General features: G+C 40.8%; 1 protein-coding gene across 1 annotated transcript; it reads left to right on the top strand.

Annotated features, from left to right (window-relative positions):
• Window positions 1–19,200: 19,200 nt before the first annotated feature.
• On the top strand, window positions 19,201–51,347 carry acanb (aggrecan b). The gene is made up of 18 exons (XM_057835568.1): window positions 19,201–19,254; window positions 34,825–34,903; window positions 37,140–37,523; window positions 39,255–39,429; window positions 40,032–40,159; window positions 40,231–40,524; window positions 40,725–40,916; window positions 40,994–41,168; window positions 41,236–41,363; window positions 41,442–41,735; window positions 41,823–41,930; window positions 42,034–42,141; window positions 42,212–43,495; window positions 43,567–43,725; window positions 43,815–43,897; window positions 43,980–44,124; window positions 44,861–45,043; window positions 47,272–51,347. Exons 2-18 carry the CDS (start codon window positions 34,831–34,833, stop codon window positions 47,358–47,360), a joined length of 4,002 nt encoding a protein of 1,333 aa, XP_057691551.1. The 5' UTR covers window positions 19,201–19,254; window positions 34,825–34,830; the 3' UTR covers window positions 47,361–51,347.
• The last annotated feature ends 9,460 nt before the right edge of the window (window positions 51,348–60,807 follow it).

Raw genomic sequence — 60,807 nt, 5'->3', positions numbered from 1 at the left:
TATCAATAGGCAGTGACCCTAAAATGTCCCCAAATTAACAGGAAGTGACCCGATATCAACAGGACCTGACCCTGAAATGTCACCAAATCAACAGGAAGTGACCCTGAAATATCCAAAAAACCAAGAAGAAGTGACCCAATATTAACAGGGGGTGAACTGATAAACAGGAATTGACCCTGAAATGTCCCCAAATCAATAGGAATTGACCATGAAATGCCCACAAATTAACAGGAAGTGACCCTGAAATACCCAAAAGTCATGAGGAAGTGACCCAAAAGCAACAGGAAGTGACCCTGAAATGTCCCCAAATGACCAGAAAGTGACCCTGAAATGCCCAAAAATCAACAGTGACCTGTTATGAATCGTAAAACCCTGAAATGCACTCAAATCAATAGGAAGCGACCCTGAAATACACAAAAATCAACAGGAAGTGACCCAATATCAACAGGAAGTCAACTGATAAACAGTAGGTGACCCTGAAATGTCCCCCAATTAACAGGAAGTGACCCTCAAATACCCAAAAATCAACAGGAAGTGAACTGATAAACAGGAAGTGAGCCTGAAATGTCCCCAAATCAATAGGAATTGACCATGAAATGCACCTAAATGAAAAGTATGGCCAATTCCACTGATCTCTTGTGGCTTTCCGGCACTTTCATGACGATCCGACGAATCAAGTGGGCTCCAAGCCCCTGCAGAAGAATCGCAGCCAGCAGCGCAACAAAAAGATACACATCCTCGATGTCTTCCACTTCCAGTGTGGTCAGACACAGCGGCCGCCATCTACCCCAGCTATCCTCCACATATCCAGACTTGAAAGTGTTTCCCGGGCAGGCGCGTTGTCCAGGTTCTGATCGCATTGTAGAAAAGATCTTGTCCAGGGCACACAAAATGCAGCAATGGAAACAAAATTCAAGTGTGTCAGCTGAAACAGGTCATAAAATGGAAGCACGTGCACGTGCAGGCATGTACGCGTGTGCCACAACCCGCTCTGAGAAGAACTCTGTTTCGAGTCAGCGTGCCAGCAACCGGTCATGTTTGCAGATTGTAAAAAGTAACGTAAAACATGACTAAGTTTGTTTGCAGTCAGGCACGGGGAAAATGACTTGTTTGGAAGGGAAAATTCAATTGATTTTGGTAGTCAGCGCACGAACATAACTGACACAGCAATGTCTACAGGCGAGGAAAAAAATGTATCTACTCTTACTATTTTATCCAAATCACATAATTGATACTTTAAAATTTTCATAACAGTTTCAGGACATTATGGGGCACAAAAGCTTGATACAGTTTTGGCCAAAAAAGGCTTCCGCCAAAATTGACCCAAAATTTACCCATTCATTTGTGATGGACAAAATTTCCCATTCATTTTAAATGGCCAAATTCAGCATTCTATTGACAGAAAGTGACCAACAATCAACAGGAAGTGACACGTTATCAAACAAAAGTGATCCTGGAATGTGCGCAAATCAACAGGAAGTGACCCCTAAAATACCACCAAATTTACAGGTAGTGACCCCGAATTGGCCATAAATCAACAGGAAGTGACCTCAAATTACCCTAGATAAACAGGAAGTAAACCGATAGCAATGAGAAGTGACTTTCAAATGCCCCAAAATCAATAGGAAGTGACCCCTAATTAACGTAGATCAACAGAAAGCGACCCGATAGCAACATGAAATGACCTCAAATGCCTCCAAATCAACAGAAGGTGATGAAATATCAACAGGAAGTGCCCTTGAAATTCCCCAAAATGAACAGGAAGTGACGTTATATCAACAGGAAATCAGAAAGTGACCCTGAAATGCTTCAGAATCCACAGGAAATTACCCTGAAATGCCTCAAGATCAACAGGAAGTGACCATGAAATACCCTCAAAACAAGAGGAAGTGACCCAATATCAACAGGAAGTGAACTGATAAACAGTAAGTGGCCATGAAATTCCTCCAAATCAACAGGAAGTGACCATCGAAAGGCCTCCAAATCGACAGGAAGTGGCCCGAGGCCAACGGGAAGTAACCCCCAGAAAGCCCCTAAATCAACAGGAAATGACCCTGAAATGTCCCCAAATTAACAGGAAGTGACCCTGAAATACCCCCAAATCAAGAGGAAATTACCAAATATCAACAGGAGGTGAACTGATAAACAGGAAGTGACTCTGAACTGTTCCCTAATTAACAGGAAATGTCCATGAAATGCCCAATAATCAACAGGAAGTGACCCGTTATCAACTTGGAAAACCCTGAAATGCACTTTTATCAACAGGAAGTGACGCTGAAATGTCACTAAATCAACAGGAAGTGACCCTGAAATACCCCAAAAACAAGAGGAAGTGACCCAATATTAACAGGAAGTGAACTGATAAACAGGAAGTGACCCTGAAATGTCCCCAAATCAATAGGAATTGACCATGAAATGCCCACAAATTAACAGGAAGTGTTCTGATAACAACAGCAAGTGACCCTGAAATGTCCCCAAATCAACAGGAAGTGACCCTGAACTACCCCCCAAAAAATCAAGCGGAAATGACCCAATACCAACAGGAAGTGAACTGATAAACAGGAAGTGACCCTGAAATGTCCCCAAATGAACAGAAAGTGACCCTAAAATGCCACAAAATCAATAGGAAGTGACCCCTAATTAACGTAGATCAACAGGAAGCGACCCGATAGCAACATGAAATGATCTCAAATGCCCCCAAATCAACAGAAGGTGATGTAATATCAACAGGAAGTGACCCTGAACTGCTCCAAAATCAACAGGAAGTGACGTTATATCAACAGGAAATCAGAAAGTGACCCTGAAATGCTTCAGAATCTACAGGAAATGACCCTGAAATGCCTCAAAATCAACAGGAAGTGACCCTGAAATACCCCCAAAACAAGAGTAAGTGAGCCAATATCAACAGGATGTGAACTGATAAACAGTAAGTGACCCTGAAATTCCTCCAAATCGACAGGAAGTGGCCCGATGCCAACGGGAAGTGACCCCCAGAAAGCCCCTAAATCAACAGGAAATGACCCTGAAATGCCCAAAAATCAACAGGATGTGACCCGTTATGAACGGGAAAACCCTGGAATGCACCCAAATCAACAGGAAGTGACCCTGAAATACCCCAAAATAGAGGAAATTACCAAATATCAACAGGAAGTCAACTGATAAACAGGAATTAACTCTGAACTGTTCCCAAATTAACAGGAAATGACCATGAAATGCCCAAATATCAACAGGAAGTGACCCTCTAATCCCAATAAACTAAAACGAAGTGCCCCATATCAACAGGAAGTGACCCTGAAATGTCCCCAAATTAACAGGAAGTGACCCGATATCAACAGGACCTGACCCTGAAATGTCGCCAAATCAACAGGAAGTGACCCTGAAATATCCAACAGGAAAAATCAAAATCAACAGGAAGTGACCCCAAATTATCCTAGATCAGGGGTCCCCAAACTACGGCCCGTGGGCCAGATACGGCCCACCTCCACATTTGGTCCGGCCCCTTGAACAAAAAAAAAAAATGTTTTTTTTTCTTCATAGTGTTTCCTGGCTTTTTTTCTGTGAAGAACCCAGAGAGGGTTATTTGGTTATTATCGATTTAATTAATAGTGTTATTATTATTTATTATATTATATTATATTATATTATATTATATTATATTATATTATATTATATTATTAGGGCTGTCAAATGATTAAACATTTTAATCGAGTTAATCACAGCTTAAAAATGAATTAATCGTAATTAATCGCAATTCAAACCATCTATAAAATATGCCATATTTTTCTGTAAATTATTGTTGGAATGGAAAGATAAGACACAAGACGGATATATATATTCAACATACAGTACATAAGTACTGTATTTGTTTATTATAACAAAAAATCAACAAGATAGCAATAACATTATTAACTGTTAAAGCGATCCATGGATAGAAAGACTAGTAGTTCTTAAAAGATAAATGTTGGTACAAGTTATAGAAATTGTATATTAAAACCCCTCTTAATGTTTTGGTTTTAATAAAATTTGTAAAATTTTCTATCAAAAAATAAACTAGTAGCTCGCCATTGTTGATGTCAATAATTACACAATGGTGCTGAAACCCATAAAATCAGTCGCACCCAAGCGCCAGCAGAGGGAGACAAAACACCCAAAAACACAAGTAACAAGTGCACATGACACTGTGCTGTCATTTCAATCTGTTTGAGCGGGGCACGTGCATTAAATGCGTCAAATATTTTAACGCAATTAATTAAAAAAAAATAATTACCGCCCGTTAACGCAATAATTTTGACTGCCCTATATATTATATTGTATTATATTGTTTTTTTTTTTTTTTTTTAAATTTTATTTACTTTTGTTCCGTGAAAAATCCAGAAAGGGTTATTTTATTGTGGCTTTCTGAAAACTAATCCATTTTTACATTTAGGCACTCTTGCAATTGTCACACCTTTTCTGTTGCAAACTGACCCCGGCCCCTCATCAGAGAAGGGAAAAGTAATGTGGCCCTCACAGGAAAAAGTTTGGGGACCCCTGCCCTAGATTGTCAGGAATTGACCCCTTAATGCCCCAAAATCAATAGGAAGTGACCCCAAATTAACCTGGATCAACAGGAAGTGACCCAACATGAACATTTATGGGTCACTTCCTACTGATTTTGGATTACTTCCTGTTGGTTTTGGACATTTCCAGGGCACTTCCTGTTGATTTGCCTTTGGGGTGAGGTGGTACGTGAGGTTGAGATTTACCCTGAATATTTCTTCGCTCATTGCCATTGACAGCGCTGGATGTCCGATCCATTTGGACTTGGAGGCGATCATTCACTTAATACAACATCCCATATGTATTTCTCTTGGAGTTTGAAAGTATTGCTCAAGAGTTTCCTTTCAAATATACAACACAAATGAGGGGGGAAAAACAGTCAACGCTGTTTGCCTGAGCATGTGATCACCTCCCAGAGGGGCGCCATTTCATGTACATAAACATTTACGAAAAAAAATCAACAACAAAAAAGGCGTGTCCCCACTAAAGTCCGTTCCGGGGCGTCAATGCGGGGCCTGTGCTAGCGGCGCTCGTGACGCGTGCGCACGTAACTTCGAAGGTTCAAAGCAAAACATGTCAACAGCCGATTTTCAACCCTCATTTGGCGCTCGTTTGCACACGGGGCGTTTGGACATGCAGTACACTTTGAAAATGCCTTGAAATCAAGTTCCTTTTGGCAGCCCTTCTTATTTTCGTCTTTGTCTTTCGGACAAAAATAAATACTTCTTAGTCATGTATTAGTCACTTCCTGCTGATATCCGTTCACTTATTGTTGATATATCAGGTAAATGGTGTTATACTTGTATAGCGCTTTTCCACCTTTCAAGGCACTCAAAGCACTTTACACTTCATCGCCATCCACCTACTGGTGACGCAATGTGGGGGTTCAGTATCTTGCTCAAGGATACCTAGGCGAGTTCACCCTACAACCTCTGGGTTGGGGAACACGTACTCTGCCACTGAGCCAAGGGCGTAGGTTTGCACAGGGACAGTAGGGACATAACACTACCAACTTTTCAGGATGCTCAAATTGTCCCCACCAACTTTTAAGGTAACCGTATTTGCATTATATAAGTTATTTTGGTAATTTAGATTGTCTCCTCGTATGTTGTATATGGATATAATTGACCCTACCATTAATAAATGAATTATTTTCATTATGTTCAGACTTAAATTTACCCCTTCACACCGCTGAGTGTGCCAGTCCCATTTTTTTTCACCTCAAATGCACATCTGATTGGCTGATGACCAGTGTTGTTAATAACGGCGTTAGAATATAACGGCCTTACTAACGGCTAGGGATGGGAATTGATACGATTTTTACGATTCCGATTCCATTATCGATATTGCTTAACGATTCGATTCTTTATCGATTCTCTTATCGATTCTAATTTCGGGAAAAAGAACAAACATTTTGATTGGCATCAAGTTTGTTTATCAGAAGTCACAACCTTACAAACTCACAACGAGGTCAAAAGAGGCCCAAAGCCTCAATGTTAACTGTGGCAATAAGTGGCAAATGCACAAGAATGTGTAACATTTTACTGAAACATTTTTCTAATAGAAATAAAAAAATATTGGTATATTTTGGCATATAGGTCATTGTTCTGCCTTTGGCAATGTCCCCAAACTTTTTCCTGTGAGGGCCAAATAACTTTTCCCTTCTCTGATGAGAGGCCGGGGTCAGTTTGTAACAGAAAAAGTGTGACGATTGCAGGAGTGCGAAATGTAAAAAAATTATTGTTTTTCAGAAAGCCACAATCAAATAACCCTCTGTGGATTCTTCACGGAACAAAAGTAAATAAAATAAAAATAATAATATAATATAATAATAATAAATAATAATAGCACTATTAATTAAATAGATAATAACCAAATAACCCTCTCTGAGTTATTCACTGAAAAAGGCCAGGAAATAAATAACACTACTGAGGGAGAAAAAAAACAAAAAAAATTCAAAATGCTCTCTGGAATTGTTCAGGGGGCCGGACCAAATATGGAGCCGCGGGCCGTAGTTTGGGGACCCCTGTTTTTATTTACCAGTATATTGAAATGCATGCCTTTTAGTTTTTATGGCGCTTTCACGCTCAAGTGGTGGCGCCCTTGCGCTTCCTCATGCGAAGAAGAGCGCAAAGAGAAGAAATGCCGCATCCAAGCCAGTGAGCAAGTTAGTGAGAAAGGGAAACACTGCCACGAGCCTACGTTCTTTGTTAATGTTTGTAAAATATCCACAGAGCCAACGCCTGTATTTATCATCTTCTGTGTTGTTGTTGTGTGTTTCCACTCGCGATCGGACACTTAAATCCAGTTGTGTAGTGGTTTAAACGATGTGCTAATGCTAGCGAACGCATGCTAACTGTTTGTTATGACTGTGTTAGCAGCTAATCATCGCTGATTTACGTTGATGTGAACCTGTTTGTTATTGGGGACGAAATTGATTTGTTTCATTTCTATTTTTAGTTTCAAGTGATGTTTGAATAAAGTCAGCAAATTATACCAACGTCTTCTGCATCGTCATTTGAGAGTTTAGCTAGCTGTATAGCCAGGACTGAGCCTTAGCGTCTCGGTGAGGACAGTGCAGTCTATTCCCTCCCGATGCAGTTATTTCCATCTCGCAATGACTGCAAGTCGCTTTGTTGTAATTTTTCCTCGTGAAGTGAAGACACACTTTCGAGCGTTCGAACCTACGTCATTGTTATGTTTACGGCGGCAACGCTCGTGCTAAACTATCGTAACCTTTCATTTTCACCCTTCTTCCTGGTGAAGTGCAGCCAAACTTTGGAGCGAGTGGTTCTTGGCGCCATTCTAGTTTGATGCGTCTGGACAACAAGACACGCCACGACGCAATATGCGTCTTTAGGGATCGTTAAAGGGATCGTTAAGGCTTTTTCATTGTGATGTCGAGGCCTCGAAACACTCGGAACCGGTTCTGAATTGGAATCGGATTTCGATTCCCATCCCTACTAACGGCGTTATTTTTCTCAGTAGTAAGTAATCTAATTAATCACTTTTTTCATCTTGGCAACGCCGTTACCGTTACTGAGGATGGAAAGGCGTGCGCTACTATGCGTTTCTATATTGGTTGAATGACGCAATAAAACTCTGAAGGGAGACGGACTCACCGAGACGACAGAGCAGACCAGGAGTGGGGAGGAGGCAAAAATAGTTGTCACGCCAAGCAAACACGATGCTAGGTGGCGCCAATAATACCTGACTGTAGTTGATAGCCTACAAACTACGCCTACATGATATTGTAGATATGGTAGAGATGGTAGATATCATATATATATATATGTATATATACACAGTATATATATATATATATATATATATATACACAGTATATATATATATATATATATACAGTATATATATATATATATATATATATATATATATATATACTGTGTATATATACATATATATATATACTGTGTATATATACATATATGATATCTACCATCTCTACCATATATATATATATATATATGATATCTACCATCTCTACCATATATATATATATATATATATATATATATATATATATATATATATATATATATATATATATATATATATACTAGGGCTGTCAAACGATTAAAATTTTTAATCGAGTTAATTACAGCTTAAAAATTAATTAATCGCAATTAATCGCAATTCAAACCATCTATAATATATGCCATATTTTTCTGTAAATTATATATATATTCTTTAAAAATAAATTGTTGGAATGGAAAGATAAGACACAAGATGGATATATACATTCAACATACGGTATATAAGGACTGTAGTGGGCTTTTCACTCTACTGTCATTTAAATCTGTCTATGCTATCCTCACTCCGAAGCGTCTACTTTTTCCAAAGCTAGACAGCTAGTGAACGACGCCTTAATAATCAGACTTCTTCCTTTTTCATCTGATTTATTAATAATATGGCCTCAAACCATTGTTCTCTTTAGACCGTGGTGAAACTACAAAAAAAAAGTACACAAGCATTGCATTAGCAACAACGTTAGCTTAGCACGCTATACAGGTTCACTAAACATAAACAAAAAGCGTCTCATATAAAAAATATAACATTTCGCTTACTAACATAATATGTACATTCTTTACAACAACCATACTTATGGACAAATCTTGTCCAAGGATCATATAAGCATAACATTACAACGTAGGCATCAGCCCGAGACGTCGTGCAGCCATATTGAACCGGCAAGAAAGCAATAAACCATGTCGCAAAGCGACCACAAGAGTTCGCTGTTAGACAGCACAAACAACCTTGCTGTAAAACTTACCAAAGGCAGAATACTGTCTGACATGGGACAGTGCGGGACATGTGCGTTAATTGCGTCAAATATTTTAACGTGATTAATTTAAAAAATTAATTACCGCGCGTTAACGCGATAATTTTGACAGCCCTAATATATATATATATATATATATATATATATATATATATATATATATATATATATATCAGGGCCGCGTTAACCGAATATTTTCCGTCGTTGACCGGTTTTTTAAAACGGTGACGGAAAAAACAAGTCCGTCCGTCATTTTGACAGGTTGCAATTCACACCCCAGACCACAGGGTGACATTAATTAGCTATTGTCTCTCTTAATGCATGACGTCTGTCAGAATATTGTAGCGTCACCGTGGTCTGGCGGCAGCACCGTGATTGACACATCAACGCGAGGTTCTTATTGGTGCACCCGGTGTGCCAGCGCGTCATCCAATTGGTGGACTAGATTGTCGCCTGTGTATAGACAAGTTTCCGAGGTACTTCCGGTTTACTTCCTTATGTCTTCCTTCCCCTTCCGTTTCCGCCTGTTTACCGTTGAAGTCAATGGCGGTGGAATCGAAGTTGGAAGGTCTTTATACAAGATCCCGGGAATGTTATTTTGATGTAGGCGGGTGGAGAACCAAGCCAAGGCCTCCATGCTTCGTACCATGTCGATTTCCAAACCATGGGTGCTCGTACTCGTCATACAGGTGGGAGGGAAGGAGATGTACAAAACTGACAGCTCCTGCAGTCATGCCCCCGCTGTTATGGAAGGTAATGTGCTCTAAAAATACGAAACCTAAAATCTGGCGCATGAAACGACTTGTTGCCTTTGCTATTGATATTACGATGATGATTGTAATTACGAAGTTTTATCATTTTTACAACAACTAGCTTCTGCTACTGCTGCTAGCCCCCTGTTGCTAATCGTGTTTGAATGCACCGCATAAATCCAAGTGTTACAAGTTTTTATTCGTTTGTTTACAGCTGGGAAATGCTGTTATAAAAGAGAAGACAACTTGACTTGTACGTTGATGGACATATATCGAACATATATCGTTTGCGTTCCACAATGATGTTGACAGCTCGACTCCCGGGAGAGGCCGAGAGAGGCAGGAATTGTGACAGACAGTGGTTCGCCGAGATCGCCGTGATCCAACTATGAACTTGTGAACGGTAGCATCTTTAAATATATGCTATTGGAGCTGGAATTACCGAGGACGGGAAAAAAGCACATCTAAATGCCGCCGAGGGCCTCCGTGATGTCGCTATTTGTTCACGAGGCTCCGGAGCTCTGCGGTCTGATATCACATTCTTGTATGCTATTTTTGCAATACTTTTATAAATGTGATTTATTGACCTGTTTTGGAGTGCACCAATCGTTTTAAATAAAACAAGAAATTGAATCATGTCTAAATGTTTTATTGCGATCAATGCCTGCAATAAAAAAAAGAATGACATACTATTTGTGTTTACATCATATGTACATAACCTTGTAGCATTTCCTTGTAACAATACAATCCATGTCAGCCCTTCTGCAGTCGGCAAATGTAATATAACGTGTAATTTCACCACATTTTGGTCACTAATGGCCGTAGTATCAATCCATTCCTCACGTTAACGCAGGCTGACCGTTGTTAATAATTTTGTCTATGAATGATCAACGAAGTGACACGAACTGCCATCCAATCTCATCTACGTGTCATCTAGGTCGTGCTGAATCAATTTTTGAAGATTCCATGGGTTGCTCTGGCTTGATTTCGTAGTTTTATCGTCGTCAATACACTGCTAATACACTGCTACTCGACCGGACCGGAAGTGCGAAGCAGACATTTTCCAAGATGGCGGCGCCCGTATTTCGCTCAGGAAACTTGTCTATAGACCCCAATCACATGACGTCACAACTCCGCCCCCTGACTGGAGCAGCCATATTGTCCGTCAGCTCGTCGTGTTTACACATTACCGCTACGTACATGCCTCCTATTACGGCGTGTTTTTCTGCTCGTTAACATTAATAATCAAAATGGCGAAGAAGTGTGTGGCGGTTGGTTGCAGTAACAGAGAAGATAGACGGAGAGACGAAGTTCTACCGTATTCTGAGAGACCCGAAGAGGAGAGCGAGATGGACTGCTGTAATTCGACAAGAAATCTGGGCACCAAACGATCCACAGACTATGTAGTAGTCATTTTATATCTGGTAAGATGCATTTAATATATATTTAGAAGATTTTGGGCTGACAACCACAATTAAGATCATTGTGTGACGTTGGTGATTGGGGTCTAAATCGTTGCCTCTTTTTCTCTGGGGGCGGAGTTGTTGGCGGTAAGCAGAGTAAAAAGGGAGAAAAATAGCACGACTTCCGTGTCTAATTTTTCGCCGCCAAGCAAGCGTTACAATATTAATTAAAAATGAATGAATACTAAATACTATTGAATATGTCATCATTATCATTTTAAAAATTTAAGTGACTGCTAAAAATAGATTATGACTGGATTTTTATGACCCTGTCAGTCAAAATGACAGACAACGAAAATGTCTAGCGCAACCTCTGATATATATATATATATATGTGTGTGTGTGTATAGATGCAAAATGACAGACACGGGGGCGTTAGCAACATGTACAGTATAGAAACTAGATGCGTTAGTAAACAGCTGCCATCTTAAAGCAGTAGACTTCTTAGGAAGGCTCTGTTGTAGAGAACCTTCCTAGCGAACCTAAGTAACTTTTTATCTAAAATACTCCTAAATCGGCAAAATCTTGACTCGAATCTATCTTTAAATGATGAAACAGTGTTAAAATTTCCACACGTCAAAAGTAGAGAGAAGGGAACTAATGCAATAATGGGAGCAATTTTAACAACTTTCAACGGTTGATTCAGGGTAAAGGGTAAATTAGGGTAAAGAATTGGGCTAGGGCCAATTGTCCCAAAAACCTTTTACACTTCATATAGTGTGACCTAAGTTTTTTTTCTTTTTTTTTTCTTTTTTTGAGGAAAAAAAACAAACAAACAAAAAAACATGAAAATTACCACCAGTTACTTTGCCAACTAATTACTTTTACATTCAGGTAACTGAGTTACTAACGCAATTACTTTTTGTTGTAGTTGTTTTTTTTTTCTCGACCAGCTGCAGCCATTGTATTTAATGTAAAGAGACGTCAATGTTGTGGCGGTGGGGAACACACCACTAATTTTGCTACTGAAAATCTGACCTGTATCAGCATTAGCATAACATTAAACTGTGTGAATTTGCTAACCTGCAAAACTTGAGTAGGAAGCTGCTTAGAAAGAAGTGTCCTCCCTAATGTATTTTCTACTGTTAACGTTAATTAAACTGTGAGAAATGTAGTGAACCAAGGTTTATCCCTTTCTCCCCAATTTCCATTTTTATTTTATTTATGTGGATTTAAAGCAGCCCAGTGGAGATTTCATTTTTTTGTTGAGTTTGGCTGTGCTTGTGGACAAAAGCAGTGGTGTCTTACCTGACGGAAGATTGAATTTTTATTTAATTTTGTTTATCCCTGACTAAAGATTTTTTTGTGTTATTTCTAATGTATATTTTTATATATCATATATATATGTTATATCAATTTCTCAACAATGTTGAGTGGACTTAAGATAAATGTTTATTTTTTGCATTCCTATAGTTAAGAGATTATTATTAAGTTTGTATTTATTGTGTATTTTAATATAATTTGAGTTATGTTGAAATATTGAAATAAACATTTGATAATTAAATCCAGACATTTATTCTGGAAGTTTTCAAACTGTTTCTTGAGTAGTTTTTGAAAACAAAGGTTTGAATGGAACAGTGTATCATCTGGACCAATACATATGAAAGTTAGTGTAAGTCATTACAGATGTATTTTGCATTGATTGTTTAGCCTATCATTTAAATAGGTTTATGTTCGTGAGAAATTTAGCCCTGACCCCCATTCACCCGATCGGTTTGGTCTTAATAATGTCCCGTCTCCAGCAAAAAGTGTACATGCAGGTTATGCTGTTACAGTGCCTTGCAAAAGTATTCGGCCCCCTTGAATCTTGCAACCTTTCGCCACATTTCAGGCTTCAAACATAAAGATATGAAATTTAATTTTTTTGTCAAGAATCAACAACAAGTGGGACACAATCGTGAAGTGGAACAACATTTATTGGATAATTTAAACTTTTTTAACAAATAAAAAACTGAAAAGTGGGGCGTGCAATATTATTCGGCCCCTTTACTTTCAGTGCAGCAAACTCACTCCAGAAGTTCAGTGAGGATCTCTGAATGATCCAATGTTGTCCTAAATGACCGATGATGATAAATACAATCTACCTGTGTGTAATCAAGTCTCCGTATAATTGCACCTGCTCTGTGATAGTCTCAGGGTTCTGTTTAAAGTGCAGAGAGCATTATGAAAACCAAGGAACACACCAGGCAGGTCCGAGATACTGTTGTGGAGAAGTTTAAAGCCGGATTTGGATACAAAAAGATTTCCCAAGCTTTAAACATCACAAGGAGCACTGTGCAAGCCATCATATTGAAATGGAAGGAGCATCAGACCACTGCAAATCTACCAAGACCGGGCTGTCCTTCCAAACTTTCTTCTCAAACAAGGAGAAAACTGATCAGAGATGCAGCCATGAGGCCCATGATCACTCTGGATGAACTGCAGAGATCTACAGCTGAGGTGGGAGAGTCTGTCCATAGGACAACAATCAGTCGTACACTGCACAAATCTGGCCTTTATGGAAGAGTGGCAAGAAGAAAGCCATTTCTCAAAGATATCCATACAAAGTCTCGTTTAAAGTTTGCCACAAGCCACCTGGAAGACACACCAAACATGTGGAAGAAGGTGCTCTGGTCAGATGAAACCAAAATTGAACTTTTTGGCCACAATGCAAAACGATATGTTTGGCGTAAAAGCAACACAGCTCATCACCCTGAACACACCATCCCCACTGTCAAACATGGTGGTGGCAGCATCATGGTTTGGGCCTGCTTTTCTTCAGCAGGGACAGGGAAGATGGATGCAGCCAAATACAGGAACATTCTGGAAGAAAACCTGTTGGTATCTGCACAAGACCTGAGACTGGGACGGAGATTTATCTTCCAACAGGACAATGATCCAAAACATAAAGCCAAATCTACAATGGAATGGTTCAAAAATAAATGTATCCAGGTGTTAGAATGGCCAAGTCAAAGTCCAGAGCTGAGTCCAATCGAGAATCTGTGGAAAGAGCTGAAGACTGCTGTTCACAAACACTCTCCATCCAACCTCACTGAGCTCGAGCTGTTTTGCAAGGAAGAATGGGCAAGAATGTCAGTTTCTCGATGTGCAAAACTGATAGAAACATACCCCAAGCGACTTGCAGCTGTAATTGGAGCAAAAGGTGGCACTACAAAGTATTAACGCAAGGGGGGCCGAATAATATTGCACGCCCCACTTTTCAGTTTTTTATTTGTTAAAAAAGTTTAAATTATCCAATAAATTTTGTTCCACTTCACGAGTGTGTCCCACTTGTTGTTGATTCTTGACAAAAAATTAAAATTTTATATCTTTATGTTTGAAGCCTGAAATGTGGTGAAAGGTTGCAAGGTTCAAGGGGGCCGAATACTTTTGCAAGGCACTGTATATCATCCCTACCAATGATGAGACCAAACCTACACCCTTGGCCACGCCATCCCCAGGTCACTTCCTGTCAATTGGGGGGGTATTTCAGGGTCACTTCCTGTTGATATCGGTTTACTTCCTGTCGATATCAGGTCACTTCCTGTCGAATTGGGGGCATTTCAGGGTCACTTCACTTCCTGTTGATTTGGGTCCATTTTGGGGTCACTACCTGTTGATATCGGTTCACTTCCTGATGATATCAGGTCACTTCCTGTTGATTTGGGGGCATTTCGGGGTCACTGCCTGTTGATTTGGGTTCACTTCCTGTTGATGTCAGTTCACTTTCTGTTGATTTGGGGGCATTTCAGGGTCACTTCCTGTTGATTTGGTAGCATTTTAGGGGCACTTCCTGTTGATATTGGTTCACTTCCTGTTGTGTTAGAAATCAGTAGGAGTGAAAGGAGGGTTTTGTGCCATTGAAATGAATGGCGAATAGGGCCCATGGAAATGAATGGGAAATTTTGGCATCAGAAATGCTCAGGTATGTTTTTGGCAAATTTTGGCAGAACCTTACTTTTTTTTTGTATGAACTGTTTACAAATGTTGTGCCCCTTAGAACCCTGAAGTTTTTAAAGTATAAATTATATAATTTGGTTAAAAATGATAGGACTAGATACATTTTGAAATTTTACTTTTTTTTTTTAAAAGAAACGTATCCCCATGAATAGGATTCACCTCATTCATATATATATATATGCACCATATAAATAAAGCACATCAGATATGACATATTTGTGAGTCTAGGAATAGAACACACACAACATCTATTTGCACACACAGATATAGACTTGAATATACTAACTGTGTTGTGTTGTATACCTTAAACACCAACTCGTGCTCAGAATACATGGCCAAACTACTGACAACAAATTGCTTTGTAAATATTCAACATTTTTTACCTGGCACGCCCGATGGATTGTTCCATGTATCTGCTACGAATATATTCCACATATCAATCTGGGAATGATTCAACCAAGAGCTGTTTCATGGGAGGAACCTTAAAAAAATATACACCGGTGCGTAGTGGGTGATGGCTTTTCTCGTCACACACATCGTTTCCTGTTAGAAAAGGCTTTTAGTGATGCTCCTCTTGGATAGTACTGTAGTTTGCCGACCGCAAAATGCCCCAAAAAGTGGGCTTTTGGTAGAAAAACTGAAATTTCAAAACTCTACTTGTCCTACAGTTTTTGTTCAAATTACATCATTTACACATAAAAAATGTCAGGATATTGAAGTGCACCAGGCTATTTATTATCATCGCATTCTTAATTTTCTTGGGGCAAAAACGCCAAAATTTGCCCAAAACTTTTCCATTCATTCCCAGTGAACAAAATTTCCCATTCATTTCCAATGGCCCAATTTGCTGTGTCTTTGGACCCAAAATGTCTCCCACAACAGGAACCGACCCCAAAATGCCTCAGACAACAGGAAGTGACCCAATATCAACAGGAAGTGACCCCAAAATGCCCCCAAATCAACAAGAAGTTATCCAATATCAACGAAGTGACCCCAAAATGCCCCCAACAAGAGGAACTGACCTGATATCAACAGGAAGTGAATCCAAAATGCTCCCAACAACAGGAAGTGACCCCAAAATACCCCCAAATCAATAGAAAGTTATCCGATATCAACAGGAAGTGACCCCAAAATGCCCCCAACAAGAGGGAGACCCGATATCAACAGGAAGTGACCCAATTTAAAAGGAAGTTACCCGAAACTGCCCCAAAATCAACAGGAAGTGACCTGATATCAACAAGAAGTGACCCCAAAATGCCCCCAAAAACAAGAGGAAGTGACCAGATATTCAAAAGGAAGTGAACCCAAAATGCCTCTAACAACAGGAAGTGACCCAATTTAACAGGAAGTGACCCCAAAATGCCTCTAACAACAGGAAGTGACCCAATATTAACTGGAAGTGACCCCGAAATGCCCCCAAATGAACAGGAAGTTATCCGATATCAACAGTGACCCCAAAATGGTAAATGGCAAATGGTGTTATACTTGTATAGCCCCCAACAAGAGGAAGTGACCCGATATCAACAGGAAGTGACCCGATATTCAAAAGGAAGTGAACCCAAAATGCCTCTAACAACAGGAAGTGACCCAATTTAACAGGACGTGACCCCAAAATGCTCCCAAAATCAACAGGAAGTGACCCGATATCAAAAGGAAGTGAACCCAAAATGCCTCTAACAACAGGAAGTGACCAGATATTAACAGGAAGTGACCCCAAAATGCCCCCAAATGAACAGGACATTACCCAATATCAACAGGAAGTGACCCTAAAATGCCCCCAACAAGAGGAGTGACCCGATATCAACAGGAAGTGACCCAATTTAATAGGAAGTGACCCCAAAATGCCCCAAAATCAACAGGAACTGACCTGCTATCAACAGGAAGTGAACCCAAAATGCCCCCAACAACAGGAAGTGACCCGATATCAACAGGAAGTGACCCCGAAATGCCCCCAAATCAACAGGAAGTTATCCGATATCAACAGGAAGTGACCCCAAAATGCCCTAAAGAACAGGAAGTGGCCCGATATCAACAGGAATTTAACGAGAAGTGACCCCCGAATGCCCCTGAATCAAGAGGGAATGACCCGATCTCAACAAGAAATGACCCTCAACTGCCCCAAAATCAATAGGAAGTGACCCAATATCAACAGGAAGTGACCCCAACATGCCCCAATGACAGGAAGTGACCCAATTTAACAGGACTGACCCCAAAATGCCCCCAAAATCAACAGGAAGTGACCTGATATCAAAAGGAAGTGAACTCAAAATGCCTCTAACAACAGGAAGTGACCCAATATTAACAGCAAGTGACCCCCTAACGCCCCCAACAACAGGAAGTGACCCGATATCAACAAGAAGTGACCCCAAAATACCCCCAACCAGAGGAAGTGACCCGATATCAACAGGAAGTGACCCAATTTAACAGGAAGTGACCCCAAAATGCCCCAAAATCAACAGGAACTGACCTGCTATCAACAGGAAGTGAACCCAAAATGCCCCCAACAACAGGAAGTGACCCGATATCAACAGGAAGTGACCTCGAAATGCCCCCAAACCAACAGGAAGTTATCCGATATCATCAGGAAGTGACCCAATATCAACAGGAATTTACCCAATTTAACGAGAAGTGACCCCCGAATGCCGCTGAATCAAGAGGGAGTGACCCGATCTCAACAAGAAATGACCCTCAACTGCCCCAAAATCAATAGGAAGTCACCCAATATCAACAGGAAGTGACCCCAACATGCCCCCAATGACAGGGAGTGACCCAATTTAACAGGACTGACCCCAAAATGTCCCCAAAATCAACAGGAAGTGACCCGATATCAAAAGGAAGTGAACCCAAAATGCCTCTAACAACAGGAAGTGACCCAATATTAACAGCAAGTGACCCCGAAATGCCCCCAAGTAAAGAGGAAGTTATCCAATATCAACAGGAAGTGACCCCAAAATGCCCCCAACAAGAGGAGTGACCCGATATCAACAGGAAGTGACCCAATTTAACAGGAAGTGACCCCAAAATGCCCCAAAATCAACAGGAACTGACCTGCTATCAACAGGAAGTGAACCCAAAATGCCCCCAACAACAGGAAGTGACCCAATATCAACAGGAAGTGACCCCAAAATGCCCCCAAATCAACAGGAAGTTATCCGATATCAACAGGAAGTGACCCCAAAATGCCCTCAAGAACAGGAAGTGGCCCGATAACAACAGGAAGTGACCCAATTTAACAAGAAGTGACCCCCGAATGCCCCTGAATCAAGAGGGAGTGACCCGATCTCAACAAGAAATGACCCTCAACTGCCCCCAAATCAATAGGAAGTGACCCCAACATGCCCCCAATGACAGGAAGTGACCCAATTTAACACGACTGACCCCAAAATGCCCCCAAAATCAACAGGAAGTGACCCGATATCAAAAGGAAGTGAACCCAAAATGCCTCTAACAACAGGAAGTGACCCAATATTAACAGCAAGTGACCCCCTAACGCCCCCAACAACAGGAAGTGACCCGATATCAACAAGAAGTGACCCCAAAATGCCCCCAACCAGAGGAAGTGACCCGATATCAACAGGAAGTGACCCAATTTAACAGGAAGTGACCCCAAAATGCCCAAAATCAACAGAAAGTGACCTGATATGAACAGGAAGTGAACCCAAAATGCCTCCAACAACAGGAAGTGACCCGATATCAACAGGAAGTGACCCAAGAATGCCCTAAACAAACAGGAAGTGGCACCAAATCAACAGGTAGTAACCTCAAAATTTCCCCAAAGTAAGAAATTGTCAAAAATGTACAAGAAGCGGCCATAAGTATCACAAAATCACATGGAAGTGAGGTAATTTTAACTCATTGCCTGCTATTGACAACAATAGACGTCCAAATCAATTACACTGGAAGGACTAGCTATGAATGCTCATCTACCAGCGCCTGTGACCGTCCAAATGGACGTTGAGCACTGTCAATGGCAGCCAGTGTGTTAAATAACATACATAGCAAGCAAGTTAATTCCGATTACATGCAATATCTTTCTGGGAAAACATACTTTGGGCTTGACCTTAACCCTCAAGCAGGCTAGCCTACATCATCGACCTCTCTACCGTCCCTCCCTCTCAAACCATCCTTCCTCCCTCCCCCTTTCCAACATCTAAATGTGCGCTAACATTTGAATAAAGCTTCTTTCTGCTCCCCTACGCAGGCAGGAGCCACAAGCCCCCGCAGCCACTGGTCAACCGGGAGCTTCGGAGCATCAACGGTACGTACCCGAGAATAACGGCAAGATGCTAGTTTTTGGACAAACATGGGATCATTTGGAAAGATTATTATGTTGTTCTTGAATAGCATGCCCGGAAGTCCTGTGTGATGTGATTCTGGAACTATTTCCACCTTATATTACAAGCCGAACAACCTCCGTGGTGATATGCCTGATCCAACTTATGAGTTTTTCATGCATGTGACTTGAGTTTGTTTGATATATTTGGTAAATATTCTATTAAAACAAGAAGCTAGCAAATCAAATGAAATACATTTAAATTAGTAAGAGTTAACAATTAGCATCTGCACCGGGTTTTAAGTTGTATCTGAACACAACGGGTTAAACATGTCATACATTCTTTATCCTCTGCAACGAATGGCAAGTATGATTTTTGAAACCATTTTTGTATTTAAACACATTGCAACATTTTTGTTGATTTTCTGTGGGGAGGGGCTTACAGCAGCTTAATTATTATTTTAATATTATATTTTCTTTTATTATTAAGTATGACATATTTTATATTTTTGTATGAAACACATTGCGACATTTTTTGTTGATTTTTTTTCCAGCGGGGTTAGAACCGAATTGTGGGATTTATAAAGACAAAAATATGTATTTTTTTAAATTATTATTTTAATTTATAGATATACTATATTTTTGTTATTATTAAGTATGATGTATTTCATATTTTTCTAGTTGCAAAACACATGTTTGTTGATTTTGTTGGGGTGTTTAGAACAGATTAATCTCATTTATTAATACAAAAATATGTATTTTTTATTATTTTAATTCATATTTATTTATTATGTTTTTTGTTATTATTACGTATGACATTCTTTATATTTTTGTAATTATAAAACACATTGCAAAATGTTTTGTTGATTTTTTTGGCGGGGTTAGAACAGATTAATCGCATTTAGAAAGACAAAAATATGTATTTTTTGATCATTATTTTAACTTATATTCATAATATATTTTTTGTTATTATTAAGTATGAAGTATTTTATATTTTTTAGTTGTAAAACACATGTTTGTTGATTTTTAGGAGGATTTTAAACAGATTAATTGCATTTACAAATAGAAAAAAATTGTATTTTTTGATTATTTTCAGTTATATTTCTATTATATTTTTTTATCATTATTAAGTATGACATATTTTATATATTTTTTTAGTTATTAAAACACATTGCAACATTTTTGGTGGGGTTAGCACAGATTAATGGCATTTCTAAAGACAAAAATATGTATTTTTCTTCTTATTATTTAAATTTTATATTATTGTTATTATTAAGTATGACATATATTTTTTTGTGAGAAAACATTATTTTTTTATTGATTTTTTTGTGGGGGAGGGCTTAGAAGACATTAATGGCATTTATAAATACAGAAATATATATTTTTATTATTTCAAAATTTGTTAAAAATGCCTCCTTTTAATGACTATTTTAAAAATATTTTCCAAAAAGTATTTATAATATATTTATAATATATTTTTTTGTACATATGTATTCATCAACAGTTTTGGATGGATTTTTTTTTTTATGTAAATCGAGGCATATAACACATTCATGATGTTTCAAATTGGAAAGCGGATTTAAGATACGAGCACAGTCAAGAAGTGAATTCAACTCATATTCCGAGACACCTCTCGTATTTTTTCGTTGTTTCTATCCCTATTTATGCTTTTTTTCTGTTTGGGTAATTGCAACGATTATCGAGTCGTTATTCCCCATCCAATCAATGCAATGAAGACGTCCAATCTATTTGACGCGGATTGAAATGGATCGGACGTCTACTGGTGATAAAGTCCTTTTAAGAGTCAATTGATTGGACGTCTATCACCGTCAATGGCTGAATGAGAGCAGTTTTTGGCAGCTCTGTCTCCTTGGAGGCGACTTCCCGTTACCATGGTGACAACTGGTCTCCCATTGTGAATTCCAATTGGCAGATTAAAATAAAAAACTACTTTTGTACCACAGATTCCTAAACGCGATCAATTGTCTTAAAATTGCAATCACAGCACAATAGTAGCATGAAACGAGAGAATCTGGAATACTTGCGAGTACTGCAATTTCAAATCTGGTACTGAAATACAACAAATACTCAATACTATTCTGTTACTACAAAAATGTCAAAAGTAATAACAACGTAAAGCCACCAAAAATCAATAGTAAGTGATCTAAAATCAACAGTAAATGACCCAGAAGTGTCTCACAATCAACTGGAAGTGATTAAATTGAACAAGAAATGACCTGAAAGCCCCCATTTCAACAGGAAGTGACCCATAAATGCCCCTAAATGAACAGGATTTACTCTGGTCACGATAAGAAAAATTTCAACTCAATTTTGATGCCCAAAAAATAAAAAATAAAATAAATTTAAAAAATACTTCAAAGATACAGTTTTTGCTACTATATGTACAATGTAGGGCTGTCAAAATTATCGCGTTAACGCGCGGTAATTAAAGTTTTTTGATTAATCACGTTAAAATATTTGACGCAATTAACGCACATGTCCCGCTCAGACAGTATTTTGCCTTTTGGTAAGTTTTACAGCAAGGCTTTTTGTGCTGTCCAACAGCGAACTCTTGTGGTCGCTTTGCGACATGGTTTATTGTTTTCTTGCCAGTTCAATATGGCTGCACGACGTCTCCGGCTGACGCCTACGTTGTAATGTTGTGCTTAAATGATCCTTGGACAAGATTTGTCTGTAAGTATGGTTGTTGTAAAGACTGTGCATATTATGTCAGTAAGCGAAATGTTAAATTTTTGTATGAGACGCTTTTTGCTTATGTTCAGTGAACCTGTATAGCGTGCTAAGCTAACGTTGTTGCTAATGCAATGCTTGTGTACTTTTTTTTTTGTAGTTTTATGACGGTCTAAAGAGGACAATGGTTTGAGGCCATTTTATTAATAAATCAGATGAAAAAGGAAGAAGTCTGATTATTAAGGCGTCGTTCACTAGCTGTCTAGCTTTGGAAAAAGTAGACGCTTTGGAGTCAGGACAGCATAGACAGATTTAAATTGCAGTAGAGTGAAATGCCCACTACAGTCTTTATGTACCGTATGTTGAATGTATATATCCATCTTGTGTCTTATCTTTCCATTCCATTTATTTTACAGAATATATATATAATTTACAGAAAAATATGGCATATTTTATAGATGGTTTGAATTGCGATTAATTACGATTAATTAATTTTTAAGCTGTAATTAACTCGATGAAAAATTTTAATCGTTTGACAGCCCTAGTACAATGTAAACCAAACTCAACAGGAGTGAATTGCTGAAATCAACAGCAGTCTATGGGACCCAGGAATTCCCCCCAAATCAACAGGAAGTGAACTAAAGTCAACAGAAAGTGATCCATAAAGGCTCAAAGATCAACAAGAAGTGACTGGATGAGGCTCCAAAATCAATCGGAAATGATCTGCAAAAACCAGGAAACGCCCCAAAATCAACCAGAATTACCATTATCACGATATGAAAATTTTCAAGCATAGACTTCACTATGAGTTGACAAGGCAGCTCCTAAAGTCGTTGCGCCATGGCTTCCCTTAGGGGGCCAGGCCAGGCAGAGCGTTGTGTTAGCTTTCACTGCGATAAACTCATACACGCCACATTATAACGCCGGATTTAGGTGGAAACAGGACGAATGTTTTAGTGCATACAAGCAGGCAGGAGTGTCTCAAAAGTGATTTGGTCGAGGATTCAAGGTAATTATATTAAATAGCGCCATGCATGCACTTTGAAACGTTGTGAAAACAAAGAAATGAATGGAAAAAATTAAAAATTACTTTAGCTTGAAATATTTATGTAAAATGAAATATAACTGCCCGTTTTTTTCTTTTAACTATGAATCTAGACTGTTTTACGTTCATAGCTATAGAAATTCCGGGATTTACACATTTATTTACAAGAGTTTTTAACTTAAAAAGTTGTTTTTTGATGGCCACCACGTTGAATTTTGTATCTATACACAATAGTGAAAGTTTTCATTCAAATAATCAGGTAAAATTTGGCTGATTGCCAGTTTTTTGGCAAGAAACTAGTCATTTAGACATCTCTGCATCCATAAAAAAATATATATATATATATATCGGCTTCTACGTGTTTCATTTTATTGTAACATTTCAATCTAAAAAGCCAAATAGCTGGCAAGTTGTGCTGAGGCAATAGTGGCATCGGCATTCAACCTAAATAAGTTGTGACTGTATACAGAAAAATGAGTAGAATTAAGATGATTCTTCATGCTTTCCTCAAGTATTCATTTTCTGATGTGAAAGTTGAGTGATTTATTAGCTGTTAAAAACGTTTAAAAACATTTATTAAGTTGCTATTTCCGGCAAAAACTTGAATGATATGTTAAATATTGCTACTGATCCTAAAATATAGGCGATTATCTCTGTATTTGGTGATTTTTATGCATTTAGTGTAAAATCTGAGAATTCTATAGCCATTTTAAGTTTTATTATACTTGTAAAAAAAATAATCTGGATTTTATTAGGGAACAACTTTGAATTTTTTGATGCCGCTTCTCATGGAGACTCATATACAGTGGGGCAAATAGGTATTTAGTCAACTACTAATCGTGCAAGTTCTCCCACTTGAAAATATTAGAGAGGCCTGTAATTGTCAACATGGGTAAAACTCAACCATGAGAAACAATGTGGAAAAAAACCCAGAAAATCACATTGGTTGATTTTTAAAGAATTTATTTGCAAATCATGGTGGAAAATAAGTATTTGGTCTATACCAAAAGTTCATCTCAATACTTTGTTATTTACTCTTTGTTGGCAATAACGGAGGCCAAACGTTTTCTGTAACTCTTCACAAGCTTTTCACACACTGTCGCTGGTATTTTGGCCCATTCCTCCATGCAGATCTCCTCTAGAGCAGTGATGTTTTGGGGCTGTCATTGGGCAACACGGACTTTCAACTCCCTCCTCACCCCGTGGCTTCAAAATGATAACAAGAACGGGGGGCAAAAATCCCAGAACCACACGGGGGGACCTCGTGAATGACCTACAGAGAGCTGGGACCACAGTAACAAAGGCTACTATCAGTAACACAATGTGCCGCCAGGAACTCAAATCCTGCACTTCCAGACGTGTCCCCCTGCTGAAGAAAGTACACATCCAGGCCCGTCTGTGGTTCGCTAGAGAGCATTTGGATGATCCAGAAGAGGACTGGGAGAACGTGTTATGGTCAGATGAAACCAAAATAGAACTTTTTGGTAGAAACACAGGTTCTCGTCTTTGGAGGAGAAAGAATACTGAATTGCATCCGAAGAACACCATACACACTGCGAAGCATGGGGGTGGAAACATCATGCTTTGGGGCTGTTTTTCTGCAAAGGGACCAGGATAACTGATCTGTGTAAAGGGAAGAATGAATGGGGCCATGTCTCGAGAGATTTTGAGTGAAAATCTCCTTCCATCAGCAAGGGCATTAAAGATGAGACGTGGCTGGGTCTTTCAGCATGACAATGATCCCAAACACACAGCCAGGGCAACAAAGAAGTGGCTTCATAAGAAGCATTCCAAGGTCCTGGAATGGCCTAGCCAGTCTCCAGGTCTCAACCCCATGGAAAATCTGCGAAGGGAGTTGAAAGTTCGTGTTGCCCAACGACAGCCCCAAAACATCACTGCTCTAGAGGGGATCTGTATGGAGAAATGGGCCAAAATACCAGCAATAGTGTGTGAAAAGCTTGTGAAGAGTTACAGAAAACGTTTGGCCTCCGTTATTGCCAACAAAGGGTACATAACAAAGTCTTGAGATGAACTTTTGGTACTGACCAAATACTTATTTTCCACCATGATTTGCAAATAAATTATTTCAAAATCAAACAATGTGATTTTCTGTTTTTTTTTCCACATTCTGTTTCTCATGGTTGAGGTTTACCCATGTTGACAATTACAGGCTTCTCTAATATTTTCACGTGGGAGAACTTGCACAATTAGTGGTTGACTAAATACTTATTTGCCCCACTGTATGCCTAAGGGAGGTGCCTGTTTTGGTTTTAGGTCTAGCAGCTTTGGTTTTGAAAATACTAGTATTTCAATTTGAATTCAAGATTCATAGTGCAAAAACACACTTGATACCATTTTTTGATACTACATCAATATATATTTTTTTTTTTATGTAATACCACCAAACTCAGTAGAAAATGATCTGTTCATGACCCCAAATCAACAGGAAGTGACCAATGATCAATATATGACCCAGAAATGCTCATAAATCAACAAGAAGTGATGCAAAATATGCAGGAACTGACCTCTAAATGCCTCAAAATGTACTAAAAGTAACCCCTCGGTACCCCAAAATCAACAGGAAGTGACCTGGTCGTGACCCAAAATCAACAGGAAGTTACCAATGATCAAGAAGTAACCCATAAATGCCTTAAAATCAATAGGAAATGATGCAAAATGTGTAGTATGTGACCTTGGAATGCCCCAAAATGTACCGAAATTGACCCGTCAGTACCCCAAATTAAGAGGAAGTGACCCTAAATCAACAGGAAGTGACCTGAAAACCCCCCAAAACGACAGGAAGTAACCCTGAAATGCCCCCAGATCAAATGGAATTGTTGTCACGATTCAAAAATTTTCAACTCGATATTGACACATGCCAAAAAATACTAACCCCGCCTACTACTCATAGTTAGCTGGGATTGGCTCCAGCTCCTCTGTGTTCCTCATGAGGATAAACCGCTCAGAAAATGAATAAAGGAAAAAAAAAAAACTTATTTCCATTTTTACATTTTTTTTTTTTAAATTAACTCTTTCAGTGCCATCCGGATACAACATTCCAGTTTCCATACTTTTGACAACCCTACGTTTTAGCATGTAACTATTTAACATTCAACCACCTGTGATGCGTTTTTTCACTGTACAAGAGTGTGTGTGTTCTCAAACAAGCCTTACAGTATACACACAGACACACACTCAGGTATATTTCCTAGCATCAGACGCACGTTGCCACACGTCCCCGCGGTGCGCATTCGCATCAATGTCCACTCTGTTCTGCCAACGGAGGGGTTTTGCCTGGCCCTTGTGTTTACCTTGGCGGGGTGGCGCCCCTCCCGAAAAGCCCTGCCCCTGTCCAGAGCGCGAACAAACCAAGGCCTCATTGCCCCGTTGCCTGGGCCGCGAACGGAACATACCGCAGTGACCGAAGAGGGGAGCGGCACCCCCGCCCCGCTCAAATGAATTAATGCACTGTGGAGAGACGCTCCATTTAGAGGCGATGATTCTTGATGAGTTGCAAGAAGGAAAGGCTTTTGTAATTGGGTTGAGGTGGCAGTTTTCTAAATTGGAGCTATCGCACACAAGAGTGTTAGTAACCCTTGATGCCTGAATTTACATTGAACAAATATACATTAAAAGCATCAGGGAAATATTTATACATTATATACAGTATATACAGTGGGGAGAACAAGTATTTGATACACAGTCAATGGGAAAACCCATTGGCAGTGTATCAAATACTTGTTCTCCCCACTGTATACAGTATATTAAAAATAATACTCAATTCCATTTTTGATAGTACAGAAAAATCTTTAACTCTTTAACCCTTTAACACACGCCGAATTTGCATGCCTTTGATGTTGCCTTTATATTTCAAATAAAAAATTGTTCACAATGGCCAAGTTGGGTCCCTTTTTTCAGGATACCTTGACCTTCATGTCCAAACTGTTGTTTTCTTCACTGACCAACTTTAATCCACATTTTGGACCCAAAAAGACAAAAAAATCCCAAAATCTTTTTTTAAAATGTGTAATGTTGAAGTCCCACTGACAACCAAACATGCTCGACCAACCGTTTTGAAGCTTGATAATATTTATTTAACTTGCTAGGATAAACATTCAATAGAAAAAAATAAGATTGAATACTTTTATGTTTGACAATTCAACACAAACAGCAGCTATGGTCATCGGCGTTTTTGGCCTTCACGCATACTATGGTCAAAACATGTTATATACAGTGCAAAATAGTGACAAAAAAAATTATATATATTATCCAACACAGAAAGGGTTTGGAGGATATCTCTTTGAGAAGTTAGGTATTGTACCCATCACCTTATCAAAGGCATATACAGTGCTGTGCAAAAGTATTCGGCCCCCTTGAATCTTGCAACCTTTCGCCACATTTCAGGCTTCAAACATAAAGATATGAAATTTAATTTTTTTGTCAAGAATCAACAACAAGTGGGACACAATCGTGAAGTGGAACAACATTTATTGGATAACTTTAACTTTTTTAACAAATAAAAAACTAAAAAGTGAGACGTGCAATATTATTCGGCCCCTTTACTTTCAGTGCAGCAAACTCACTCCAGAAGTTCAGTGAGGATCTCTGAATGATCCAATGTTGTCCTAAATGACTGATGATGATAAATAGAATCCACCTGTGTGTAATCAAGTCTCCGTATAAATGCACCTGCTCTGTGATAGTCTCAGGGTTCTGTTTAAAGTGCAGAGAGCATTATGAAAACCAAGGAACACACCAGGCAGGTCCGAGATACTGTTGTGGAGAAGTTTTAAGACGGATTTGGATGCAAAAAGATTTCCCAAGCTTTAAACATCTCAAGGAGCACTGTGCAAGCCATCATATTGAAATGGAAGGAGCATCAGACCACTGCAAATCTACCAAGACCCGGCCGTCCTTCCAAACTTTCTTCTCAAACAAGGAGAAAACTGATCAGAGATGCAGCCAAGAGGCCCATGATCACTCTGGATGAACTGCAGAGATCTACAGCTGAGGTGGGAGAGTCTGTCCATAGGACAACAATCAGTCGTACATTGCACAAATCTGGCCTTTATGGAAGAGTGGCAAGAAGAAAGCCATTTCTCAAAGATATCCATAAAAAGTCTCATTTAAAGTTTGCCATAAGCCACCTGGGAGACACACCAAACATGTGGAAGAAGGTGCTCTGGTCAGATGAAACCAAAATTGAACTTTTTGGCCACAATGCAAAACGATATGTTTGGCGTAAAAGCAACACAGCTCATCACCCTGAACACACCATCCCCACTGTCAAACATGGTGGTGGCAGCATCATGGTTTGGGCCTGCTTTTCTTCAGCAGGGACAGGGAAGATGGTTAAAATTGACGGGAAGATGGATGCAATCAAATACAGGAACATTCTGGAAGAAAACCTGTTGGTATCTGCACAAGACCTGAGACTAGGACTGAGATTTATCTTCCAACAGGACAATGATCCAAAACATAAAGCCAAATCTACAATGGAATGGTTCAAAAATAAATGCATCCAGGTGTTAGAATGGCCAAGTCAAAGTCCAGACCTGAATCCAATCGAGAATCTGTGGAAAGAGCTGAAGACTGCTGTTCACAAACACTCTCCATCCAACCTCACTGAGCTCGAGCTGTTTTACAAGGAAGAATGGGCAAGAATGTCAGTCTCTCGATGTGCAAAACTGATAGAAACATACCCCAAGCGACTTGCAGCTGTAATTGGAGCAAAAGGTGGCGCTACAAAGTATTAACGCAAGGGGGCCGAATAATATTGCATGCCCCACTTTTCAGTTTTTTATTTGTTAAAAAAGTTTAAATTATCCAATAAATTTTGTTCCACTTCACGATTGCGTCCCACTTGTTGTTGATTCTTGACAAAAAAATAAAATTTTATATCTTTATGTTTGAAGCCTGAAATGTGGCGAAAGGTTGCAAGGTTCAAGGGGGCCGAATACTTTTGCAAGGCACTGTACTTTGTTTAATGCCATTGATGGGCATTTTTGTCCCTTCTTTTGATAGCCCTGGGTGGGGCTAAGATCTATATAGCCACATAGCAAAGACCCAGAGTAATTTCTCCAGAAATTGCAGTTTCTAGTTTAAAACACTTTTTTACACCCATGCCCCGATGAGTACACCGAGCCCTGACATTTGAACTAAGACTACCCCAAAAAGCCCTTTTTCTTCCCTTCAATTGAGAGTGTTTGGGTCAAACATACGCCTGTGTATGTCCACGCAGCAGCAACGGTGTTTCACCGAGCCTCCACTTGGCAAAAACACTTTTGTAACCCACGACAGGCTTTTTTTCTACGTACAGTAAACGATCACGTAGGCTGTTTTTAAATTTCTAGTGCTGATTTGATGGGCAAAACGTTTGTTGCTTTACACAGGCGCACTCAGCACAGGCTGCTGTTACGCCATTAAGGGTGGTGAACAAGTTCACCAAGCAAAAATAGTCAGGTCTCAAAAGAAAAATGACATCATGGGTCTGAACACACAGTGTGATATTTTTCATGCTGAGACAGAAAGGCAAATATTGGTGCTACTGTTCCTGTGTACTGTATGACAGTGTTAATGGTTTACTGTACACAGACACTTTGCTGAGTCAGTGCAATGCCAAAGCCCTTGTTAAAGCACAGCGCCCTCTTGGGGTCACATTGTTTTTACCCTTGGTAAAAAAATACACTTGACAACAAAAAAAGTATTGTTGCAATGATGAAAATACATGTTTTTACATCGTTTTTGGGTTGCTGAATCAAAAACGGGTATTATTTTTCTGTAAGCTCTAGTTTTTTGGCGTTTTTTTTTTTTGTTTATTGGTAGTAGCTTTGCCAAATCAATGCCAATGACACCCATAAACGTCAATTTCAATAACGCCCACGCAGGTCAATGCCATTGACAGCTATGTACATTAAATCCATTGATATCTATTTAAAATCATGGCTATATTCAGCTGGGATAGGCTTTAAAAACCCTGTGAAGATAGCAATTCAGGATGTATTATTGGATCACTTTCCTGTTGATTTTGGACCTTTAGGGGTCATTTCCTGTTGATTTAGTGGCTTTTAGGGGTCACTTTCTATCAATATAGCGTCACTTCCTGTTTATCTGGGGCATTTTGGGGTCATTTTTTTGTTGATATAGGGTCACTTCCTGTTGACATCGGGTCACTTACTCCTGATTTGGAGGCATTTCGGAGTCAGTTCCAATTGACATAGGGTCACTTCCTGTTGATTTCGGTGCATTTCGGGTCCACTTCCTGTTGATATCGAGTCTTTCGATTTAGGGGCATTTTGGAGTCACTTCTTGTCGATATTGGGTCACTTCCGGTTGATTTGGGGGCATTTCCGGATCCCTTTTTGTTATTGGGTCCCTTCCTGTTGATATCGGGTCACTTGCTGTTGATTTGGGGGCATTTCAGAGTCACTTCTTATTGGTATAGGGTCAATTCCTGTTGATTTGGGGGAATTTCAGCTTACTGCAAACTTACTGCAGCAGACAGCCGTTACAAACGACGCCGACGTTGCTAAATACTAGCCTGCACATGCTACGTTAGTTGCAGGCAGCGTCTGATGAGTCTCATAGAGATCACATGTATGTTGAACTAGATGCAAAATGACAGACTAGGCCGCGTCTGGGCAGCGTTAGCAAACAGCCGCCATCTTAAAGCAGTAGAGCGCTAAGCGCTAATAAAGAGCGCTAAGCGCTAATGTATAAGATTAACGTTACTGTCACTACTAGCTCACGTAACGTTAACCCTGCAGAGGGCTAGGCTTCTATTAATTAAGACCACTTTCGATGCGTGGCTAACGTGTCTTACATACAGGCTTTAACATAACATAGCGTTGTGGAGTGATGAGGGTGTCAAATAAAAACTCAATAATGCTAACTATCAATTTTAGCTCAGTAGTCATTGCTGGATAAAACACCAAGTAGCAATAGTCCCTAATGTGCTCCAATACAGCCTGTATCATACATTTATTTTGAACACTGCAAAAATCCAATCAGGACTTACAGTTTAGACGAACTTAAAACTTTACTAGAACTTAAAAATGGCTTGACACAAATAGAAATTCAATTGAAAAACGTGGGAAAAAATCCTAACTTTTAAGTGATGTGTGTTATCAAGCGTAAAGGCATTTTTAGGTGTATATATATATATATATATATATATATATATATATATATATATATATAATGTATATATAGTGAATTTGTCGTTTTTTTTTTTTTTCTAGTTACATCTGAGATGCAATTGTTGGCTGTTTTCAACAATATACATCAAAAATAAAGACATTGATTGACTGAAAATGATAAAATGTCTTGTTTTCTCATGTATATCTATAATTGCTCTTCACCTAAAAATATATTTGTTTTATCCGATTACTCGATTAATCGATAGAATTTTCAGTCGATTACTCGATTACTAAAATATTCAATACCTACTTCCTTTTGATATAGGGTCACTTGTTTCAGAGAGATTTTGGGGTCACTTCCTGTTGATGTTGGGTCACTTCCTGTTGATTTGGGGGCCTGGAGTCACTTTTTAAAAATAGAGCGTTCCTGTTTATTGGGGCATTTCAGGATCACCTTTTGTTATTGGGTCATTTCCTGTTGATATCGGGTCACTTGCTGTTGATTGGGGGGGATTTCGGAGTCACTTCCTTTTGACATAGGGTCACTTCCTGTTTATTTGGGGGAATTTCCAGGCCACTTCCTGTTGATATTAAGTCACCTGATTTGGGGGCATTTTGGAGTCATTTCCTGTTGATATTGGGTCACTTCCTGTTGATTTGGGGGCATTTCGGGGTCACTTTCCGTTGATGTCGTATCACTCGATTTAGGGGCATCACTTCCTGTTGATATTGGGTCACTTCCTGTTGATATCGGGCCATTTCCTGTTGATTTGGGGGCATTTCGGAGTCACTTCCTGTTTATTGGGCCATTTTGGGATCACTTTTTGTTATTGGGTCACTTCCTGTTGAAATCGGGTCACTTGCTGTTGATTTGGGGGCATTTCGGAGTCACTTCTTATTGGTATAGGGTACTTGATTTAGGGGCATTTTGGGGTCACTTCCTGTTGATATCGAGTCTTTCGATTTAGGGGCATTTTGGAGTCACTTCCTGTCGATACTGGGTCACTTCCGGTTGATTTGCGGGCATTTCGGGGTCACTTCCTGTTTATTGGGCCATTTTGGGATCACTTTTTGTTATTGGGTCACTTCCTGTTGAAATCGGGTCACTTGCTGTTGATTTGGGGGCATTTCGGAGTCACTTCTTATTGGTATAGGGTCAATTCCTGTTGATTTGGGGGAATTTCAGGGCCACTTCCTGTTGACATCTAGTCACTCAATATAGGGGTATTTTGGAGTCACTTCCTGTTTATATTGGGCTACTTCCTGTTGATATCAAGTCACCTGATTTAGGGCCATTTTGGGGTCACTTCTTATTGATACTGGGTCACTTTCTGTTGATATCAGGCCACTTCCTGTTGATTGGGGAGCATTTCCGAGTCACTTCCTTTTGATATAGGGCCACTTGTTTCAGGGGGATTTTCGGGTCACTTCCTGTTGATGTTGGGTCACTTCCTGTTGATTTGGGGGCCTGGAGTCACTTTTTAAAAATACAGCGTTCCTGTTTATTGGGGCATTTCAGGATCACCTTTTGTTATTGGGTCATTTCCTGTTGATATCGGGTCACTTGCTGTTGATTGGGGGGAATTTCGGAGTCACTTCCTTTTGACATAGGGTCACTTCCTGTTTATTTGGGGGAATTTCCGGGCCACTTCCTGTTGATATTAAGTCACCTGATTTGGGGGCATTTTGGAGTCATTTCCTGTTGATATTGGGTCACTTCCTGTTGATTTGGGGGCATTTCGGGGTCACTTTCCGTTGATGTCGTATCACTCGATTTAGGGGCATCACTTCCTGTTGATATTGGGTCACTTCCTGTTGATATCGGGCCACTTCCTGTTGATTTGGGGGCATTTCGGAGTCACTTACTTTTAATATAGGGTACTTGATTTAGGGGCATTTTGGGGTCACTTCCTGTTGATGTCGGGCCACTTCCTGTTGATATTGGGCCACTCCCTGTTGATTTGGGGGTATTTTGGAGTCACTTCCTATTGATATGGGGTCATTTGATTTAGGGGCATTTTCGTTTCATTTCCTGTTCATATTGAGTCACTTCCTGTTGATATCGGGCCACTTCTTGTTGCCTTGGGGGCATTTCGGTGTCACTTCCTATTGATATATAGGGTCACTTGATTTAGGGGTATTTTGTGGTTACTTCCTGTTTATATTGGTCCACTTCCTGTTGATATCGGACCACTTCCTGTTTATTTGGAGGTATAATGGGGTCACTTGGTGTTGATTGAAGGGCATTTTGGAGTCACTTCGTGTTGATTTTGGGCCTCTGCGGGTCACTTCGTCTTGATTTGGGGCCTTTGGGGGTTACTTCCTCCAGATACAGCGTGACTTCCTGTTTATTTGCGGCATTTCGGGCTCAGTTTTTGTTGATATCAGGTCATTTCCTGTTGATATCGGGCCACTTCCTGTTAATTTGGGGGCATTTCAGAGTCACTTCCTATTGATATAGGGTCATTTGATTTAGGAGCATTTTCGGGTCACTTCCTGTTTATATTGAGTCACTTCCTGTTGATATCGGGCCACTTGTTGCTTTTGGGGCATTTCGGAGTCACTTCCTATTGATATAGGGTCATTTGATTTAGGGGCATTTTTGGGTCACTTCCTGTTCATATTGAGTCACTTCCTGTTGATATCGGGCCACTTCTTGTTGTTTTGGGGGCATTTTGGTGTCACTTCCTATTGATATATAGGGTCAATGATTTAAGCGTATTTTGGGGTTACTTCCTGTTGATATTGGTCCACTTGCTGTTGATATCGGGCCACTTCCTGTTGATTTGTAGGCATTTCGGAGTCATTTCCTATTGATATTGATAGGGTCACTCTATTTAGGGGCATTTTGAGGTTACTTTGTGTTTTCATGTCACTTCCTGTTGAGATCGGGCCACTTCCTGTTTATTTGGGGGCATTACGGAGTCACTTCCTGTTGATTTGGGGGCATTTTGTAATCACTTCCTGTTGATTACAGGTCACTTCCAGTTAATGGAATTGACGTATATGGCTGTCAATGGCATTGGCGTGTATGTCTACTGATGTTTGGGGTCCTTTTCACTGTTAGCGGGACCTAACAGAAACTTATTTGTGGGTTAGTGTTCAAAATGAATTGAGTTTTTTTGTGGGTTCAATAACATTAACCATGGAGTCAAAATATTCCTTCCAGTGTTTTAGTAGAATTAACCCCCCCCCCCAAAAAAAGAGCTACCATCCATAAGAAATTCCTCGCAGTACTCTTAATGTAAATGCCATACGATGACAGATTAAATGACTACTTGGACGCTCCTTGAAAGGTGAGACTAGACGTTCCCCGTCCAACATGCCCGCTGCAAATACATTCAAGCGGCATGAATCCTACTTTAGTCTGGATTCTTTTGCGGCACTTAGGACGTTTCCTGTGCCCTGGCGGCGACACAGAACCTTTCGCTGTTTAGGCCTTCCAAATGATGTCATATTTCCATTCAAACGTGCGCGTATCCTGAACGAGTTACTGAAAACGTAAAGACGCTCATTCAGTTCAACACATCGCACTTTGTCCTGACAAATTGGGAAGTTTGGAATACAGTCGTTGTGCAAAATGAAAGAGGTTTGTTATTGTAAGCTCCTGTAACATCATAAAAAGTTTGAAGATGTGCTTGAGTATGGTCAAATTTGAGGTATACAAAATGTTTTTTTCAGATAACGATGGTTTCCCTGCTTCTGCTGTGTGTGTCCTTGCCCCTTGTATGGGCGACGACGTCATTTCAACACCATGACGGTAGGTTCAGGGAACATTTATGTTTCCTTCACTTGCAATTCTATCATGTCAAATGACCAATATGGAGATCCCAACTAACAAATAGTATACTAACCATTTATAAAATCAAATAATGACTACAATGCAGGATACTTGGCTAACGTGCTTTAACTTAGCCCTAAACCAGCGGTGTCAATTCAGTTTGGTTCGCACATCACCAGTGCTTCCACTTTAAGTGAATTGTAAGTCTATCGTCAATGGAAATAATGGAGTTAATTTAAATTTGAAGTGACCTGGAAATGACCCAAAATCAATAGGAAATTATGCAAAATGTACAGGAAGTGACATTGAAATGCCTCAAAATGTACTAAAACTGACCGCTCAGTGCCCCGAAATCAACAGGAAGTGATCTGTTCATCACCCAAAATCCCACAACTGCCACAAAATAAACAGGAAATGATGCAAAATGCATAGCATACAGCCTCAGAATCCCCCAAAATGTACTAAAAGTGACCCCTCAGTCCCCCAAAATCAACAGGAAGTGACCTGGTCATTACCCAAAATCAGCAGGAAGTGATCCGTGACCCAAAATGAACAGGAAGTGCTCTGTTCGTGAACCAAAATCAACAGGACGTGACCAATGATCAAGAAGTGACCCTTAAATGCCCGTACATCAACAAGAAATGATGCAAAATATACAGGATGTGATCTCAAAATGCAACAAAATGTACCAAAAGTGACCCATCAGTACCCCAAAATAAACAGGAAGTGACCCTTGTGAGGAAAAGCGGCATGGAAAATGAATGAATGAATGATCCAAAATCAACAGGAAGTGACCAATGACAGTACGTGACCCAGAAATGCCCGAAAATCAACAAGAAATGATGCAGAATGTATAGCATGTGACCTCGGAATGTCCCATAATGTACCGAAAGTGCCCCATCAGTACCCCAAAATCAACTGAAAGTGACGTATAATGACACAAAACCAATTAGGAAATGACCAATGATCAAGACATGTCACAAAAATTGCCTGGAAATCAACAATTATGCAAAATATACAGGAAGTGGCCTCAAAATGCAACAAAATGTCCCAAAAATGACCCATCAGTACCCCAAAACCAACAGGAAGTGGCCAATGATCAATACATAACCCAGAAATGCCCGCATATCAACAAGAAATGATGAAAAATGTACAGGAACTGACCTCGAAATGCCTCAAAATGTACCAAAAGTGACCCCCTCAGTGCCCCAAAATTAACAGGAAGTGACCTGGTCTTGACCCAAAGTCAACAGTGAGTGACCAATGATCAAGAAGTGACCCAGAAATGTCTGGAAATCGACAAGAAATGGTGCAACATATTCAGGAAGTGGCCTCGAAATGCAAAAAATGTACTAAAAGCGACCCCTCAGTACCCCAAAATAAACAGGATGTGATCTGTTCATGATGTGTTCAAGTTACCAATGATCAAGAGGTGAAAATGCTATAAAATCAAGAGGAAATGATGCAAAATGTATAGCATGTGACCTCGGAATGCCCTAAATTTACCTAAAGTTACCTGTAGTGACCCAAAATCAACAGGAAGTGACCAAAGATGAATACGTGACCCAGAAAGGCCCGTAAATCAATAAGAAATGTTGCAAAACACACAGACTGACCTCGAAATGCTTCCAAATATACTAAAAGTAACCCCGCAGGACCCCAAAATCAATAGGAAGTGGCCTGGTCATCACCCAAAATCAATCGGAAGTTACCAATGATCAAGAAGTGACCCATAAATACAATAAAATCAACAGGAAATTGTGCAAAATGTATAGTATGTGACCTCGGAATGCCCCAAAATGTACCGAAAATGACCTGTCAGTAACCCAAAATTAACAGGAAGTGACCTGGTAATGGCCCAAAATCAACAGGAAGTCAATGATCAAGAGATGAACCAGAAATGTCTGAAAATCAACAGGAAGTCACCCAAAATGTACAGGAAATGACCTGATAATACCCCCAAATCATCAGAAAGTGACCAAAAATCAGAGAGTCACCTAGAAATGACCCAAAGTCAACAGGAAATGAAATTACAAGACTTACAGTTCACTTCTTGTAAATTTGGGATCATTTCCCGTTGGTTTTTCAGGCATTTCAGGACTGTTGATCTGGAGGCATTTCCAGGTGACTTGCTGTTAATTTGGTGTGAGCTAGCAAAAAAAAAAAAAAATTAACTTACTACGACAACTTTCAGTGGACTCGTTTTTTCACACAGGCTTGGATGGCAAACTGCGTGTCAGCATCCCACTGGAGGTCCCGCTCCGCCCCCTGCTGGGCGGCAAGGTGGTGGTTCCCTGCTACTTCCAGGACAACACCGCCGGCGACCCGGGCGCCCCAACGCCCGCCCCGCTCTCCCATCGCATCAAATGGACCTTCATCACCAAGGAAAACATCACCACCATCCTGGTGGCATCGGAGGGCAAAGTCCACATCGAGTCGGAGTACATGGACAAAGTAACGATGATCAACTACCCGCTGGTGCCGACGGATGCTAGCCTGGAGATAACAGAGCTAAGGTCCAAAGACTCGGGCGCTTACCGTTGCGAGGTCATGCAAGGCATTGAGGACAACTACGACACCGTGGAACTGCAGGTTCAGGGTAAGTCGTGCAAGCACAAATAAAAAACAAATAACTATAAAAAACTTTATGATTATTATGCGCCATGTGCCGACACACCTCTGCAACATTGCGTGGACATTGGGGACAGTGCCTCTGGATTGGCAGACCGGGGTAGTGGTCTCCTTTTTTAAGAAGGGGGACTGAAGGGTGTGTTCCATTTATAGAGGGCTCACACTCTTCAGCATCCCTGGTAAGGTCTATTAAGGGGTGCTGGAGAGGAGGGTCCATTGGGAAGTTGAATCCAGAATCCAGGAGGAGCAGTGTGGTTTTGTCCTGGCCGTGGAACAGCTCTACACCCTCTGCAGGGTCCTCGATGGTGCATGGGAGTTCGCCTAATCGATCTACATGTGTTTTGTGGATTTGGAGAAGGCGTTCAACCGTGTCCCTCGGGGAGTCCTGTGGGGGTGCTACGGGAGAACGGTACGGGAGTATGAGATCCCCCTGGTAAGGGCTGCTCGGTCCCGGTATGACCGGTGCCAGAGTTTGGTCCACATTGCCCTTTGTCACCGATTCTGTTCTTAACCTTTATGGACAGAATTTCTAAGCGCAGCTAAAGCATTGAAGGTTTCCGGTTTGGTGGCCTCAGCGTTGTATCTCTGCTTTCTTGCAAATGATGGGGTGCTCTTAGCTTTATCAAGCCGTGATCTCCAACTCTCACTGGAGCAGTTCGCAGCCAAGTGTGAAGCGGTAGAGATGAAGATCAGCACCTCCAAATCAGAGACCATGGTCTTCAGTCGGAAAAGGGCCCTCTCTGTGTCGGGGATCAGATCCTGCCCCAAGTGGAGGAGTTCAAGTATCTTTGGGTCTTGTTCACGACTCAGGGTAGGAGAGCGCGGGCGATCGACAGGCGGATCGGTGCAGCGTCTGCAGTGATTTGGACTCTGCACCAGTCCGTTGTGGTGAAGAAGTAGCTGAGCCAAAAGGCGAAGCTCTCGATTTACCAGTCGATCTACGTTCCTACCCTCACCAGTGTTCACGAGCTGTGGTCCATGACCGAAAGAACAAGATCCCGGATACAAGCGGCTGAAATGGGTTTCCTTTGCAGGGTGTCCAGGTTCTCCTTAGAGATAAGGTGAGATGCTCGGTCATCCGGGAGGGACTCAGGGATGAGCCGCTACTCATCCATGTTCAGAGGAGCTAGCTGAGGTGGCTCGGGCATCTGGTTCGGATGTCTCCTGGACACCTCCATGGAAAGGTGTTCCGGACATGTCCTGCTGGTGGTAGTTCCCGTAGATCACCCAGGACATGCTGGAGAGGCTATGTCTCTCAGCTGGTTTGGGAACGCCTTGGGATCCCGCCAGCGGAGCTGGTTTAAATGGCCGGGGAGAGGGAAGTCTCGGCTTTCCTGCTGAAGCTGCTGCTCCCGCGACCAGACCCTGGATCAAGCGGCGGATGGATGGATGGATGGATGGATGGATTGATATACGGACGGACGGACAGATAAAATAATGAATGTCCCAATTGCCTTTTAAAATCAATGTGATTTTAAGAAAAAAAAAATCAACCTCAAATGTTTGTTTAAGAAATCGGCCCATTGCTGCTTATTTCACCCGGGCCATCTCAAAATTGTTCCACCACTGACGTATATTTTACATACTTTATTTTGTGATGCTGTTTTTTTTAGTCAGACAAGTGGCTAAGAGAAGTCTGGCAGCCCACAAGGCTCATAAAGCACTGCAAGAAATTCTTATGTTTGTGTCTGCCTCACAGGTATTGTGTTCCACTATCGAGCTATCACCACCCGGTACACCCTCACCTTTGAGAAGGCCAAGGCAGCTTGCATCCAAAACAGCGCCACCATTGCCACCCCAGCCCAACTGCAGGCCGCCTATGACGATGGATACCACCAGTGTGATGCTGGATGGCTGTCTGATCAGACTGTCAGGTAGTCGAATAAAAAAACTAAAAAACAAAAAAACCCTCTATTAAATCTCTTTAGATGAGTTTATCGCTAGTCGACGGTGGCAACAAATTAACGTTCATTGATTCGCTGCTATCCCTCCCACTTCAAATGGATTGGACGACTCGCGCCATCAATGGCAGTCAACGAGTGAACACTGGGAACTTCGAGTCCTAGCTGTACTGTGTTTTTGCCATTCATATCCTGAAATTTCTTTCGTAACAAGAGGCAATATTTTCCCATTAGGGCGTGTCTTAACCTGAAAATTCTGTACGTGGAGACATTTGTAGGCAGAGGTACCACTGTATCGATATTTGGTGGGACCGTATTTATGACCTTTTGGGCTACATAGTATCGCGATACATCACCTTTCCGTTATGTTATCACACCCCAATTATGTAAGAACTTCAGGGTGTACCCTGCCTCCTGCCCGTAGTTACCTGGGGTAGGCTCTAGCACCCTTGTGACCCTCATGAGAATAAGCGGTACAGAAACTGACTGAAGTTAATGAAATCGTATCCTATAATCTGCCTCTTCAAAGCTCATAATCCAAGTACTGACTTCACTATTTGCTGTCCCTTTTTGAGGTACCCCATCCATTATCCTCGGGTGGAATGTTACGGAGACAAGGAAAACTTTCCCGGTGTGAGAACCTATGGAGTTCGAGACGTCAACGAGACTTATGACGTGTACTGTTTTGCAGAGAAGATGGCAGGTAAGTTTTTTAACAGATCGAAAGAGTTTCTACTCTGTAGTTTGAAACAATGACTGTGCGTCTCCTCCCAGGCAGAGTCTTCTACTCCATGTCGGTGGAGAAGTTCACTTTCGACGAAGCTGAGGATCAGTGCACCAAACTGGGTGCCAGACTTGCCACCACCGGCCAGCTTTACATGGCCTGGAAGGGCGGCATGGACGTGTGTAACGCGGGCTGGTTGCGCGACAGGAGCGTACGATACCCCATCAACATTGCCAGACCTCAATGTGGAGGTGGGCTCCTTGGGGTCAGGACGGTCTACCTAAACCCTAACCAGACGGGATACCCGCTTCCGAGCACTCGTTACGATGCTATCTGCTTTCAAGGTACACTTAATTTGAAGTACAAAATGCCATTTCGGGAGAATTGAAATTGATTTTTGGTCACTTCCTTTGCATTTTGGGGCATTTTTAGGTCAATTCCTGTTGTTTTCAGGGCAAATCTATTAGATCTAGGCAGAGCTCAGTGCTCAATAAAATCTGGGAAATACTGACGTGACTAAACTGAAACATCGTCACATCAACAGGTAGCGATGATGAAGGTGCCGTTCCTGGAAGGACCACTCCTTTCCCAGACATCATGAGCATAACACCGGCCCCTGGAGTTTATCCGGGCTTCACAACCACACCTGGAGGTCAGGAGATCAAGCATGGAGGGGTGGACATTCTTACCAAGCCCATCTCACCTCCGTTTACGGACGCTGCCATGGCTCCCACCGGTAAAAATACAAACATTTATGTTTTTTCTCAAATGGCTATTGCTCGACTTAATTTTCTGCCGTCCAATCTTTAATAGGTGTGGTGTTCCACTACCGACCTATTACTGGTCGGTATACTCTGACCTTTCTGGAAGCCCAACAAGCCTGCGAGAGTATTGGAGCAGTCATCGCCAGCCCCTTGCAGCTTCAGGCAGCCTTTGAGAAGGGCCTACACCAATGTGATGCTGGTTGGCTTAGCGATCAGACAGTCAGGTACTCTGTCAGAATTCATTTTGGAAGAAGGGTATTATTAAGCAGTTAAAAATATCTCAATCTTCAGATATCCCATTGTGTCACCTCGGGATAATTGCGCGGGTAATCTACTGCACCTTCCTGGAGTCCGATCCTATGGCGTGAGGCCAGACTTTGAGCGTTATGATGTGTTTTGTTACGTTGAACGTCTGCAAGGTCAGAACTGCGCCAACACTAAATTCAGGTCTTAGCGTCATGGATGTCAACTGTTTGATGCTTCCGTTCCTCTTGAAGGTGAGGTCTTCTACACTAGCGACTACGACAGCTTCTCTTTCGAGGAGGCTGTCCAGCACTGTGAGAACCTCAACACCACGCTGGCCACCACTGGACAGATGTACGCTGCCTGGAACCAAGGCCTTGATAAGTGCCGCCCAGGCTGGCTGATGGACCGCAGTGTCCGGTATCCTATCACCACCTCCAGATCCCTCTGTGGGGGTGGTCAGGTGGGCGTGCACATTATCTATGCCTTCCCAAACCAGACAGGATTTCCTGATGAGCACTCACGCTATGATGCCTATTGTTTCAAAGGTACGAAACAGTGTTACTGGATTCATCTTTTGGTTTTACCCTCCTTCAAGCGTCACTCGCAATGTCCTACTTGATTCTGTTTTACAGCTGAAACAACCACCACTGACACGGACACGGAATCCATTTTCGACAAGTTACTGACAGTGGATGTTGTCAGCAAAACAACTGTTGCAGTTGATCATGCCCTTCCAACTAGTAAGGCTCCTTCTGTAACCAGAGATGCCTCTAGATCAGTTTCTGTAGTTCCCTCTTGAAATCCCTTCAAAGTCTTACGTTGTGTTTTCTTATTTGACATCAGTTGAACCGACCACGACCTACAACGACACTGAAATAAGTGTAAACATCACAGAAATAGAAGAGGTTATCCAGATGACAAACACCTCAACCCATCTAACTATTCCAACTGGTAAGTCAATTCCAAAAAGAGGAAAAAAATTCCATTGCTAATATATTTTTGTCTGCATTTCAATCTCTAGTCCTAATTGATGCTTCTGCCTCTGGATCGGGTGATCATTCAGCCAGTGGGGATATGTCTGGAGAGTCCAGTACCACCAGCGGGAGCGGAGCCTCTGGTTCAGGACTGGACATCACCTTCAGTGGACACACGGACATCCTGTCAGGAGACCATTCCGCTTCCGGTGATCCACAAGGAGCCGAGGGTGGCAGTGCAATTTTCACCTCGGGCGACTCCGAAAGCACATCGGGATCAGGATCTGGTTTTGTTGGATCAGGTTCAGGTTCAGCCAGTGGCAGCAGAGACATTAGTGGCAGTGGTGATGACATTCTGATCAATGTACTGGACGGAAAAGAAAAAGAACTGGTAATCCCAACCCTCACTGAGCAGGAGTTAGGCAGTGGAGTTTTGTGGACTTCAGGAATGTCCGGATCAGGAAGCATTTCCGGATCAGGAATCATGTCTGGATCAGGAGATATGTCCGGATCAGGCAGTGGAATTTCCGGTATCTCCTTTACGGACAATGGTGCCATTGACCTTACAATTAAGCAATTGGGAGAGCAAGAGCTGTATGGATCCACAGAAATGTCTGGATCAGGATTTATGTCCGGATCAGGCTCCATATCCGGATCGGGCAGTGGATTTTCTGGTATCATCTTTACAGACGATGGTGCCATTGACCTGACAATTCAGCAATCAGGAGAGCAGGAGTTGTATGGATCTGCTGAAATGTCTGGATCGGGATCAATCTCTGGATCCGGCTTTTTGTCGGGATCAGGCATCGAAGGATTTTCCGGCATCTCCTTTACAGACAATAGTGCCGTTGACTTAACAGTCCAGATATCAGGAGAGCAAGAGTTATCTGGATATCATCCCTTTTCGTCAGGCTCTGCAAGTGGCTTTTCATCTGGTGTTTCAGGCAGCGGTTCTGCCTCTGGCCAGCCATTCCACACGGACGGGGGTGTCCTCTTTATAACAGATGACCGGATAAAGGAAGTTACTGTTTCTACTCAAGAACACCGTCCAGAAGAGGGCCGTGGTGTTGTAGAAATCAGCGGCCAAGAAAGCGGTTCTGGAATCCACCTTCAAATCTCAGGCAGTGACAAGCCATCAGCTACCGGGGTTTCTATAGGTTTTCCTTCTGGATCTACCACGGCTTACCCAGACTACAATGGTCCATCAGGGTACGAGGAAGAAGAAACAGTCCTCGTCCTGACTCCCGAACCTGCCTACGTCAACCCGACAACTGCACCGTCGATCTCATTAGCAACACCCCCGGTTGTGGAGCAGCCAGAAGTACAAGAGGGTATGTTGGTTAAGGTAACGCACAAAAAAAAATCCAGACAATGTCTCAAAAGTTTTTCATCTTGTGTACAGCTGTGCATAGTTGTCCCGAGGGCTGGTTGGAGTTCATGGGAAGCTGTTACCTTCACTTCACCGACAGACACACCTGGTCAGATGCTGAGCAGCGTTGCCAGGAGCTTAACGCCCACCTGGTCAGCGTCAGATCTGAAGAGGAGCAGCAGTTTCTCAACTGTAAGTGTGAACGCATAATCAGTGCATTTCAGATATTTGGTCTTATCCAGCATTCATTAGCAAATGACTAATATCTGACTCTCTGATAGCCAAAGGTCAGGACTATGAGTGGATAGGTCTCAACGATAAAGATGTACAGAATGAATTCCGCTGGACAGACGGCAGCGCTCTGGTGAGTTTCAACAGGAAAAATGGATTTTGGCAGAACGGGATTTGATGGGTGTGCATTTTTTGCAACATTTGTGACCTCCCAGACATATGAAAACTGGAGGCCTAACCAACCTGATAACTACTTCAATTCCGGGGAGGACTGTGTGGTGATGATTGGCCACGAAGGAGGCCAGTGGAACGACGTTCCCTGCAACTATTACCTTCCCTTCTCCTGCAAGACACAACCTGGTAGGAACTAATCCAGATCGACTGTCTTGGTACTTGTTTGTTTGATACTTGATGGGGTCGTGCAGGTTTTCTGGAAGGGTCAGGACATGGATCAGAGAAAACCACCACCAGAACATCTGTAAAGTTTTTTCAGTAGTTTGAATATATGTAAGAGGTGCACGCGTGTTCGTTGTGAGCGGTACATAGAAACCTCCCTCCCAATTCCTTCAAGAGGGTGCGCAGGCAGCCAAAGCTGCTAGCCTGGGCTTTTGGCTTAGTGGTCAGCACACTCGCCTGCCGTGCTGGACGCGTTGTGCGCGCTGGTGCGAGTCCTGATCTGGACGATGGGGACGGATCGCGTCGTACGGTGCGGTTCCATGCAGACCGGTTACATTGGTGCCGTGACCCAGCTCGGCAGTGAAGGTTTTAGGGGGTGAGTGTAACGGGTGCACGTGCATCCGTTGTGAGCGGTACATAGAAACCTCCCTCCCGATGCCTTCAAGGCGGTGCGCTGACAGCTAAAGTTGCTAGCCTGGGCTTTTGACTGAGTGGTCAGCACACTCACCTGCCTTGCTGGATGTGTCATGCACGTTGATGCGAGTCCTGACCTGGACGAGGGGGATGGATCGCGTTGTACGTCGCCACTACATGCAGACCGGTTACATATAAACATGTCCAAATTCCATCAAAGAAATCAAATAATCACCCAGTTTTATGAACGTTTCTGATGTGAATCCATGGTTGTCCTGTCTTTCAGCTGGTTGCGGAGCGCCTCCAGAGGTGGCGCACGGCTCACCGATGGGCGTCATCCGAGATAATTATGCTGTAAACTCCAAAGTGCGGTACCAGTGTCAAGCGGGCTACACGCAGCGCCACCTGCCTGTCATACGATGTATGGAGAACGGACAGTGGGAGAGGCCACAAGTGGAATGTATAGAAAGTGAGTGAGCCCGCCAGGTTTATAAAGCACTGGGGGAAACCATGAAAGATGTTTTGATTAGTGTTGCACCGATACGGATTCCGACACCCAGCTGTGTGGGTGGTTACTCATGGGGTAAAGGTGGACTTTTTTTTAAGGTAGACTGACATCTCTTTGAGTGTCAAAATTATTGCTGATTCTCAGGAGTACAAATACTGATGAATTCCAGTAAATTACGGTACAAATATTTTTTTTTAAATCATACATTGTGATTTCTGGATTGTTTTGTTTTAGATCATGTCTATATGAGTGGAACTGCATGAACAGCAGGCGTAGCCAACGTCGGTCATCGAGTGCCCCTAACCAGCTTGTTTTCTATGTCTCGCTCCTCCAACACACCTAACTTAAATAATCACTATCATTATCAGGCTCCTGCAGAGCTTACTGATGAGCTGATCATTTGATTCAGGTGTTTTGAAGGAGGGAGACATGGAAAACAAGGTGGATAGGGGCCCTCGAGGACCGGAGTTGGCTACCGCTGATCTACAGTGTTATGAAAAAGTATCTGAACCTTTTGGAATTTCTCACATTTCACCATAAAATCACCATCAAAAGTGATCTGATCTTTGTCAAAATCACACAAATATAAAAACAGTGTCTGCTTCAACTAAAACCACCCAAACATTTATAGGTTTTCATATTTGAATAAGGATAGCAAGAGCAATTGAAACCATTTTCTAGCCAAACAATTTAAGTCAGGTGTGTGCCCAATCACTGATGAGTGGTTTAAAGCTGCCCTGCCCACTATAAAACACACACCTGGTAAGAATTGTCTTGATGAGAAGCATTGTCTGATGTGCATCATGGCTCGGTCAAAAGAGCTGTCTGAAGACCTGCGATCAAGGATTGTTGATTTGCATAAAGCTGGGAAAGGATACAAAACCATCTCTAAATGTCTGGATGTTCATCAATCGACAGTCCGAGAAGTTGTCTACAAATGGAGAGAGTTTGGCACTGTTGCTTGTCTCCCAAGGAGTGGCCGTCCACTAAAGAGAATGCCAAGAGCTCAGCGCATAATACTCAGAGAGGTAAAAAAGAACCCTAGAGTGTCTGCAAAAGACTTACAGAAATCACTGGCAAAGCCCAATATCTCTGTGCACTCATCAACTATATGTAAAACCATGGCCAAGAATGGTGTTCATGGAAGGACTCCACGGAGGAAGCCACCGCTGTCTAAAAAAAACATTGTTGCTCATTTGATGTTTGCAAAAAGGCACTTGGACACTCCACTGAAGTTTTGGCAAAATATTTTGTGGACTGATGAAACCAAAGTTGAATTGTTTAGGAGTAACACACAACTTCATGTGTGGAAGAAAAATGGAACAGCTCACCAACATCAACACCTCATCCCCACTATGAAGCATAGTTGAGGGAGCATCATGATTTTGGGATGTTTTGCTGCCTCAGGGCCTGGACAACTTGCAGTCATTAATGGAAGAATGAATTCAAAAGTTTATCAGGATGTTTTGCAGGAAAACCCGAGGCCGTCTGTCAGATAGTTGAAGCTAAAAAGAGGATGGATGCTGCAACAAGAATGATCCAAAAAACAGAAGTAAGTTAACTTCAGAATGGTTTCAGAAGAACAAAATACACGTTCTGGAGTGGACAAGTCAAGTCCAGACTTGAATCCCATTGAGAAGCTGTGGCATGACCTAAAGACAGTGATCATGCCAGACATCCCAGTAATATGACTGAACTACAGCAGTTTTGTAGTGAAGAATGGGCCAAGATTAGTCCTGATCGATGTGCCAGACTGATCTGCAGCTACAGGAAGCGTCTGGTTGAAGTTATTGCTTCCAAAGGAGGGGGGGTGGGCCCACAAGATATTAAATGTGAGGGTTCACTTACTTACCCCCCCCCCCCCCCGTCATTGTTTGCATTCTATCCTCATTAAAATATGAAAAACTACCCACACATATATAGGTTGAGTTAATGCAGACAGTGTTTTTTCATCTGTGTGATTTTGACAAAGATCAGATCTCATTTGATGGTGATTTTATGCAAAAAGGTGAGAAATTCCAAAAGGCTCAGATACTTTTTCATACCACTGTACGTACTGACGCAAAACTAATAGCAATGTTTTCTGATATTATTTTAAATGCTTATTTTGGCTGATATTATCGGACAACTCATTTTTTTACTTTTAGTGCTATAGCAAACCATACCGAATTCTTCCTTTAACCTTACAGCAGATGGCGGCAACAGGCTACACAAAAGATCGGTGAAGAACAGAAGTCGAGGAGTCACCAGCCGACAGGAGCACAGAAAAACGCTCTGAGGAGGAGGACTGAATGAAGCACAAGTGAGATTTATAAAAGGACCCCTCCCATGGACACCAATGCCCGACCAAAAATCATAGCATTTTACCCTTGCCAATGTAAATACAAGCACTAAAAACACATTTAGACACTGACAATGTTGCTGAACTGACTAGTGCCTTTAGTAAAGGCGCTTACTTAATGTTATTTAAAGAGTCTAATTTATAGCTGTAATTAATGTTCTCCATGCACAAGTACTACTGCAGTTTGCCATATTTTAACCCATCTTATTTCCTGGTCTGTGTTTGTATTTGGTCTTCAGCGACCAGTTTTCGAAGATTTTAGTCGAGGACTGCGATTTTCGAGCGGTCAATGATCCCAATTTCGTGTAGTACAGTAGAATGTTTTTTTTTTTTTTTTAATTAAATCAGAAGATGCTTTTCCTCAATATCCCATTTGTCGGAATGAATCCGTTTAAAACTGCTTGTAAATGAATCTAGAACATGAAACTCTGTAGATTAAATTTGTGCTTTTATATAAGTTCGCTTCATCGAATCTTGTGTTTAATGATCATCAAATGTGTGAAATTTTCTTCAGAAAACAACATAAGATGGCTTATGTAAGACTAAATTTGTCGTTTTCAATGTTCCGGGAATAATCATGACACCTTTACCGTAATTTTTGGACTATAAACCACTACTTTTTCCCCCTCGTTTTGAATCCCGCAGCATACTTGTTGATTTATTTGGGTTAATAAGTAAAACTTTATTTACAGCAGCATCATAGAACTGCCATGAGACCAAATGAACCACCATGAAGCTTTAAGAAGCTTCATTTGGCCATCACTGCTCCCTTAGGGGAGACAGTCAACCTCTGCTGCCCCCTGCTGCCAACACTTATCACCCAACATGCCTCCTAGCATGCATTGCAGCGCTATAGATATAAATAACAATCAAAATTCATGTTTTGTGCTAATTATTTCTTCAGTTACTGTTCCCGTTGTTTCATTAATTACTAGTTATGGTATTTGGTAACACTTTATTCGACAGTGGCACTATAAGACTGTCATGAAACCATCATAATTATGACATGACACTATTATGGCATTAATAAAAGCTTATGACGGATGACATTAAGTGTCATCTGGCAAATATGTCACCAACTCCATTTATGTCCAGCTCAGATCTTTTACATCCATTCAAAAGAGCTAATTTGCCAGTAACGCTGCAATGCATTCTAGGAGGCATGATGGATGACAACAGTTGTTGACAGCAGGTGGCAGCAAAGGTTGACTGTATCCAAGGGAGCAGTGATGGTTGTATGAAACTTCTTGAAGCAATGAAGACATGGTGGTCCATTTGGTTTTATAACAGTCTAATGATGCTGCTTTCAAATAAACTTACTAGTTAAACTTACTAGTCTTTTGGTGTAAATATCCCATATTACATTAAGGACAGGTGCGGTTTATCGTCCAGTGCGAGTTATCTATGAACAAAAGCCATTTTCGTGTCAGATTTGGTTGGTGGCAGCTTATAGTCAGGTGCACCTTATAGTCCAGAAATTACGGTAAATCATTTCGATTTGATTTTTACTAGAATTACCGTGATATAATAATATTGTTACCGATATGGCACCAAAATGGTACTGCACAATATAATCAATTAGTTTATCACTAGGGTTGTTCAGATCATGTTTTTTTGCTCCCGATCCAATCCCGATCGTTTTAGTTTGAGTATCTGCCGATCCCGATATTTCCTGATCTGATTGTTTGGGTTTTTTTTGCTCCCGATTCAATTCCAATCATTCCCGATAATTTTTCCCGATCATATACATCTTGGCAATGCATTAAGAAAGAAATGAATAAAACTCGGACAAATATGTACATTCAAATACAGTACGTAAGTACTGTATTTGTTTACTATGACAATAAATCCTCAAGATGGCATTGACATTATTAACATTCTTTCTGTGAGAGGGATCCACGGATAGAAAGACTTGTGACTTTGTATATTGTGACTAAATATTGCCACCAATGTATTTGTTGAGCTTTCAGAAAATGATACTGTAGCCTTGCCTAAATGCATGATGGGAAGTGGAACCATGACTGTGCGTAGTGCTACCAATTGATATATCTTCTCTGCGTTGGGAAATAACATAAGGTGTTAAGAAAAAGATCAATTGTTAACTTGCTTCCCCACATTGCTTCCCATGATATTTCTAATCGTGGGAAGAGGGATTCTAAGGCTTTAGCCAATTAACAAAAAGGCTCCAAAGGCTGCCAAAATTCATTCCACTCAGTTTACGCTGCCTATTATCTCTCTATAATGGTAAAACGGTGCCATTACAGATTGAGCGCGACAATGCGTGAGTGGGTCGTGCAGCGCATGCATTAATTGCGTTAAATGTTTTAACGTGATACATTATTACTGCCGTTATCGTGATAAATTTGATAACCCTACCTGAAGCCTACACTAAAGATGAGTGTAACATACTATGTCTGTAACATTAAATACAATTAGAAAACGATTTAATTTAAAAATATATATATTTAAAAAAGGGATGGCCGACATTTTCTTGCCGATTCCGATACTTTGAAAATGACGTGATCAGACCCGATCGATCTCTGTTTATCACTATTAGATGTCCAATCCATTTGAAGCGGGATGGTGGCAGCGAATGAACATACGTTCAAAGACTCAAAATTCTTTTCAATGCTTCAAAAAAAAAATTTTTTTTTTAAAAAAACGAATTCATTGAAGTTGGCAAAAACATGTTCATTCATTTCCTGATCTCATTTTGCGCATTTTTTGTGTATTATCATTATTAAATAATATCATTTTAAAACACTACCTACGCAAGCACAAATCACAATTTAACATGTCTGTGTGAATTAATTGTCAGATTTGAATGGTTAGTGGGGACCCGTCGCTGGTTTAACGCATGGGACTCACTGTAAATATTCTACACTGCAACTGTGTGAACAGCAGGATCTGTCAATAACAGAACATATCTTTTTTCATTGTGCATCCTATATAGTCAGAGGTAGGTAGAGTAGCCAAAAAAATGTACTCGAATTACAAAGTATTTGGTGAAAGGAATACTCAAATAATGAGTACTTTACAAAGTCTGATTTTTAAAAAATTTTTTTAAACATGGTATATTGTTTTTCTCAGCACAACGTCATCTATATGATCTGTTATTATTATACAGTAGACTACTACAATTTATTACATAACAATATTAGGCCCCCCAAAAATCGAATTCAGACGAGAAAATTTCAACTTAAGTGCCTTCTAGTAGAGAAACATAGACTTCATAATGATATTGACGGGACACTTTCCCCAGACACAGCGCTACGCCTTCAAGTAGGGCGGGGTCTCAAACTCTGCTTCAGTCGGTCGAAGTTATTCTCAAACACATGCAGCAATCCAACACCGGATTTAGGTGTAAAAACAACAACAGTTGTACCGCATACAAACAGGAAAGATTGTCTTAGGAGTGATTTGTTCAAGGATTCAAGGTAATTATTATATTTTTCGTACCATGCATGGATTTTGAAACATTGTGAGGAAAAAAAATCAATGGGAGAAATGAACCGCTACGGCATTGGCGTCATAATTCGCAATATTTACGTAAAATAAATGCTAAGTGCCCTTTTTTTTTTTTTTTGCTTTTAACCCAGAATCGAGACTGTTTTACGTTCATATCTATAAAGAATTCATGGATTTACGCATTTATTCTAGGGCTGTCAAACGGTTAAAATTTTTAATCAAGTTCATTACAGCTTAAAAATTAATTAATTGTAATTTATCACAATTCAAACCATCTATAAAATATGCCATATATATATTAGTAAGATATTGTTGGAATGGAAAGATAAGACAAGATGGATATAAACATTCAACATACGGTACATAAGTACTGAAATTTGTTTATTATAACAATAAATCAACAAGATGGCATTAACATTATTAACATTCTCTTAAAGCGATCCATGGATAGAAAGACATTTATCTTTTAAGAACTACAAGTTATAGAAATTTTATATTAAAACCCCTCTTAATGTTTTCGTTTTAATAAAATTTGTAAAATTTTCAATCAAAAAATAAACTCGTCGCCCGCCATTATTGATGTCAATAATTACACAATGCTCATGGGTCTTTAAGCCCATGAAATCAGTCACACCCAAGCGCCAGCAGAGGGCGACAAAACTCCAAAAAAACACAAGTAACAAGTTGGCAATGCACTGTGCCGTCATTTTAATCTGTTTGAGCGGGGCATGTGCGTTAATTACGTCAAGTATTTCAACGTGATTAATTAAGAAAATTAATTACCGCCCGTTAACGCGATAATTTTGACAGCCCTAATTTATTCACAATAATTTTCAACGGAAAAAGCTCTTTATTTTCATAAGGCGGCGCTACAGTGGCTTAAAGACTAGCAGCACATTCGACACATTTAAGTAAAATAAATGCTACCTGCCTGCTTTTTTTTGCTTTTAACCAAGAATCGAGACTGACGTCCATATCTATAAAGAATTCAAGAATTTACGCATTTATTCACAAGAATTTTCAACTGAAAAAGCTCTTTGTGTTTCCACTTGGTCAGCTTTGACGGCGATAGGCCCTCTATTAATCGGCCCCGTGTCCCGTCAATATATTATGAAGTCTATGGGAGAGAAAAAAAAACAGTTCCTAGCAAGAAAAAAAAAAAAAAAGATCATATCTCCGGTTTTCCGCAGTCTATCGGTGCCAAATAAAATCAGGGAGAAGGTCGAAATCTGTGCTTTTGAGACATGTTGACGGCAGCGTTCTATGTGAAACACAGGTAGTCCCCGAGCTACCATCGAGTTCTGTTCCTATGCTGCGACATAACCCGAATTTCCGTGTAAGGTAACTAGGTAACTTTTCAGTTTTGGTCGATTTTAGCAACGCCGGTGGACAAAAGCGGTAGTGTTTTGCCTTAAGGATGATTGGGTTTCCCATGAGGACCAGCGCACACCCGCACAGTGTCATAAAATCATGATCTCCTGGTCGCTTGTAGATGGATTAAACGACAAATCTATTGCTATCGTACTTTTCCGCGGGCAAAAATGTTTTAAAGGGCAGACTGAAGAAGTCACACTAGATTTTTTTGAAAAACAAAGAATACATTTAATGAACTTGACGTGGTTGAAATAAATCCATATGTTCCATTTGCAATCACTGTGTCATTGTTGCCGTCCTTGACGTGACCATACAGTCTGCTGTATTGTGCTGCGCCAAATAAAAGGTGGAAGGAATCCAGCCTATGCATGTGTGAGTGTGAAATTATTTTACTCCAGTGGGTTACGGGGGGGTCACTCATTTTTGTTTGAGGGAGGTAGAGGTCTCTTGTAGAGATGAAGTAGATGAAATTTGATTTGCAATGAGTCCGTCACTCAAATGAACAAAGTTTTTTTTTCCTCATTTTATTTTAAAGACTCTAAAAACTAGAGATGGGCCGATATATCGGGCCGATACCGTTAGTTTGGAGACATCTAGAGTAGGGTGACCGAACGTCCTCTTCTGCCCGGACATGTCCTCTTATTACGTGCTGTTCGGAGGGTCCGGCCGGGTTTCATAAATTCATGAAAATGTCCGGTTTTTATGATTTTTCACGGGACCAATTTGAAGAGAATCCCTCCGGCCGCCAGGAGGCAGTGCCTGCCTGCGTTGATGTGGCTCCGACTAGTAGGGGCGGGAGAAGGAGTAGATCTTCTTGTTTTTTGTTGGCAGTTTACCCTTCGTTTCATGGGGAATTACCACCATCTAACGACGGTCGACAGTTTGGCAAGAGATCAAACTACAGCAGTACTTCTCAAATGGTGGGGCGGGCCCCCCCAGGGGGGCGCGGAGCTATGCCAGGGGTGGCGCATGTGACCTTGGGGAACATATGTTTTTTTGCTGTACTAGAATAAAGTGTAATTGGACATCCACTCAGTGGGTGCCAGTGGCGCGCTGGACACTGGAGATATGGAAAGCTAAGACGAGGAAATATGATGAAGCCTATGTAGCGTTTGGCTTGGACTTTTAGCACAGTGGGAGACCAGGAAAGACCACTCTGTTTAACGTGTCTAAAAATGTTCGCAGCGGACAGCAGGATGCCAAATCAATTAAGAGGTCACATAAAGCTATTAGACATCTCAATTTAATCAAAATAAAAATGAAAAAAAAAAAAGAATATGAATCAGGAATTATTATGGATGGAAATTGTCCAATTAAAAAAAAAAAAGGTCTAAATTAAAAAACAACAACAACAAAAGAACAGGTATGAGGTGTAAAAAATATATAGAAAATTGGACATAAAAAAAATTAAAATGAAAAACTTGAAAAATTTAAAGAATTTTTAAAAAGAATAAATTCCATTTTTATTTTTAATGATTCCCCTTTTTTCTCCATTTAAATATATTTATATATGTATATTTTTTAAATACCTTTAAAAAAAAATTCACATTCTCTCATTTCTTGTTGTAATCTTAAGTCATTTTTTTGGTTGATATTAAAAAAACATATATGGATGATTCATTATCAATAATTATATGTAAATTTACAGCAAAAATAAAAACTGTCCTTCTGCTCAATGACAATGTCGTGTTTGTTCTATTATTTTTGTTTTTTTTCCCGGTCAAATTGTTTGGGATTTAGTCCTCAAGAGTTAATGTCGCTAATCAATTTGAATTTATAATAATTTTTTGATTTTTATTAAAATTTATTTTTCAGTATCAAACGGTCAACAAAAGTGCCTTGAGTGTATTTTTTACAGTTTGGAAGTGTTTTTGTTTTTGTAAGTTGATCTATATTACGTTTTTTCTTTAATATTAAAAAGGACACAATGTTATTCAGAGGTGTACTGATTATAATAAAAATCAAATGATACGACATTTACAATGGAGGCAGAGAGTTGGGGGGGCGCGAAACATTTACGTCTTCCATTGGGGGGGCATTACAGAAAATGATTGAGAAGCACTGGACTACAGTAAGGCTCCATACACTTTTCTGTAGGTTTCTCTCCTGATAATGTCGATCACGTCTTCTGTTATATGGCAATGGGCCTATGTTATTTATTTATTTTATTTTTTTATAAAACTGAATTTTTCTATCCAGACGGAGGAGGCACACTTTAAATATATTAAAGGGTATAACAACACCTGGGGAAATGCTAATATTCCATCATTTATCCATAAACGCATGCCTTTTGGATTCATATCATGCCACTTCATGAAATTACACACATCGCAACACCAAGAAAATGATAGAAATATGGATCGATTGTCAAGCTAAAACGACCGGCGCCCGAGATCCCGGACATCTAGCATATTGTGTGCGTGACGTCACAACAAGGAAACAACCGGCTCAGTGCTTAGTACTGAATGGCGGTGATGATGGCGGACAATTTTGTTTCTAGTTGCAGCGACGAATCCGACGTAACAAACGTTCTTCTAATGGTGACGAGGAGAGTTATGAACCTTTCTTTGGTGTTTTGGGTTATCAATTTGAGCCCAAACGAAAGCCAATGCAGCCTAATGAAAGGATCATTGAGGGGAGCAATCACACTAATGAAACACCGGCAACAGATCGTGTGGGAAACACCGAATGGTTTGTTTTGCATTTCTTTTTGTGAAGCTGATACACCGTGACCGCAAAATAATGTATAGAATAATTATCATTTATTGTGCTATCATAGGTTTTCACTCTGCCAACAGACACAAATATGAATGGGATTAGAGGATTTGTTCTATATATTTTACAAGCGATACAGACCTGTTAAGTTTCACGATTTGGTCGGGAGACTCCCGATTTTGACCCCAATGCTCACGCCTCACGATTAGAAAGCCAAATCTCCCGATTTTCCAAAAATGTCAATTTAAAAAAAATTTTTTTTTTAAGTTTTGGTTTGTCACCGTTTTGTAACGATACCATTCGGCCCGATTCGGAAAGTGACCGACAACGAATAGCCTGGCCGTCTCAGACTTCCCTGCCCTCACTCCCCTTCAGAGCTGGAAAAGCCCAACCAATCATCTGACAGGGAGGGAAGAGGCGAAGCACCACCGACTTCCCAAGATGCTGGCACTAATAAACCGGCTTTTAGACTGGTTCAAGTCTTTATTTTGGAAGGAAGAGATGGAGCTGACCCTGGTCGGCCTCCAGTATTCGGGAAAAACGACGTTCGTCAACGTAATTGCCGTAAGTCTTACCTGCCAGCGATAGCTAACTAGCCTAATGCTAATAGCATTAGAGCTAATGATGGGAGAACGATGACGAGGAAGAAGTCACTGCTTTACCCTGTGTTTTCGTGGATCAAACATCATGGAATATTAAACCACTGCGGTCCTACCCCCACAATATATGAATTTAAGTGAGAAAGCATATCGTTACTTACTTGAAGTTTAATCATTTAGATTCGCTATTATGCTAAAGCTAAAGTGTATACTATACACTTTATTACATTATATCATTATTACTGTGCTGAAACAAAAAATATAAAGTTTCAATTCTAGGTTACAATTCAATTAAAAAACTGCCATGACAAAGATACTTTTAAAAACAAATATGATTACTTTTCTAAATGATGTAATTAATGTTTTTAATCTTACTGATTTAGTCTGACGAAACCCTAATTGGAGTGATGGTTGATGAGATGAAGAGGCTGCTGAGGAAGCTGATGTCCAAATTTGTGCAAATGGATGTGATCAGGAAAGCTGAGGATATCCTAGATGTTGATTACAGGAACAAGGAGAACTGGCATGACACAGGCAACATAGCAATATCACATGATGCCAGACAATACATGGAGCAAGTTGAAGACTATCTCTGATGCCACCAAAAAGAGGTTCTTTGACAGTGTAGTTAATTTTTACACAAGTGTTGTGACCAAAATGAACTTGAAAAAAAATGGTTGCATTTTGTTCTTAGCGATTGTCGCGCGCGCGTCATCAGGGTTGCCAAACAGAAATCTCCCTATTTGCAATTTCTACAACTTAACAGGTATGGCGATAATTTATACATGTGTCCAGTCCTATATCCAATGCGTGATTTGTTTTTTTATTATAAAAGAGTACTCACTCTGGCCATTTCGAGCTTGGCTGCTCCGCTCCTTTGGTTAGCCTGGGGTGGTGGGGTGGTCTCATCAGAGCCAGTCATCGTCCTCTTTCTTGATATCTCGGGACATTTCGAGTGCTGCGCATGTATGGTGGGCACTGCAACTGCTTTCAGCAGCAATTTCTTAGCAAAACCTGATTTCATTTGTCCATAGTTCGAACAGCTTTCAGGTGTAAAATGTGCATCACACAAAACCGTGCCGGAGGCTGGGTCTACAAAATTAGCCCTCTTAGCACGGACAAACTTTACTCATTGTTTGCGTAGTCAAGCTCTTTTTCTCGCGTTCAGGAACTCATGATGGGTACTACATTGCGACAAATGGCTATTTGTACACCACATAGCATGACAGGTTTGAACCATTTTAGCGATTTTTTTGATAAAACACGAACGCATCTCTCTCGTCGATGAACAGCGATGGCACCTGCCTCGACCTTTTGTTTCCTTGTTGTGACGTTTCCGCCCCGTTCGGCTGTTACCGGAATACTTTCAGAAATGTTCGTAATTTTCAATCTATTTTCGATAATTGCTCATGAATGTGATTTATTTATTTTTTGTTAACTTTATCAGTATTTGTTATCTTGCCACATAACGGTTCTATTGATATCTCACCGGCCCTTAGTATGATAATACCCTTTAAAGTTATATCGGCATCTATGAGTGGACTTCGAGAAAAATTCAATTATCTCGAGGCCGGGCCAAGTGTCCTCTTTTTTGGAAATCCAAATATGGTCACCCTAATCTAGAGGTCATTCTAAGCATGGCTGCTGTGCTAAACTGTTACCAGCCTATGTGTTTAAGGCTTGTACATGAACTTTTAGGCCAATATACATACTAGCATAAAACGGCTACTGATATATTATAGGGACATCGACAGAAATAAAATAAATTTAAGCAATCTGGTGCACACCAGTAACTATCTGGTAAACTAGCATATTATAGCATTTGAGCAAGCGGACTTTTGCTGTGCAAGTTAGCCAATTGTTGTAAACATTAGCATTATATAGCATTTAAGCAAGCGGACTTTAGCTATTCAAGTTAGCCAATTGTTGCAAACATGAGCAATTTATAGCAGTTAAGCATCGGACTTTTGCTATGCAAGTTAGCCAATTGTTGTAAACATAAGCATTATATTGAATTTAAGCTCGCAGACTCCTGCTACAGAAGTTAGCCAATTGATGTACACAATAGCATTACATAGTGTCACCGGTTTGAAACGCGCCGCGCCTCGACGCGATCCGCTCCCACCTCTCTGAATACGTCCCTACTTGAAGGCATTGGAGGGAAGGTTTTCCACGCACCGCTTCACACACGCGGACCTGCGTGTACCCGTCACACTTACCCCCCGAAAACCTTAGCCGCCGATCCGGGTCACAGCACCAAAGTAACCGGTTTGAAACACACCGCGCCCCGACGCAGTCCGCTCCCACATCTCTGAATAAGCTGGGACGTGAACCCATGGCACGCTCAATATCGACAGTGTACAGACTCAAACCACTGCGCCGTAAAGCTCGAGCCAACTGCACAGCCGCCAGCGTCCCTATTAGAAGGCGTCGGAAGGAAGGTTTTCCACGCACCGCTTCACACACGCGGACCTGTCACAATAGCATTTTAAGCTAATGGACTTTTGTTACGCAAGTTGTCCAATTGTTGTAAACATTAGCATTACATAGCATTTAAGCTAGGGGACTTTTGCTATGCAAGTTGTCAAATTGTTGTAAACATTAGCATTACATGGCATTTAAAGAGCATACGACAGGAGAAAAAAAGTCTTAAATAGCATTATTATGTGAATTAGAATCATATTTTGAGACGATTCGACTATATACAACAATTTAGCAAAGCACAAATGACGAGAATCTGCCGGTTAGCCAAGCCTACCATGATACGGCTCTAGCGTCCCCAACAGATGGATGACGTCAGCGGGAGACTGGGCTCATCGGTTTTACTATTCAGCCCCTTGAGGGGGAATTATTCAGAACGAGGAAAACGCGACGAAGAGAGCCGCAAAATGTCATTGTTTCAGTCTTTCTACTCCAATATTTTTACAGGATATTCTTTTTATCCAAGTATTTTTCCCCAATAGCTAAATAAATGGCTTGAGAAGGACCAGTCAGCCCGTCGAGGGGGAACTATTCGCAACGAGGAAAACACGACGAAGAGAGCTGCAAAATGTCATTGTTTCTGTCTCTTTACTTCAATATGTTTACAGGATATTCTTTATATCCAAGTATTTTCCCCAATTGCTAAATAAATGGCATGGTCATGACAAATAACAGTCTTGTGCTAAATGGAATATGAAATAATAAAAATGCACTTATTCAGGACGACATGGCAAACTTACTCCATGGTGGTCAAAACTGTCAACTTCACCTTTACTGTCGCACCTCCCGAACGATATTTTATGCCACCTAAATCGGACATACGTCATTTCCCTACCCCGGCTTCAGAGAATGTAAACAAACCAAGAGGCGTGACAGCTAGCCGACATGCTAACCCGAACAGAGTGATGTTTCAAAGTCTTCGAAGTGGAAAATCACACATAACTAGCCCGGATTATTTGACATGACGACTGGGTTGTCGATTGTCGTCGCGGATCGGCAAACCGCCCGGCGGAGAGCAATTTACAGCTCGTTCCACGGAGTAGGGCGGCTCCAGTTGTTGTGCAGCTTACGTGCAGCTAATGTGCATGAGGAGAGCTTTTTACATGCCTATCAACGATGAAACGTAAGTAGTCCTTAATTTAAAGAAAGTTTGTATTGTTTACTTTGTATTCGCGGCTATTTTTAACTCACAGTTGCAATTTCTGATCGGTCGGACAATTTGACAGAACACCGGGCACATGAGCACAATAAGCCGAATATAGTGTTCTGCTGGCGGGTGGATGTGCGACAAGTCGCCGGTGTTGTGCCGAAAAATAGCCGCCCCGCATGCATGTCAGCCACAAAATGTAAGCCACCTACATATTAAAATGTTCCCAGTATCTGACATAATACAAAACACAATGTTTACTCACTTCCTCGTAAGTCCAATGGTCCCACAGTAGTAGGGCTTGTAATGGTCAATATCCACGGTGAATGGCAACTTTTTGAAACTCCAAAAAGGTGCACACGCCTCTCCCTCATACAGCAAGATTTTTCTGCAGCCATTTGGCTTGCGTGATGCGAAAAATAAACGTATTAATCCGCAAAATCAGCTGAATAAGTCAGCTGAATGAGGAATTAGTCCTCATACACAACAGTACGGCTGTATAGTGAAGAGGACGCCTTCATCCGTACACGTCACAGCGCCCTCCTCCTCCATGCAAGACCGCAGCCGGAAGTCACTCATTTTCATGGCGCGGGATTCAAAAAACTAAATATAGCGATCGCTTCCATACACATCCAAGCGGTCCATATCATTCAGGAGCATAAAATACCGCGTGTATAATGAAATAAACATGCTTTTTCGTATCACATGCACTTTAAGCTAGCGGACTATTGCGATGCAAGTTAGCTAATTGCAACGATGCAACAATTGGATAACTTGTACAGCAAAAGTCCACTAGCTAAATTGTTATATAATGCTAATGTTTACCAGAGAGTTTCTGGTGCGCACCAGATAGCTTAAATTTATTTTATTTCTGTGTCCCTTTAGGGGCTCCGTATTTATCGACCATCCAATAAAATAAGACAAATCTACTGAACATAACTACCATAATTTTTGGACTATAAGGCGCACCTGACTATAAGCTGCACCCACCAAATTTGACAAATAAACAGCATTTGTTCACAGATAAGCAGCACTGGACTATAAGCCGCAGCAGTCCTCACTGTATTATGGAATATTTACACCAAAAGATCGTAACCGGTAACACTTTATTTGATAGCGGCACCGTAAGACCAAATGAAACACCATGAAGCTTTGAACCAATAGGCTGAAAAGCTTCATTGCTGCTTCGAGAAGCTTAATTTGCTCATCACTGCACCACCTGCCGTCAACACTGTTGTCGTCCAACATGCCTCCTAGCATGCATTGCAGCACTACAGATGTAAATAACAATCAAAATTCATGTTCTCTGCAAATTATTTCTTCAGTTATTGTTTCAGTTTGATTTATTGCTAGAGATGGTAACTCTTTATTCGAAAGTGGCCCCATAAAACTGTCATTACACAATCATAATTATGACATGACACTGTTATGACAATTAATGAATGCTTATGACTGATGTCATTTAGTGTTATCCGGCAAATTATCTCACTTTTGAATGGATGTAAAAGATCTGAGCTGAACATAAATGGAGATAGTGACAGTTTGGCGGATGACACTTAATGACATCTGTCATAAGCATTCAGTAATGCCCATGATAGTG

The sequence above is a fragment of the Corythoichthys intestinalis genome, chromosome 5 (genome assembly GCF_030265065.1).
Source record: "Corythoichthys intestinalis isolate RoL2023-P3 chromosome 5, ASM3026506v1, whole genome shotgun sequence".
NCBI lineage: Eukaryota > Metazoa > Chordata > Actinopteri > Syngnathiformes > Syngnathidae > Corythoichthys > Corythoichthys intestinalis.
Note: the sequence above shows the minus strand (reverse complement) of the source record. Positions and strands in the feature narration are given on the sequence as shown.

Excerpts from the sequence above, each read along its gene's own strand:
- acanb (XM_057835568.1), top strand. The coding sequence starts at position 34,831 with ATGGTTTCCCTGCTTCTGCTGTGTGTGTCCTTGCCCCTTGTATGGGCG. Across the intron at positions 34,904-37,139 it reads GTCATTTCAACACCATGACG|GCTTGGATGGCAAACTGCGT; the intron begins GTAGGTTCAGGG and ends TTTTTCACACAG. Across the intron at positions 43,496-43,566 it reads GCAGCCAGAAGTACAAGAGG|CTGTGCATAGTTGTCCCGAG; the intron begins GTATGTTGGTTA and ends TCTTGTGTACAG.